The following is a 72,089-nucleotide window of genomic DNA, read 5'->3' as shown; positions in this document are numbered from 1 at the left end:
CAGCAATTTTGTATACATATTTACCTAGACTAGACAAAAATCACCGTTACATCCTGTGGCTAGCATTGCACTATAAATCACGCATTAACTGCATTTCCTCTTCGATTTTTTTACGCTTTGCTTATCCGATAGCCACGATAAACCTTTCATTTTATGTATTTAGCATTTGCTTAAGGCTGCAATTTAACGGTTCCACTTGTGTTCTCATCTTCCTACTTCACAATAATTTCCGCTATATTTCGCACAACATGTGCACATGTTGATATATGAAATATAGAATATGTGTATGTATATAGATAATTGCCTATTAAATTTATCTACAGTTAGGGTGTTTCATGGGCATTTATATATATTTATGGTACTCATCTGTAAACTAGGAGGAAATTAATGGTTGGCTAAGAGCTTCATTCATGAGTTTAATTCTTACTCGTTCGATATATGTACGTACTATGTTCATATACGATTGTAAGAGTTGCCATATGAAATTGATATGATAAAATACAAAAAAATAAATCAAGAAAGCATGTACATATATTTCTGTATATACTTAAAAAAATGGATAAACACGATAGAAACAGAAGGAATAATAAATAAACAGAAAATATGAATATAAATACAAACAAGATCATAGAAATTATTATAGGGGAATTGAAACGTATGGACTATATACAAAGATATATTTTGAGTATATAGAATACGCAGTTAAAATTTTCAAAAAAAAGGTACTCTCTTCTTTATACATACCAGCTAATATGATCATACGAACTCTTTGTATAAAGTAAAATGGCGTAATGAATGTGTGGAACCCTTTAGATTATTTCTTGAAAAATAAAATACATAAAATGAAGTTAGAATGTTAAAAAACCTTAATTGGTTTTTGTGTTTTCGAAATGTATTTGTATTTTCTCTGAAAATTTAAAGTCAATCCGAACAATATTTTCGAAGATATTCCTGAATTTGTAAAGTCACGTCATACTGTTAGAAAGTACGAAATGCAAGAAATTACTTGGAGTGTCATTCATTTAAACGCGTTTTTCTCAAAACTGTATTTTTAAAGTCAATGAACACGATTCATAAAAAATGACTCAACCGATATGTCTGAAATTTTAATTGAATCATCTTACATATACTTATTTCTTAGGTATTGAACGAAGGAATAAGACTTTTTCAATTTACTATGAATTATGCAATTGGAAGTGTATAGGTTAGAATGGAGCTGGTGAAGAGTAGTTATTGTGATTTCTAATGGATCATAACCTGAAATAAATAAATCGTTTCTAATACTGGCACTCTCAATTAAGATTTATTTGTCTTTTATATAATGCTGTTCCCATATACTTAAACTCTTAATTTTTTTTCTGATTTGGAAACTTTAATAAAATGTTAAATGACTAATTATGAAAATAAGGCAATAACCCCATTATTCTCTGATTTGAAGTTAGCATCTTATTAGTTCAATTAAAAGTTGTAATTGAATCATAATATACTTGTTTATACTTTTTTATTCTATTTTGGTTGAACAAAACGAAGCTGATCTAATGAAACATATTTTAAAAACAAGGTAAATATAATGTCATAATTTTAATTCAATTAATTCATTAATAGGACAATAAGATTTTTCATGTATCCCACTTTAATATTTTGCATGATCGCCCATCAAGAAGAGAAACATTTATTAATCGATTCTTTTGCTGGAATCCATTTTTCTAATTTAGAAAATATTGATTGGTAAATATCTCCCTCCGCTTTTTTGCGGATGCTTTATAAAAAGCGTTACTGTGATTTACCGTTTTGTTCACTAATCTGTTACCATCTAGATGGCAACTTCATAATACCCCCTCTTTTTTTGCGAAAAATTCGGACAGCCACTTTTGACAAGCCTCTTTTGAGTTCAACTTTACACCACCAAGGGCGTTCGCCATGGACAGGAACAGGTGGTAATCACTTGGCGCTATCACCGGGCTATATGGTGGATGCGATAAAACCTCCCATACCAGCTCCCGTAGCTTCTGACGAGTCATCAACGAAGTGTGTGGTCTGGAGTTGTCCTGCTGGAACACTACACACTTCCTGTTGGCCAATTACTTAGCCACTGTTTGGGACGATTCACCGGCCTTCGACCACGACCGTTTTCTCTTGATATTGTCGTATGTAATCCATTTTGGTGACTAACTTCAATCTCCTGGGCGATGTCACGAGGTCTAACTCGTTGTTGGCTTATCCATGGTCTCGTTTTCAACCGCTCTGAATCGTCGAAATCATTTCTGCACAGTTCGAAGTGATATCCCCCATCCCCCAAAACACCATTAATCTCTCGGAACGTTTCTCTAGCGGATTTGCCTTAAACAAAGGAAAACTTAAAAATATCGCGAATTTCGGCATTAGTGAACTCCATGTTTACACGTCTATAACTCTTGAACATAATATCCAAACTAATCATGCATAGCGTCGTTTTGTAGGTTATGTCAAGGCCTTGCTTCCGCTTGTTTTTGTAAATTTAAGGCTTTTTTCAGTTAGGACAGCCTCACCGTACGTATCCGAAATTCGATGAGCCTCAGCCGCACTTTTCTTGGAATTAAAAAAGAAAAGCAAAATTTCCCGCAAATGTCGAGAATTCAGCTCAAAAAGTAACATTTTCAGTTGAGAATAAGTTTGGGATGCAAACAGATCTCTACAAATATTTTGTTGAGTCAATGTTGACACAAAAGTCCAAGATCGATATAAAAAAAAAATCGATTTAATCGACCAGTGCTTGACCCTAGAGACATGTATTGGAAAACGGCAAAAAACAATAAACTTAAAATAACTTTAAATTTTAAAAGATTTTGACTGTCCTTTCAAAACCTCTTTTGTTGGCTCACCTTTGCAGATCTCCTTTTTTTGTGTCAAACCTTATATAGGTTTTACTGCAAAAACAAATAACTGTTTAGTTACTATTACCAAATTAAATAATCAACAAAGTTATGAGGTTAGGTTAGGTTAGGTTGTAAGGGAAAACACACGTAGACTTTAAAATATAGTCCTTTGTGAAGCCTGCATCCCCCTTAGATTAACAAATTAGGAGTCGACAAAGCGCCCTGAATCTACTACAAATCTGCTGAGATTCTTAACCTCTATATTCGCTATTTCGCGAGCCTGTTCTAAAAATGAGATCCAAGAAATATCTTTCTAGATCTCAAAAAGGCGGGACATTCCAGAAGAAAGTGATGAGATGATTCCATCTCATCCTCCTCCATGCAGCTTCTACAGCTAGCTTCAATGGTACAATGGCCAGTAAGAACCCCTAGGTTTACTTAGGGCGAACTAAGTTATGAGAACTAATGACTGATCTTAGTGGACTGAGCATAAAACCAAAGTATTTTACTTCAAATCGTGACAGTAAATTAGGGACCACAAAAACTATATTTTATTCCTCATTCGTAAAGAAAATGCTTTAGTTATTAAATATATATTTAAAATGTACTACTTCCATAAAATTCTATAATTCTTCACATATTTGTAACACTATTCAGCTGTAGTGCTGTAGATGTATAAATATATACAATATATCCATTGTATAGCTATATGTATAAGCACTAATATTGGCTCTGAATATGAAACAACACACCAATAATAGAGAAATCATGATACAATGTTTATTTTCTATTAACAACAAGGATAGCCCTCATCGTAGGATTCCAGGAATTGAAATCCGCTTAATATCCTTTAACAACAATACCGCCATATTACAGCAACAACAAGCGCAGACGCACTTGGTACACTCAAAAATATATAAAAGATCGAATTCGAAACAAGTGGATATTGCTGCTTTTAAATAATATTAATAAATGTGTGTTTGCATGTATTTGTGTGTGCGCTCAACTATTAACCTTTGACTGTTACGAGTATGCTGCATTATTAGGTAAATAAAATTGACAAAGCGTCACTGTAATGTTGCATTTAAGCAAACAAACATGCCACAAAGGGGTTTCCAATAATGGAATTGAATATAATTTCGGACAGGACAAATATCAAATCCTTTTTCAAAAATGTTGAGTGGCTGCAATTTAACGCTAAAAATGAAACAATTGAAAACATGATTTCGAACAATGAATGTGTTGTAGTGCTACATATGTCTATATGTTCGCCGATGGATGTGCAAATGGATGTGCTCAAGCGTGCATAAAGCAATCAAAGGACAATAAAAACTGTTTGGTCATTGTGGCTTTGATGAGCACGCATGCAAGAGGGAGCACAAATCGATTTGAGAGTTGAAAGAATTTTTTTCTTTAAATATATATGTATATCTGTCAATGTATGTCCGATATGTAAATAATCCGCTCGTTTGTGCAAACGGCACGAGGATCCACAGGACAGTGGCTTGCTAATGCTACCGGCCACTTAAAATTGTAGTCTGCTTGGCTACCAAAATCAAATGTTGTTTGTATATTTACATATATAAGCATATTTCTTCAACAAAAAAGCAAGTAAAGTACCTTCTAGAAGAAAGCAAACTCACTCGCTAACCATTGATCAACCGCATCCTTTTTTATTTTCTTCAAAAAACACTTGTTTACTTCTTCAACTGTGTGTGCGTGTGTTGATTTTACACGCTTTTTGTTTGCAAATTGTTGCACTTTATGCTACCGCAACAACACAGCTTGGGTACTTGCTTCTTTCACTCGGCTCTTTAGCAACAGTTTGCCATGTTTTTACTTGGTTTTACTCATTGCCTTCTCACAAGCGCGCGGGCGTTACACTTGAGCGCGTGAAATGCAAATATGTAATTTATGCAAAATATCGCTGCTTGAGCGCTGTTTATTGAAGATTCAGATCGCTCAAACGCCTGCGCATACGGATCCGCTAGTTGCTTGGGCTGCGTGTAAAGCATCCACTTGGTGCCTTATTTGTTGCTGGCCCACCATAAATCACACGTAGTAGCAGGCTCTTTGCGGTTTTAAAAGCGATAAGCGCCAAAATATGGAAGCAAATTTTGAAGGACAGTGGTGTGAGGTGGACCAAGGTGATAGTTAAATATCATATTATATCAAAACTTATATCCACATTTTTATTTTTTGTTAGTCTTTTTTATACAAGATAAGACCAAATATATTTCTGGAATTCTTTAGAATATTTGAAACCAAAACTTTTCTCAATTTTGGACCCTCATAGGGTTATGGGTATAACTTTTTTCTTGTGCTAACAAAAGCGAGGAACTCGAGCTAGAATTCATTCTAATATGGAGACAATTCCAAGCTAAACCTTGAATTTGGTATTTTTAAATATTTTGGTGTCATCACAAAGCTCCTTGAATTCGTTATTATAGGTATATACCTAAATGTTCCGAAGGCTATTTGTTTCAGGAATCCACCTTCTTTAGGCATGAATAAAAATTAAGACAGACATACATAGGCGAAGTTAGGAACTTCTTAAGCGGAGGAAATTTCCAAATGCCGTCCAGAATAATTTTTAGACAGCCAATTTTGTAGATTCTAATGTCTACGAACCTTATGTTAAAATAGGGGCAAATTTTTAAATGAATTGAGGATACCTTTCGCCTCTTATTAGTATCTCCCCCTCAACATCAATCTTCGACTTCAACTTTGAAGTGGGTAATTTAAGGTTATATCGGATATTGGAAATGACATCGTTCGAGAAAAACGTAGAAAGTTCTTAAGCCTATTTTATTTTATTGACTATGGAACTGAACGCTGTTACATATCGGCTGGTGAGTTCTAAACACAAAATGACTCCATAGACCTTTCAAAAAATTCCATGACCCTACCTTTTAGAAATCCAATTTCTTTAGCATTTTGGAGTCGTTAACAAGAATTGCTGTGAAGTTCCATCACCACTCCCTCGAAGAGATGCTTGGAAAGTGTTGTAGCATTGTTGTTCTAACTTATATTCCCAAAAAAATAAAAGGAGTAAGAAATAGAAGGAGGAATAACATAATTACACTGCGCAGAATCATGGACGATGAGAACCCGAGATGAAAAGCATTAGAGAGAAATATTTTCCACAAGATTTTTGGAGCCGTCCGCATAAGCAAGGAGTACCGAAGAAGATGGAACCATGAACTGTACGACATGGATAGCGTATAAAATGCAACGAATGCGCTGGTTAGGTCATGTCGTATGCAGGGACCCATGGGTAGACAACGAATGCAAGGCCGCCCACGCATCCAATGGAAGGACTTGTATGCACTTGGGATGTAATACTGGCTTGCCTTCGCAAAGGTTAGGGGCAAGTTTTGTGTTTTCGGCCCAGACGTACCCATGATTGTAGTGCCAAAGACGAAGAAGAATTATCTTCAAATGGACCCACCTTTATGAAGTTTATCCAGAGGTTCGATCTGAAAAAAGGGATAAGAAAAAATAGGAAACTACAGATTAAGGGAAATATGCTGATACACAGTCTCTTATTCATAAAATTGGAAATTAACATAACTTTAGCTCAAGATTTTAGTAGATCTAGTTACAAAAGCGACAAGGAACTCAAATCTGGTCGAAGTTGATAATATATAATATTGAATTGTTTGTAACTAATATAAAAAGATTCTAGTACAGAGATGAAATATTTTTTTAAAGTTTAGGTCACCAAAGCATAGGTATGGGTCACAAAGAGTCAAATAGCCTTTCCATATTTGAAAGGAAATATATCTCCAGGTATTTTAAATAAAACTTCGAATTTTTCATATTAAAAACTTGAAAATTACCCACTGTGCATTTTTAGTCAATATAATTCGGTTCACTATGGTTAACCACTTTAAGAACTTCACAACTCTTTTACTAAAATCGCTTAAATATTTTTCATAAACACCATACCCAGACACACATAAACATATGTAGCCAGCAGAGAGGTTAAGACTTTTATGCGTAGATAATTCTGGCAATGCCACCTTTCACACCCCGCGCACACAGCAACCAGCTCATATGATATCGGCACTTGCGCGGCCTGTTATGTGCCAAGGGGTAATTACAGTGCATGATTTATTGAAGCGGCCGCCATAAGGTACCGCAGCTCCACAGCACTTGTTCTTGTAATTATTTCGTGCGTTTTGTGTTGTTTTTGCACGCATATAGTATACCTCAACAGCAATCGATCAGTGAGGCTCGATACGCCGCCCATTTTAGCCCATAGCGCGGCCAGACAGGCGTACGTGTGCAAGCAGCGACGTTGGCCTCGTGCATTTCCGATGCAAATAATGCGAAAAGAATCGAGAGAAGAAGACTGGAGTTGCGAGCGAACGAACAGAACAAAACCGCAGTGCGTGTCTGCGATCCGCAGCGAGCGTTAAGACGCGATGACTCTGGTGGAGGTGGTGGCAGCGGTCAGGTTTGTGCGTTTGCATATGCCGTTGTTTATTTATGCAAAAATATCAAAAATTAAAAAATAAGTTTTCTCGGCTTCAAATAAGACATACTGCCGCCTGACGGTTTTGATTGCTGCCCCCGAAACACAACAGCAGCAACAAGCGACAGCAAGTAAGAAGAAGAACAAAAATGAAAAATTAATTTGGTTTTATGTGCAAAATCCACATAATCCATCAAGTAACATCTCAGACATCGGCTACGTGCCGTCGCATTTCAATTGCGGATTTTCCAAGAGCCGCCTCAGCTGAGGTGTCTTTGAGGTGTTGCGCCGCCTACGCACCGTTTGCTCCATTGTTGTTGTATATTCTTATTATTGTTTTCGTTTATTTTCAATTTGGCAAACGTGTGCCAAATCACTTGATGCGTGTAAAATGCAAAGCGCAGCCGCATTTACCATTCTCATTCACGAAAATTCATTCATTTCATGTCTCATGGCATTTAAGTGCAATTCTTTATTCTATATTTGTTCAAGTGTATGTATATATGTACGTATGTATGTATCATTATAACATCATAAAGCATAAGCATACAAAAATTCTGCAGTAAATATCCTTGCACCTGGTCCAATAAGTGTGAGAGACACGCACCGAATTAAAGACATTAATTAATGTTTATAAAAGGAAATAATTAAAAAGTGGAACTATATCAGTTGATGATATAACCCGATATTGTTATATACATATAATATACGATTTTTTATACACAAAAACTAAGAAAGACCTATGTTCAGACTAAATTTTATACTATTTCAAGTAGAAATACATAGAATATGCAAAAAAAAAAAAACAAGTAATGAATGGCTAAGTTCGGGTGTCACCGAACATTTTATACTCTCGCAATTTATTTAATTAAATTTATTAATATAACAAACAATTAGACTCACATATTTGGTATATATATGGTATAAAGTCCATTGAAAGTTTGAAAAATATTAAGTATTTGGGAGATAGCGGAAGTTATGACCCGATTTCACTCATTGTTGGAACGGAGACATATTATTGGAAGAAACATATTCCCTCAAAATTTCTTCAAAATATCTGAGAGACTGAACTATAATTTCGGTAAAAAATTTGTTAGAAGTACTGAGGTCCTCATATTCGATATATAGGGTCTTGAAAACTTCTGGACCGATTTCGACAATTTTTAAAAGGGCGATGCCACTCTTTAAATACAGTATTTTTGCAAAGTTTTGTGCCGATATTTTCACTTGTACTAATTTTATATATTGTAAAGTAAACAATTCAGACCGACTTCAGAGTTCTGGTATATGGGAAGTAGGCATGGTTGTTAATCGATTTGGACTATTTTCACAACATATCATTGGGACTATTTTCACAACATACCGAATTTCATTGAAATTGGTCGAGTAGTTCGTGAGATATGGTTTTTGACCCATAAATCGGTCAATATGAATTTTTTGTTATGCCCTTGAGTTCTTTCTGCAATTTTTTTCTTTGGCTCGCCTGGACTCTTCCATTGGGACGATTGGACTTTGGTTTCGAAGTCTACAACTACAATTACATATAGTTATAAGAGTCCAGAAGAGCCATGAAAAAAAATCAGTTATGGCCAACTATTAAGCAAATATGGATCGCCGTTGACGTCATTCAACAATTCCTGAGCGATGCTCTTGCGTCAGTTTGTTTGGTGAAAATTCAATAATTTTGGAATGGACTTCCTGCCCAAAATGTTCGTTAAAATTGCATTCCGATATGTCGTCATCTTCAGAAACTTCTTTAATAGTGATCTGATGATACTCCAGAATAATTCTCAAATCTCTCATCGGTTGTTGAAGTGCTGGGGCGTCCAGCGTCATTCACATCTTCTCGACCTAGAAGCTTGTACCACTTGTAAACATTTTTTTTTTAACTCAGAGTGCACTCAACGTATGTCATTGACAATATTTCAAGGGTTTTTGAGCACTTAATTCTATTTCTCACATAAAATTTAATGTGAATTCTTTGATCCATTTTTTCGACAGCAGAAAATGCCGACTAGTCTAACTTTTATGCCCCTCACAAACAAAATAAATATGCTATAGAGCTGTAACTGAAAGTATATTTTCGAGATGAGTGTACCAGCATAACAAAATAAAAAAATCGATAAGCGAATGTACATGGTCCGTGAAATTTTAAAATTCACGTTATTTTTAGAACAGACCTCCTATATCCTTAGAAATTTGTATATAGGTATGTCAGTGTAACTGTACTAATTTTAGATTTATTATGATTATTTATTTTGAGATTTGTCTCTTACAATTACAAAAAATAACCACGCCAACGATTCATCCGTATTAATAGTGTTTTTGTTGAATATTTTTAAATGGTCCTGTAAAACCACAGGCAAGTGTTTCGATTCTCCTGAAATCTGCAAGAAATTTCTGAGGACAAATTTGTATTTTAATTTTTTTCATAGAGTCAAGAACCCAGAGATTCAGATCTTTACTGTCTTTGTAAACTTGGACCTATTCAAGAATACTCTATATGATGTCTCAACTTAGTGGAATAAACTGTTCAGTTTGTTCTTACAAGCTGAGCAGGAAAACAATTGTCTGATTTTCTTGTCGTCATTTCTATTTCAATATTATATCGCAGATTTATTTTTCTATCCCATATACAATATATTGGCTTAGTAATAGCTTGCAATCATTCCAGATTAATATATGAAATACCGTGTTTATCGGGTTTCCTGTAGGAGTGCTGAATAATTTCTAATTTGTGTTTCGAGAACGAATTCGTAGAAAATTTCCAGATCGATTTAAGAATCCAAAACCTCATAGTATGTGTATTTACCCAACCCAACTATGTAGACAGTTTCAAGTGTCTCATGAAAACTGCAATACTCTTGACTGCTGGCGCCAATAATTAGTGCTAAAAACTACACAGAAGCATACACAGTTATTTATCTGAGGTACGCCCACCAAATTATAGGATTAGTCTAAATTCTTCACTATCTGTATTTGTTTATTTTTGCTACTGCAAATTTGTTAAAAATAATATTGAAGTCACAATTTTTTTGGAAAAGGCAAACTAATATTTCGAACGAAATGTTAATCTGTTAAGTATGTGTTTATAGAACACAAATAATCTGTTTGTTGAAATTGTAGTTATCTTAGAATCATAATACCGTTACATGATTTGCAAATTGCAATATTTGGAATATGATCATTTGAGTATTGATGATCTTAGCAGAATGTTGAAAGTAAGTGTGAAAGAGAGTGTATCCCGTAGAAGGAGATCTAGAGACTCTCTTAAGAAGAATTGTTAATATAGCTTTGGAATAAGTATTAAAAGACTTTCTGGAATAATATTTGGGAAGAGTCTGTAATGAAAAGATTTCTTGATCCACAAACTTTTCTTAATATTATTCTTATAAACCATTCTAAAATTACCGTGAATCTGATGTCCTCGTATACATACCTAGCTGAACAAATTCTTACATCCGATCTGTGTTGCCTTTATACTGTCAAATTTATCAACATTCACTTGTCTCATAAGTAAGTTAAGTAACTCCATCTGTGACTAGCGCCGTCATCCAAAAATAAAGTTATCATTTCATGCACTCAACTTCATTTATCACACAATTTTATATGACAACTGCCAGAAGTGCCGACAGTAGCCAACTAACCGGCAAAGGAGCGGAAGAAGCAGCAGCAGCACTCTCTTGTGGTCATGTGGAGTGCACTACGCCGTCGTGAGAGCGCGCTTTATAAATCGCAAATCTGTCATATTTTCTGCACTAATTGGCTCATATTGTCGTGGAAAAAATGCCAGACACACACACATGACAAATAAAGAAATGTGTTACTTACAATGCATTGCTTATTGAGTTGTAGTGAGTTGTAGTAGCCCCGGATCAAATGAGCGACATTAAACAATGCGATTTATGGAGTTTTGTTTCTACTTAATGCAAGACTTTGTTGCACAAATTGCACTTCAAAGGATTGGAATTTGCCAGCGATACAGAAGTTGACTTGAATAGAGTATATTTCATTCTAAACGATGGTGAACTCAAGTGAAGCTTTTAGGCAATTAATATGCGCTCTTCCTCTCTTCCTCTACTATGTTGTGTGTAATTGATCGGTGTTGAGGTTGAATTTTATTGTTAGGAATGAGTTCACCAGATTAAAATTGGAAAGTAAGTCTTCTGAAATACCAAAAGGAAAAAGAGAACAACTAGCCTTCGGCGGTCCCAAATCCAAACCCATCCAAGTCCTAAATACACATTAAAAAACAACCGGGCATGCGCAAAGAAGATAGTGGAGCTCAAAAAAAAGATTTTTAAAGCAAATTCTGAAATGTTCAATGACCTGTAGACCGGTTAGTTATTATCTTGTCCTAGTTTGATCTAGTATTAGTCAACTAGACGCCTTCACCATTACCTTGTATGGCTTTAAATCCGATAATATGGTATAGAAATTGATGTAAAATGTATATACTCCTACATTTATTTTAAGAAGACGTATATAATGATTGAGAAGACCAAGAGTACAACGATTTCAGAACTAATTTCGAATATTCTATCAAAGGAACTAATAAAAAACTTAAAAATGTGGCGAACGTCAAAATAAATTTCTTTGAAACTGTATTCAAATACATATATATTAGCTTGTTTAACGCCTTTTAACCAACCGAGCACAAACAACCGCACCATATTTCCCCATCCTTTCATAAATCAATTGAAATTAAGGCAAATTACATGTTTTCGTTTGAGTTAAGCAGCCGCAGATTAAACTGTTGTATATTTAAATACGCAGCGGATTGATGTGTGTGGCTTAGGCTGATTAGTCGCCGCAGACGCCACCGCCACCGCCGCCAACAACTCGAGGCCCATATAGCATACTTGGCGGTGGATGAAAGTGTTTCAAAAATCTTAAATTTAACACCTAAGGCGTGTATCCTTTGATACGACCGCCAATTTAACGCAGACACTATGATACATATACATACTTCAAGGCATATAAGCGCACACCAAAATAGGCGGCAATGTTGCCGCTTCTTAGTTGCTGCTTATTTGAATTTCAATAAGCCACCAGAGTAGTTCTGCTTAAACCAAAGGATGATCCTGCGCTGGACAATGACCTTTTCCGGGCCGCAGTCAAATAGGTGCAGTTGCGGTTGGCTTTGGGCGCGTGTTAGAGATCCGCGCTAATAGCTGGTAATTATGGGCGCAAAGCGTGTTCAGCACCAAGTGGGCGTGTTATCAATAAAGCATATGAATTATTTATGAAAATGATGTGGAAATAGTAATCTTATTCTTTCTTTTCTACAAATTTTAAAAGGATAATTGCTAGGGTTAGAAATCTCATTGAGGAGGTTAGTATTAAAGAGTTAAGAAAATGCAAATAAATTAGAAGAGCTGAATTAATTGTTGTTTTTTCGTGTAATATTCTTAATTCACCTAATCAAGGCAAGCCTATCTTCTCATATCAAATGTGTGTATACCCTCTCAACTAGAGAATTTTAATAATCCAGAAAAGAGAAAATTTGTAGAAAAGAGTTACTGTTGTTTGGGCTAATAGTGGAATCTCTGTAACTTTGACTTCATGTTTGGATAATCAACCATCAACTCTCTCAAGTGTTTCACTGCAGTATCTATTCAACCCATGCGAGAACTGCATAAGTATATTTATTTGTCATCTCAGACCCCCTCAGACCGAAGTTATTGTACCTACAGGTAGAATTTTCGAAATCGAAGAAACGGAAAGTGACATCAGAAACAGGAATGAAAATCGGTAAACAAATGCAAAGACATTATTTTGGACCCGTTCCTTAGTGGGTTCTCTTAGTTCTTTTACCGAGAGTTTTCTAATTTCGCTTAATTTTGTAAGATAGGGAACAACACCTACTGCCTTTTCCACTTTGGAACTGAAATCACCAGTCTTAGGCGTATCTCCTTGGAACGGATTTCAGTGATTATTCACATAAAGTTATCCGTTATACACATAATATAGGGTATTCAACTCACACTGAAGTAGTAGACATAAATAAAGTCTTGCAGACCATGGAATATGGAAACTGTGGACCCATGTAAAGGAATTCGACTTTAAGAAAACCTTATAGCTCCTTCAAATATTTAAATAAAACAAAAGCATGGAGACTGAGGACATGGTCTAAGACCAGACAGCCCTCCTTCCTTCTTCACTTTTTCTTAGTATCTTATACAGCCTCTTATATCATTATATTCAGTTTTCAACACTTCCTTTGTAAGAACTAAAAAAAAAATAGTTACAACAAAAGTTCTAAAGAAATTATATTATTAAATAAACATTACAAATATATTCTTAATAATTCTTATAATTCAATAAAAAAGTAATTCTCACGCAATATTCTGTTTTTTAAATACTTTGTTTCTTCTGAACAGCAAACAGCCCTCTTTATTTCTCTTAATATCCTTTGTTGTCTCCCCAAGCGCAGCCTGAACCTGTCAAAACAAATAAACAACGATTATAAAGACATTTTCCTTACCCTTGTCCTTGTGCTTGTCCACAGCCACCACCACGGTTTGTGGAGCTGCTGGCTTGAGCTCTTTATCGAGCTGTCAACTTAAAATTAGAGCAAAACACAAAGCGAACATTCTTTGGCGACACAAAAGGTGGCATGATTAAATGAAAGAAAAAGTGTAAAGGTGAAAGTTTACTTCCGTCTAAAGTACTCACACTCACTGGGAACACTGCACTTTCTCGCACAAGAACAACAATAATCACTTCTGATCCTTCGCGACCACTCTCACATGATGTATTGCTATAATCCTTGCCTACTATTCGCCTTACACACTCTGTCACTGCTTGCTGCTATCTTTCTTCGTAAAATTGAAAAAGAAAACACACACATTCTTTCTACTTTTGATTTCTTTTCTCCATTTCAATTGAATTGTAAAACGTCAACTTAGCATTACAATAAGTGCCACAGCAAATGAGACAAACAATAAAAAATAACAATGTGTTTTTGGTCTGAATCTTTAGTGCATTGTCTATTTGACAGTTGAAATGTCAAGATGTGGAGTAAACGCCACAAATGGGTAGGCAGCGCGAGTGATTTATGATATGAAATTCACGGTCAGGGTTATACTAATGATACAAGAAAAACACTTTCCCATAAGAAGAATGTTTCTGAAGAAGACTTTTTTGTAATTTTTTGCTTATAACACTCAGGAGGTGTCTGATAAAGATGTGAAAGAGAGGATATAGTTGTTTAATGACATTTTAAGATTTAAGTCTATCTCCTGATGAATTATATTAGAACTAAATACTATTAGCATAAAAGGTAGATATGCTTTCTATGTTTCTTCTTACAGGAAGCGAACAATTATGGAGTCCTTAACAACTTTTTTTAAGAAATGATAAGAAATTTCAAAGCAGTTGTTGTTGTTATATTTTAAATCGATTTATATACTTAAGAGCATAGCTTTCAAGCAATTAAATAGGAAAGGACTGTATTCTCCTTTTCAGACGAAAATCGGAAATTTAGCGAGAGAGACTTAAGCCAAATGTATGTATTCCTAAATCTCTCTGCCACTTCAATATAAGACTTCGAAAATTTTTTCAATGTCATCTAATATGTCATTACATGATCAAAGGTTTTAAGGAGGTATTCTCGTGTAGAAAAAAAAATATTGTTTATATTCTCAAAGCTTAACTATTTAAGCATAAGCCTACGAGAGGATTTTTCAAAATTCAAATTAATTTCGGAGATATCGGCATGTTCCTGACGCGGCAACCAAACTGGCTCGGCTGGACGCGAAACTTTAAACGCATTTTTCTCGAAATTGTGCTTTTCAAAATGATATCCAAGATTTCTCAAGTTTTTCTGAACCGATATACCCAAATTTTAAGTTTTACTATTTTTTAAAAGTTCGAAAAAGTCAAAAATGGATACAGTTGTTTTGAATTTTTCCTCTTTCTTTTCCATAGTTCCAACCATAGCAATAAAACTATAGGTTAATACTCATTTTTGTTTTGTTCAGATTTGCGACTCTCCACTTCAACAGCTTCTAATTTTTATACTCTCGCAACAAAGTTGCTACGAGAGTATTATAGTTTTGTTCACATAACGGTTGTTTGTAACACCCAAAACTAAACGAGTTAGATATAGGGCTATATATACCAAAGTAATAAGGGCGACGAGGCGAGTCAAAATCCGAATGTCTGTCTGTCCGTCCGTCCGTCCGTCTGTGCAAGCTGTAACTTGAGTAAAAATTAAGATATCTTGATGAAACTTGCAACATATGTTCCTTGGCACCCTGAGGAGGCCCCACTGCCCATGTGGGCACATAAAGTGCCATAACTAAGCCATAAATAAAGCTATGGAAATAAAATTTGGGGAAGTGGGCATGGCTATATAAACCAAATTTTCTGCAGTCGTTTTTTTAAGCCACTTCTTAATACAGTCCAAAAATGAAAGAAATCGGATAATAACCACGCCCACCTCCCCTACAAAGGTTAGGTTGAAAAATATAAAAAGTGGGTTAACTCACTAACGAAAAACGTCAGAAACACTAAATTTCACATAAGAAATGGCAGATGAAAGCTGCACTCAGATTTTTTTACAAACTGGAAAATGGGCGTGGCGTCGCCCACTTATGGATCAAAAACCATATCTCAGGAACTACTCTAATGACTTTAATGAAACTTGGTTTGTTATAGTTTCCTTACATTCCAATGATATGTTGTGAAAATAGGCCGAATCGCGTCACAACCACGCCTACTTCCTATATACCAGAACTTTGAAGACGATCTGAATCGTTTACTTTACAATATATAAAGTAAGCACTAGTGAAGATATCGGTGCAGAACTTTGCACAAATACTACGTATTTTCAAGGCCCCATATATCGTACATGAAGAGCTCGGTGCTTCTAACCTAATATTAGGGTTTTCAAACTCTCAATGGACTTTCTACCATATACATATATGAGGAATATGTGGGTCAAATTGTGTATTATATAATATAATTAAAGTTAAATAAATAAATTGCGAGAGTATAAAATGTTCTGTCACAAACGAACTTAGCCCTTCCTTACTGGTTTTTTTAATCTTAGCCCCTTTTTTAATTTTTTTCGGAAATTGTTTAATGTCAATAAATAAGTTATAAAATTGGTTAGTAAAAATATTGTTTGCTTTTTTACGACATTTCTAAAATGTTGCGAAATTCAAGAATCTAAACCCGAACACCCCTCATTATAATTTTGGCAGACTTTGCCATATTAAGGTATTGAAGGTATATTATTGCGGCTATTAAATGAAAATATCCCAGTGCGAAATATAATATAAGCAGAATAAACCTTTCTAGAAACATGTCCAACTTGAATAACAAATACATGGGAACCTGAATTACTGGTTTATCCCTAGTAATCGTCCCTTAAAGAGCAGGTTTTCTAACTAGATCTCGTAATGGTTTGCTCATTCTAGAAACATTTCTTCTGTAGAAAGGTGCTGTCTCCGTATTTACATATATTAGAACCAGCCAATTCAGTTTTATACCAAAGCTGAATTGGATTCTCAATTCTCCTATTGAAAAACCGCCAGAATATCACATTAGACATATAAAAGTAAGAAGTTCATTTGATTAATATACCGTGAATCAAAATTTAAATATTTAGAACTATTGTCTATCAAATACTTCATTAAAGGCGGTCACATTATAAGAATACTTCAAAAAGTTGGGCTTCAAGTACCCAAGTGAGACTAGTTTTCGTCATTTTAATATTTAAAAGTCTTAGAGTAAGAAAATAATATTCACTATTAGATTTAAAAAAATATTTTGTATATTCATTTTGCCCCTTTCAAGTCTAAAATATTTTCGTGGAAATTCAAAACTGTAAATATACCAAAAAGACTATACAAACTGTCAAATATTTGCTTCATTCAAATTGACTCGTCCGATTAACTCTGGAAAATCAACATGAAATCAGTTAAAGGTTGTTAAAGGTATACCATTCAATCACAATCTTGATATCAAATGACAAAACGTCAAAAATTTTTTGTACACAAAGTACCGGTAAATCAAATAGAATATCAAACTCGTCCACCGACAAAATGCAGCGCATAACTGTGAATATGAGCGCAACCTTCAATACTTTTAGCAAAGTAAATATCCTGTTGCCTGCGACACAAACACATTCACCTTAAAAGGACGCGAGAGCAGAAATATCAAAGCGGAAGAAAACGGGAAACGCAAGAAAAAGTCAAATATTTTTTTATTTTTTATATTTTTATACAGACAGACAGACACATATGGGCATGTAAATTCATAAGCAATATGAGAGACGGCACTAAACGCCTTTTGGCGAAATTCTTTTATTTTTTCCATGCAAATTATGATTATGTTCTCTCTGGAGAATTATGCTGTCAGCGCACTGTGATGCTATTTTATGACACCGCGGCAGAAGATGCTACTGCATACTAACCAGATTCTTCCTTTTCTTCTAGTACATAACAGAGGCAAAGCTAGTAAGCAGCTATTCCCGTGAGTTATTCGCACAACTGTAAAGCAATTAAGTTTTACAAGTTGAATAAGTTGGAGCCGCAGTGCAATCCTTACATACTTGTCTTGTAATAAAACTACTGCAACTGGGTTTCACTACTGTTTTCGAAAAGGTTATGCGCAATACTTGCTACAACTTGAATATCATTATGCTAGTATATGAGGTTATAACTGATAATTCACTTTAATTTGAAGCAGTGCCACTGGCACACAAATAACATGGCTGCTTACAAGGAATCGTAGTAGTTATAGTAGCTATATAATATACAAATGATACTAGCAAATTGGTGGTAATCATATGAGAATTTATTTGTTCATACGCTTGTGTGACACATGCTTAGGTAATGAAGCTCCCGGGCGTAATTTAATAAATTACCAATTATGAGTATGAAATAAAAGTAAATTTATGAATGATAGTTATATCGTTCCCTTAAGATTGAGAGGCTACTTTAGAAGTATATACTTTCATTCAAAGAAATGCCTGCAGCATCTCATCTTGTTGGGGAGTAATTGATTATTGTTTGTTTTTAATACTTAATGCTTGGGTGTAACACTGGTAAGTAAAAAAGGAGAGAAAATTTTTTGATGTTATAAAGTTAATTAATTTATATTACTGGGATTGTTTTTTTTTTTATTATTTCTTTAATACATATGTATATGGTTCTTAGAAATAGCAAGAAATAATAGTAATTGAAGACTTTGCGCTGTAGCCGAGAACAGCGTTAACAGTTGTTCGCCTTTCAGAGTAATATACTTCTATATATGTTTGATTATATAATATAACTGGTGTTTTCAATTTACAGACCACAAAATTAATGTCTCGATTATTTATTTTAGACAATATTAGTTTAAATTCTATTTTTATTTAATTCGGCGGGAAATAATTCAGCAACTTCTTACTGTAATTATACGTAAAATTTTAAATACAGTGGAAATTCCATAACACAAACTTCTATAACTGAAAGTTCACCATAACTCGAACTCTTAACTTGGCAATAGAAGTCACATTTCTTACAAAATTCCTTCCATAAATCGATCTTTTCGACCAGGGCATATAACAAAATTTAAAATTTTGCTATCAAGGAGCAACATTACAGAATACATGTTTTAATGTATTTAAATAAAACTTTTTGCGAAGTAAATAACTAAAACTATGTGTAAATTTATATTTTATATTTTTATTATATATTTATTATATTTTTTTCAAAAATGCATCTTTTAACCGTCCTATAGTTCTATAACTCGAAGTCGCTCTAACTCGAAGTTTTTTTGTGGATTATGGTGATTCGAGTTATAGAACTTCCACTGTATTTTAATTATCTCAAAGTTTCTTAAAAGGTCAGTTAATATGATGCCAATGGTAGGAAAACATGGAATACCTTCTTCAGTTTTCCAAAATCTCCAAAAATCATTTGTTTCATATTTTACACAGAAAACACGCGACCGAAATAAAGTGTTGTTTTCACGGCAAGAGTAATTTAACAGTTAAACGTATAAGGAAGTATTTTAATTAATATATGTTTCTTAAAGTTCGTGGTAGAATATCTAGCGAGACATCAGGTCATTAAATTTCATTTTCTCATTTTTCTAGTTTTTTGCTAATGGAAGAACGGCTACAGCATTTTAAAGGTTGCTAGGATTTTTATATCAGGTACAATCAATTGGTATAAATTCACGGAAATCGCTAATTGTTCCTCCAATTTAGATCATTTTGGGCTAGTTCCCTGCAGGTTAGTTTCTTCACTTTCTCACGAACCTAACTTTCGTTTTATTCATTTTGACTTGATTCTTTTCATTTATCTGATCCTTAGGAACCAAATTGAACCATGAAAGCCAACAGTATACTGGTTAAATTTCTAATGTATGTACATACATTTCTCTGAATATTGAAACATGCAATTAGTCTGAAGAAGATTAATTTAGGCATTATATTTTAAAAGATTCAGCATTTTTTTTAAGAAAAATCGGTTCTGTAGAAGTTGAAAGAGCCTTATGCTTTTTACTATATTGGAGAACTTAAGATGTGTGATTTACGAAACCAGCTATGAACTGTTGCTGTTAATGGACCATAAATTTGAACCACAAACCACAGCAACTATATAGATATTATAGAATTTGAGGTTGGGTTCGCTAAAAACGTTGAGTTGGTCGTGAGACAGTTCTTATCATAGATTAGTCTGTGAGCTAACATCTTCATACTTCAAATGTAAGCTAAATACTGAACATAGCTGACAATAATACATATATTCCTTCTTTATATCCGGTAATCGCAATATTAAATCAATTGGATCAGAATTACTTATCTTCTCATTATCATCCATCAGCATCTGTATTCTGTATTATTTAAAAAATTATTATGCAATTTATTTTACTTTGAACAAAAGCATGAAGTATTAAGATAAGATAAGCTAATGAATTTGAGGTAAGCACTACGACCAGTGGTCTATTGTGCCCTCTCCAAGTCTACAGCGACTCCATAAGACCCAGTACCCTGAAAAATTCCAGGATAGTATTAGAACTTAGCGAGACGATGCGCCCCTCTGTTGGGATGGTATATCCTAAAACTTTGCTCTTGCTTCTGTGAAGCGCTGCAAATTCCAGCAGTAAGTGCAGGGGAGTTTCGTTCTCCATGTCACAGAAGCGACAGGTCCGCGACGAGACCTTGTCCAGATTATTGAGATGTGTCCTGAGCTTACAGTGGCCCGTGTATATACCAACCAATACCCTTAGTTTGCACCTTGGGAGGTTAATTAAGCACTTGAATCTTTGAAGTATTAGAATGTATTCTTATTATATGAATATTGTAGCTCATCGAATCATTGAGTAATAAACATTTCAGACAGTAATTTCAATTAGTCAATTAAGACTCAATTAAGAGACTGATGTGTGTAGAATGAATTCCTAATTGACTGAATTAAGTACTGTCTGAAATATAAAACATTAACGGAGGTAGATTTATCACGAAAAATGTAAGCAAAAATTTTAATTGAACAATTACTGCTTAATTGAAGGAATAATAAACTTAATTTAATGTTATGAGGTTTTAAATTTAATTGCTTAAATTTTATAGTAAATTAAGTGAAGATATAATTGATTGATATAATACAATAAATTAAGTGACAGTTCATATTGTGATTCTCTTTTAGATCATAAGTAAAATTGGTTTCAAGCTGAAGTGGAACCCTTGTAAAACATTTTATACAGATTTTCGTTTTTAAACTTTTTTTACAGATTTTGTCAGTAATATTAAGCTTAAATTCCTTCTTTCTGGTATTTATTCAAACTTAATGAATTATATGAACTTTCAAAAGTTCACTTTATAAACCAAAACCACAGAAATAAACAAAATTCCACAAATATTCCCATAAAAATACCAAAATTCCAACTTTAGTATACGAAATTTCAGTGAGATTAAGCAACAAGTGTCCTTCGTTGATTACGTTGACAATTTATGCATGTGAACAAAAATAAATATATTTTAAGTATGTGTTTATGGGTGTGTCTCGGCTTGTAAAACAAATATCTTAATGCACTCACCGGAGCTAATCAGTTTGTGAACATTATCACGAATGTTGTACTATTAAAAGTCCATTGAGATAATGGAGAGCAAACAAACAGAGAGACACTGCACACGAGCGCTTATTTGCATGCAAATCGGTGTGTGCGTGTGTGTGTTTGGCAGCATTTTGCCGACATGTCACAGTTACAAAATATATAAATCTTGATTGTGAATCAAGAGCAAATCAGTGGGAAAGTCAAGTGAAGCCAAGTTGAGTTGAGAGATGGTCAAAAAGTTCAACTACAAAGAAAGAGTTGTTGTTGTAGTTGCTTGTTGTTGTATTGACTTGTTGTATAACACATGCCTGTGCATGTGTGCCTTTCTATGGAAAATGCAGTCATACATCAAATGTTGCATGAACGCAACATATCTCATTTGCGCGATATTTGCGCCGCGTTGCCATTAGCCATTATTTATGACTGGTGCCCATTAATTTCATCACCAATTACTTAAGTTCGCCATCCGGCAAAAGAAAAAACTTTTTTCCAATCACATGCAACCACAAATACACCGGTATATATGTATGTAAGTGCCAATTGATGAACTAGTTCAGTGGTGGTGGAGAGGAACCAGTGGAAGCAGGGGGTTTTGAGGAGAGTTGTTGTTGTAAGCCATTGCATATGATTAGCGCTATGTTGGCTATGCGTTGCCGAGTTGTCGCATGCCGCTTGTTACTTGTCGCTAGCAACATGTTGCACAGCTTTATTGGTAGAAAGGCAGCAAAAATATTACCAGTTCATTTATCAGACTTGCGCTTGAGACTCCATTGATCTTAATTATGCAATGTGAACAATGTTGCCACAGCAATCATAACAACAATAGCAACAACATCACCAACAGTGAAAGGAAGAATGGCTGAAGACAGCGCCGCAACCAAAGAAGAAAGCATAGAATAGAAGTTAAAGACATACAGCAACAACAACAACAAACGCGTTGTTAATAAATTTATAATTACAACTTGCCACAAACAAAGTAAGGAAGGCGAAATGATGGTTGTGGCAAATGAGCAGAAACGCCACAACATTGAAAGCACTGACAGCAACGGGAGCAGCGAAAATCAGTGCAGAAATGGAAGCAAGTGAATTGCGAGTAACAAACAACAACAACAATTGTAAGCAAATTTCTGCTGTCGCCCAAACAGGATTTGGCTCCCATCGAGTCGCGTGGCGCAACTAACCGCCGTACAACGCTGAACAACAACAATCACCAACAACAATGTGGCTTAGGCAGTTACCTTCTTCGCGAGTAGTCGCTGCCACGCGTATGCGCATACTCGTTGTGGCAAGTTGTCGTACTGGCCGCTACACCACACCACACCAGCCATCAACGCAATACTGTGTGATAACACATTTTGCAACAGCAACAACCAACAACAACAACACAGCAACCGTCAATAAAAGGCTCCACAGCAACAAAGCGGACAAGTAGATAACTGTTTATGTGTGGCTCCAGTAAAATCACGGCACTGTTGTGGCGGCAACATGCAGTTGCAAACACACACATACATACATATGTATTTGTATATCAACGGTCACATCACCATCGGCATCACTACACCATCATTATCGTCATCAGTGGCCAGGCAGTTTGTATGGATGTGGCAGCAAAAGCGGCTCTAGAGGCTTTTTAAGTGCATAAGTATATGCTTAAAGCATCCACATATATATAAATATATTTTGATGTAAGGTTGTGTGATTGCTTTGATTTTGTAGCAGCTATATTTTGTCCGTTCTTATTTTTTTCTTAACTGTGGTGGCACTGCGCCACTTTGAACTGAAATGAGTACAAGAACGTGAATTGGTTTCTCTGCTGCTTGCGCCACTTTCTCAGCATATTTTTTTGCTTCTATATAATCATGAATTTTCTATATTAGTCTTAGAGTAAATTATCTTTTGCATTTGTAAGAGAGTTGATATACTATCGATAAGGTAGAATGATGTTAGAGAACACAACTAATATGTATATATATGTACATTACCTTGTACTAAATAATATAAAAATTATAATAGCATTGAATTAAATATTTCGAACCACCACGACGCTAGTTCAGACTTTACCTTATATCTAGATTTTCTGTAAAACGCCTTTATTATTATTCTAGCTATATACTAAAAGCCTGATTTGCTACCCGGTTTATTAGAGCTCATTATTATTGATAAAATTATAAATGATGCAGTTCAGATTCCTTAATCTATTGGTAGGGTGTGATATCACTAAACCTTCCACTATCATTCCTATCGGAAATTTCTTTATAGCAATAAGAAAACCAGAAATAAGCACCAAAGATTACTAGCGCGACTAAGACTTGTAAGCACAATTTTGGGATGAGGCCCTGGAAGATTGGTAAGCAAAACAGTAATTTTTCTTAGAGCAACAACGGGACTTCAAAGGCCTAGGTTTTAAGGAAATACCGATAAATATTGAAATAAAGTAACATGGTGGATCCAAGGCATGTATTTGGGTATACCAAAAATATTAATTTTCTATAACAATATGATGTAGTTGAAGTTATAGTTATAGAAAATATTGCCTAAAAAATTTTCAAGAATATTGCCAAGCTGACAAACTTTGATCGATAAAAAAATCCTAATAGAATCGACTAACGTGGGAAGATAAAGAATGAAAGCAGCCCCTTCTAGAAGATTTTAGAAGTAGTAAATTTTCACAAATAACTTAAAGTTTTTTTTATTCGAAGCACAAATAATTGTTAGTTAGCCTTTACATAACCCAGGACAATTAATAGAAGAACCATTGAAAATATTAAATCTTCATACATATGTTACCTTGATATGCGCGCTATAAATCCCATACTCTATAGAGAAAATTCTTGCTAAATATTGGTGCAATACCTCCAATATTCACCACTTCCAGCGAAAGTTGGCTCCCTACACTCGTACTTTGAAACCAAAAATACATTTACCAAACTTGTTCGGTTTAACGCTTCTCAATAGATCAAAGGAATAGATGTCCCCATTTCCCGTAGTTCTTTCAAAAGCTCGTTGGTATTTTTAAATTTAAATTTTTTTTGTTTTTAATATTTTAGCCCAATTATTCCATCAACACAATTCCACAAGTACTGGAGCATATTTAGATCAGAATTATGGCGCTAGTCAATTAATAAAGAGATTTTTTCTAGTGTAATTACATATGTATTTTGCCACAGTCGTTGTATGTCCTTATGGCCGATAATGAGTCATAAAGATCATTGATTATGAATACTAATATTTAGTGTCTGGAGGTTTGAAATACTTCTTCTTCCTCCTTAGAAAGTCAGTCCTGGGTAGAGCATTGCTTCCCCAACTATCTTCCTACACATTTCTCGACCAGCTACTAAGCTACAGCAGTTTTACACTTTCATCTCTTTAAATTTATCGATCACAGTATCTATCTACATTTTCTGTGTGGGTCTTCCCTTAATTAGATACCCATATGGATGTTTTTTGAAGGTTTTTCTCTTTGCTCTATTTCTCGGTACTCTATGATTTGGCATTATTTCCATTTGGCCAAGCTAGGATATTCGCTGGGCTTTTATGAATTTCAAGTTTTATCAACTAATGTTTGGCTTAAGCTCTTAGTTGTATCTAATAGTATACATACGCAGTCAAAAATATAAAAATGAATGCAGAAAATCCAGACAAAGGGCATGAATGAATTGATATAACTCGAAGTAATGCATTAAAAAACAATATTGACTAAGGCTCAACTCACACCGGTTTTGGCAAAAACGTGTTTGACTAATAAGACACAAAAACGTATTTCGCTCTAACCCACACCAAACGAAGTCTCATCTTGTTCGGTGTGGGTTGGCGCATATGAAGAAGAAAATTTTAAGCTTAAAATATTGTGTAGAACTTAAGTTGAAGACCCCCCTCGACAAAATGGGCCCGCACTTCTTCCACGATTCCGGCTGATTGACTTATCGGAAACAAAAAAGTTAGCGGGTTTTCAATCTGAATATACCAAAAATTAGACTATTGGTAGACATTTGAAAATAAAAATTGCGAATTTTCCCTATTTTTAATTTTTTATTATCGAAATTTTGTGAATTGTTGATCTGTAATAGATCATGCGTCTACATATATGTGCTGAGTGCATCCAACGAATTTTAAGTCATTCGGTCATGTTTGAAAAACAAAGATTTGAGAAAAACGCGTTCAAAGTTTCCAGCTGCCAACTGACTGACAGTTCCTTCTTCTAACTGCTGTATCTTTAAAACGACTTCGAATTTCTAAAAATCAGTTTTATACCGTATGTTAAGAAAGCAATTTATGATAAAAAAAAATATTTAAGCCCATCACATCGGATTATCCCCTTAAATTAATTTTAGGCTTAAGTGTTAGACTATCGTCCTGTTACTTCTAGGAGCGGCCATACCCAGTATCCGCATTTAAAATCCCAAAATAATAATGTTTTTTTATTCTAAAGTTGGTTGGATGCTCCGAGGCGATTGAACTGTATCCAGACATTTCTCCAAAAAAATATAATACTAATATATTTTTTTTGTTTTGTTCAATAAATTTCAAAATGTTCCAAGTCGTTCTGTAGACTTTACAATCAAAATTTGAAGCATAGACAATAAATATTTTCACTCTCAATGAAAACCACATTTCAATTGTTAAAACCTTGAGAAAATAAATAATTAAACAATTTTTTTTGTTTTTTTTCTTCATTGTATTTTTGATATTTTTTTAATTATTTTTAATTTAACAATATAAAATTTAAAAATTCTTACACTTAATAATATTCATAATTTTTCAGCCTTAAAATTACTTGAGTTTAGTGTCTTCCAGTGGTTTGCTTAGTCTACTACTTAACGCTAATTATTGTCTTCCATTAAAAGCTAAAAGCACTTAAACCTAACTGTAAATGCTTTACAAGTAGTCATATCTCTCCATGTACATAATTTTGAACTAAGGCACACAAAAACTACAACTACTTACAACTACTTTCGATATATATATTTTCGATAGATATTTGTTTTTATGAAAAAAATTGGCAAATTCAACTAATTTGACTAGGTAACTGAGTAAGCTTAAAAACGAAAAAGCACGCACACACTTATATATTTACAATTAATAATTCACTGGCATTTTATCCCTGAACGTCTGCATATTTACAAATTTTTACCCGTGCAACACTTATTGTTCTTGCCACAGCGAAATGTAGTCGAGTATTTCTTCATCGTCGGGCGTGCAGTCCTCCTCATGCAGATTGAAGCTGTCATATGGCTCAAACTTCAACTGCAGATTCGCATCAATCTGCGCGTTATTACCGTTAGCGCTGCGCTGCGCTTCGCCGCTTGAGGCATGTGGCACTGGCGAATGCACAAAAGTGCCCGAATCGAAAGAGTTGAAGGATGAGGTAGGCGAGGGGCAACCAATATCGAGCTGCGTCTGCGCGGACTGTGCGGCTTGTGGTGCAGCGTATGCTTGCAACGCTTCGGCGGTGAGTAGCGTAGAGTTAAATTGTTGCTGCTGCTGCTGTTGTTGTTGCTGGAAAGCTTGCAAAGCGTTACTGGCATAATACAATTGCTCCGCCGCTGCTAAGCCACCGCCGTTCGAGTTCGGTGTTTGACGCGCTGGCGAATCTGGCGACAACATGCTGAGATTGCTGCTGCTGCTGCTGAACGAGCTCGAAGTAGTATTGTCTGTCAATAGCAAACCTTCACTGCTGCGCGCGCTGCACATTTTCGGCACGACGCTGTTGCTATTAGCACTACCGCTGCTGCCGCCATTCAAGTCATCGACCAAATCTTGCAGCCGCCTTATGTACTCGACCGCGATGCGCAGCGTATCCACTTTGCTGATTTTCTTATGCGGTCCACGGCCGCCGCCCTTCAGCAGATCCGTGATGATCGTTTGCGGTATGTGTTGGCGCAGGCGTGCAAAGCTATTGTTCACCTGTTTGACGCGATTGCGTTCGCGCGCATTGCGCCGCTGCACCGATTGCGTTTGATCGACGCTGTAGGGACCGCCGCCGTTACTGGGTGCGCGCGGCGTATATTTGCGCGTTTTAATCTCAGCGCCAGTGCAGCCACCGCTGGCTAGTGACATTGTGGGCGCGGGCGCTATATTTTGATATTTGAACATTTTCACAGCGGCGCTGAGTTGTTGCTGTTGTTGTTGATGGCTAATATTTTTATTGTAACACTGCAGCGCGTTGTTAGCTTTCGGATTGTAGTGCGTAAAGACCGCGCTTGACATGTTCACCATCGGTGTAAAGCGGCTGTTTAGCAACCGTAAATCAGTTTGAGTATTTTTTATTTTACGTATTTGTTGTAACACACAAGCACTTTGAAAGTTGTTGTGTTAAATTCGATGTTTGCTTTGTATAACTTAGTTAAAAAATACAATTATTTGCGCTTTCTAAAGTTCAAGTGAACTTGATCCTACGACACCTTGCACAAGAATGAGTCCCTTCGTCCTAAACCTTTGCGTTTTGTACTACACTCACAGCCAGCAAAAAGCAACTCCTGCGCCAGGTCGCCAAGGTACCGCAGCTCAACAACCAATTAGCAGTGAGAGCGCGTGCTTATAAGAGAAAAGCAGCGCTTGATATGAGCGCACTGCTAAATAGTTTACTGATCAGTTTTGTGAACAGGTAAATACGAAACCATAACAACGCACGTAAAGCCGAGCTCAAGCGCGCTCTTTAAATTACAGACATCAGATACTCCAATATAACAACCACTCTCTTACTCTTCGCGCAACAACTCTCTGCAACTACGCTCTCACTCACCTACGATCGCGCTGTTCGTGCAACGATCACTCGCCGCTACAACCGTTTGCTAGCGCACGCACTCAACTTTGGCAAAAAGATGTGCCGCTTATCAGTCGGCTCAGGTAAATAATAATGCATTGATATCGCAAGCATTCTTCCTTGTTCTACTCACTTGAGTGAGTGCGTGCGTGAGACTGAGCGCGACCGTGAACTCGTTCTTCACGTTCGTGATCTTGCAAAACGAAAAAAACTGTTCCCAATCTGGTTTACAGCTGCAAATTGCTGAAGAAGAGTATCTACTTGAAGACATCTCAACGCTCTTGCTTTGGTTTGCTAGACTCTTGCTCATTTACCTGTTTACTTTATTATGTTTTCTTTAATGGGTTTGAGAATTTTACTTTGATTTTGAGTTGCGAAATGTGATTTCATGCGCTCAGTCTCAGTGTTCATTGAGAACTCGAAGAATAAGGATATGTTGTGGATATGTTAGGCTTCTTCGACGTTTGCTTTCGTAAGATAAACGATATTTACATAAAAATTCTGCAGTTGTGCTGAATATTCCCTTGAAAGGAGGATTTTTGGCGGAACTTATTTTGCGATTTTGAGTCCCAGGAGTAGTTAAAAATGAGGAGAATGTGTAATCCAAGTTTAAAGTGTCGATCTTTTATTTTCTGTCAGTTCATTTAAAGTCCTTACTACGCTATGACTATATCAGTTTATAAATAGTTTTCATCCTCATATCTTTGATATAAAAGAGCGGCTTCGCGGTACAATTTTTTTTAGTTAAAAAATTTGTTTTTTTCTTCTTGTAAAAATTTTTATTAGTTCTGGCGTCATAAATATAACAAGATTACAATAAAGAAATTTTAGGTGTACCTAGAAACTCCTAGAAATTTCAATGAAGCTTAAAAGCTTAAACAAAAGCTGATCCTAATGATCTTTCCAAGGCATGATATCAATAGCAAATTACGAGAATAATAGTAATAAGTAGAGTCCGACTGATTACTCAGCCTTGGTATCGGCATCGGCCATATTTGGTCGATTTTTAGCAAATTCTTCTTGATTAATTTTAAGCTTAAAATATCAATTATTCTGTTTCCCTTTAAAACACAATTTGATTCACTCATGACTGATCCAATCATTCCTCACGATGATAAGACTAGGTCTAGTATAGTATAAAATTCATTACTTAGACATAAAATTGAAAGTTTAACACAAAGTTTGGAATGATCCAATTTATATCAAATATGCACAGTTTTGTTCAACAACTTGTTGAAATTTTGAAAGTTATGTCGTAAAGCCTCTCATATAGAAGATGTACCCATAGACAGGACATAATCACTTGGTGCTGGTCTGGACTATAAAGGGGATGAAAAAGAGCATCCCAAATAAGCTATCGAAGCTTCTATCGAGCTATCAATAAGTGTGTCTCACTCTATCTTGAACTATATGAGTATAGCTGTTTGCGATCATATGTTGTCTTATCAACTTCGCATTTGGCCATCAATAACAGCTTAATTTAGCTTTAAAAAGAAGACAAATTAGTCTACAATCGGTCTAAAATATTTTTAGATATCGTTCATTAAAATATGGAAGGTTACTGGCACAAGCGGAGTTCGTTCTGAAGAACACTGACCCTTTCTTCTAGGGAATAAAGCCGTAATCATACCAAATTTAAGAGTTTACACTCGAAAGAAAAACTTAAGCCTTGGCAGCTATTCTATTAACTGAATTTTGCATTCTATAATATTTTAAAAGAAATTTAATATCATTTCTTGAATTCGAAGGTTTAAAATTTTATAAAAATGTCGTGAAGGCTTTGTTTTGGTTTGGAATTGATAAAGTCGAACCTTGTTCTTCATTAAGTGGTGTTAGACCCATATACAAGTCTGTGTTGCTTCAATGAAGTTACAAAGTTAGGTAAAAGTTAATACTGAAAATTTTCCAAGTCATGTAACTCTAACACTATCAACAGCAAATCAACTGAGAAGAAAACTATGAAAGCAATAATATTAAGAAATTAATATAGCCGCTTATTTATTGCCCTTCGACTAACTAGGAATACATATAAAAGTAGATAAATTATATTACATGCGAGTTCAATATCAGTAGACTACATGTGATCTGCCGAACCACTTATTTGTTTTTTAAGATCTTCACAAATATAACACAGCCATTTACTAGCTGTCCAACCTGCTTTACTGTAGAGCAATCAATGATAATATTGTAGCTTGGAACTTTTAAGAATTTATCCTAATCTCATATCGCTTAAAAACATACTATATATTTTTGATTGGTTTAGAATATATCTTCAGTGGTTTAGAGCAAAGCAATCCACTTGCGGTCAGGTGTTGTCTTAACAAGTTTTCATTTATCTGTCCACAACATTAGATATCTAAAAACTTATTGCTCGTGGAGCTTAACAATTAAATTAACCAAAGACTAAAAAATCATCAGATATCCTTAAAAAAATAGAAGGTTACTGAAATGTGCCGAGTTCCTTCTGAAAGACACTAACCCATTCTTTTGAAAATAACACGTTCTTCTGAGAAATCGCACAAAGTATATAAGTTTTCGCTCGAAAGAAAGACTAAAGTCATTTTTTTTTATTTTTATTTTATTCAATTGTGCCTAGTATACAATGATTATTCAATTCTAACAAGTGAAAAATAATAATTTAAAGCTAAATGTTAGAGAAATTCATTTCAGTCGGTTTTCTCGTTCAGCAGTTCCGATGAGTCTGGATGCCTCTTCATTTACATGCTATCTAAGCCTCATTTCGTGAGACTTTGCAAGTTTGGTTATTTCCTTTACTACCGAATCCACACCAAGATCACGGTGATCTAACATACCAAGGAGCATTAACTATACTTTGTAGTACCTTATTTTGGAAGCGCTAAATGCAGGCAATACAGCTTTGACTTGAACAACCCCATAGTTGAGTTCCATAGGCCCAAATTGGCTTTAGTACTTGATTATATGTATATGTCAGCTAAAGTCATATCTAATTATATTTGTTATACTTAGCAATCTACATAATTTTAGAAGAAATTTGTCTTTTTGAATTGAAATGTTTACAACTCTGTAGTAATAATGTAAAGACTTTGTCTTCGAGAAGATGAATTCGGGTCTATTCTCTAATAAGTAGTAAACTTATTGATGCTACTTTACATAGTGAGATTAACAAAAGTTTGACGGATCTTCGAAAGAAGCATATATTTATTGAAAAGCTTGAACATTTGAATATCATAAGTATAGAAATTTATAGATCATGCATTGAAGGACTTATGTGTTAACTTTCATTAAAACTCTGAACTTGTTTTTAATTCTACATGATATCTATAAGAGCTTTGTAACAACTAGCAGAAATACTGAAGGAAGCTCAAAAACCCTTTGATTAATAAGTTTTTGCAATTGGTCATACATGATCGTGAATGAGCATAATTTAGAGAAAATGATCATTACAATACAAAAACCCTAAAAAAATATATCGTAAAATACTAAAGCCTTTGCATCGCCCTCTCCTCTATAAGTCAAAGCTCTCCCTATAAATATTCCATATTTTCAAATGTCCTGTGAAAAGCAATTAGCTATGCACTCGAGCATAAAGCGTATATCCGGGCGTGTATGCCACGTGCAACAGCACGCTCACGTCCTTTCAACAAACAGCTCAGCCGAGTATATAATTTAAATGAAAGCAACGTCAAAATGAAAATTATAATAACAACAACACTCGCTTTATAATTGCCATGTAATTATCAAAAAAGTTATAGTAGGTCCATCCTAGTAATAAGCGCAACAACGAGGGCAACTTGTTAAGCCACACATGCAACAAGGTAACGAAATCAAGGGCGAACTACCTTCATTAGTACAATAAGAACAACAAAGCATTACATTTCGGCTGCTGGTGACACATTAACATGAACTAGAAATTTTTTGTTTTTTTCGGTTTTTGGTGGAATAATTTTACACAATAGCACTGAGTATGATTTAATGCATATATGTATATATGTATGTATCTCTCAACGTTTGGCGGCACGCCGATCCAGCTGAACAAGTCCTGGCCGCTGTGGTGAGCACTATATCGGCTGGCTGTAGCACTTAACTTTAGTGGTAGATTTTGGTAAATATTTTAATTAAATGCAGAGCCCTTAAGATACATAACAATAACTACGAAAATAAGATAAAAAATATAAAAATAATAAAAAAAAAATTAAAATAAAAAATTATTTACTTGCCACAGCATGCCAGTGGTCATGCAACAGTTCCGCTGTACGCTCAGACATTTATATATATTTATTTATATAGCTCTACATATGTATTACTGTTGTTGTTATTGTCATGCTGTTGGCGCAACGGCGCGTGGCAGGTGTATTTACGAGTTACGTGCACGTCAAGCTGTAGTCAACACTTGCAGGGTAAAAAACATAAACAAAGTGGTTACTACATATGGATATACTCATATATATATAGGTACATACATATATGTATGTATTTATTATATACTAGTACACCAAGTCATTTATTTATGTATTTGGTACTCACTTACTTTACTAGGGGTTGCATTTTAATGGAGCTGCATTAAAATCTTAGTGAGAGAGGGTCGTAAGAAAATATATATTTTTTTACAAAAATAAAGACAACAAAATATATGGTACACAATCGAGTTAGTAGCTGTGCTTAAGTTAAGTCAATGAAATATCGGACTCCATACATATCTAGGAGAGTTGTACAAAAAATAACGAGAATTTTCGTTTTTTTTTTCATTTTTGTTTTTTAATTTATTCATTCGTTTTCATTAATATTGTCGCCTTCAAAATAGTCCCGATTCGATAGTATGTACCTATGCGAGTGCCTCTTCCAATCGTCGAAAGGCTTCTCAACCACGATTTTTGGGATAGCCTTTGGCTCCTTAAGCGATTTCTCATATGCTAGTAAAACGTTGACTCTTTAAAATTCTCCTTATTTTTGGAAATAGGAAAACGTCCCACGGAGTAATTTCTGCCGAAGTTGGAGACTGGGCCATCGTTGCAATGTTGTTTTTGCCCTTAACCTTAGCGCCTACTACAGACAAAGTAAACAATGAATACAGCTGAAACTGTAAACAACTCATGGACATGAATATCAATATAATAAATACAAAAGTGTTAACTATTGAACATTGTTGGACTAAAGTTCCCGTTATTTTTTTAATACATTGGATCTATAACTTCGAGGCAATTTTTTATATATTTTGTGGTTGTGTTACCTCTCAAAAGACTACCTAAATCTAGATAAATATCTGATGGATTTTCAAATAGGCTTTCAAGTTTGATATCTTCATAAGTTCCTGAGATAGATGGCTATTAAAAGTTCCAATGCTCATGGTAAACAAATTAAGAGATTAAGAGGTTCATGGGAAATAGGTCGTGAAATCACATACAGAGCCATTTTTTATATTTCATATAACTTTGGAAATATTTGTGATAGTCCATATTTTGACTAAGGAAATTTGTCCCACCACTTTTCGATTGGTCATCCATAAGTGGTTTGAACGACAGATTCTCGATTTGGAGATCATACTTAGAAGCATTTATATCCTTAGTAATACCAACTGAAGCTGGTGTATACATTCATACATCGACTCAGCAACGAAGGGTCTTGAATCCATCACAAATCTGCTTACACGATAGCAAATAGTATTCCAATATCTTACAGAAGCTGGACAGTGATCATGTATACTTAAAGATGATCCTGAAGAAGAAGTTATATCTCCAAAAACACATCGCGAACAAATCCACATAATGATACTAAAATTTTAATTTAAAAAAGCGAACTTGAAGCTTTTAACCCTTGAGATTTTACAACCTAACTAAATCATCAAAAGCTCCAAATACAAGCTACCAAAACGGCACAACATGTAGTTCTCAAAAACAATGCTAACCTCTTCTACAAAAAACACGTGCTCAACCTTTCCCCTCCAACAAATCGCGCTGGTCATTGAATCCCAGCTCAATTCTCAGCTGTTAGATAGCAATCGCTCGTGACCGCAGGGCTCGTGTGTCCACCACCAACACCACTACTATCTTCGCAACCACCATGACTACCGATTGATACCCTTACTGTATCCGCTAGCCATTCGCAGTTGTTGTGCACTTTTTGTTTTTGTATCGCTTTTGCTTTTAGTTTATTGCCAAATATCGGCTTTCGTCTGCTGATTTACGTTTGATTCTTTGTTTCATTCAACTTGAAATGTTGTTACTGTTATTGTTGTTGTTATAACTTTCTTTACATAGCCAAATAGGCACACCGAGTGCGTATGTACTTCGTTTATTTATTTGTAGTGGTTTCGTTTATCGTATCGTCGTGTGTGTGTGTGTGTGATTGAGCGCATGTAAAGCCGAAAAACCCCTCAATTCAGTGGCACAGGCCATTAGATGCGGTCAAGTTGAAAACATCTGCTTGGTCATATCGGTTTCTTTCTTCATATCCTTGTTTGTTTGTGACTCGAATTGCACTCGCCATGACTTTTGTATTTCATTTTTGTTAATTTTTATTGGTTCTGCTGTTTTTCTGTCTCTTTCTAATTATTTGTTAAATGACTCTTGTTGCCACGTGGTACAAAACTAGAAAGCCTCTTTTTATAATCCTCCGTATGGATTGTGGTTGCCTGCATTTTGATATGGTTTTGACTAGATCACTAAGGTACATAGATCGCCGAGATGAGAACGATGTTAACCAAACACTCCCTAGTCACTATCCGCCCTTGTTTACCATTCTAAGAGTTTGTCAGATGGTTTTTTTTTTTTAAGATTCTCTATTGAACAACAGTACCTCACCTCACCTTAGCGAAGTCCTTCTGGTTCGATATGATCCGCCCTTGCTTCACTATTTTCGGAATTTTCCTGATAGGTCTCATAAGGTTCTCTATTGAACAACAGGACCTCACGAGTGCTTAGCAAGATCCTTCTGGTTCGGAATGATACGTCCTTGCTTCACTAATCAAGGAGTTTGCCAGATGGTTCTCTATTGAACAGCGGAGTTTACGTAAGCTCAGCGAGGTCCTCCTAGTTCGGAATGACTGGAAAGTAGTGTAGTAACTGTCATTGGCCCAGCATGAATTTTAACTAGGTTAGGTTAGGTTGTATGATTGTTCCCCAGAGGACAGCTTCTACAGCCAGCATCGGTAAGATTGTTTAACCTTACAGCGTGGATCCCATGAGACAATGAGCAGTTAGAACCCTTACGACAAAGAAGAGATGATCTTTACTGAGGTCGAAGAGTTCGGTAGACCTACTGCGATTCACCTGACCTATGCCAGAAGGATCTGTCGACTACGCAAGTGCTAGTGAATGACTAGCGCTTGTCCAGCTCAGCCGAGGTAAATCAAGGCATTTTATATCAGAATGATTTGCTTTAGCTGTTTAGTATGTTCCGTCGATATATATTAGAAAGGTTATGAGAAACATCCTGTATCACACTTTAATTATCCGAGATTAATTTCCAGACCGTGATACAACCAGAGGCCTAATTTGAACTACCTTGATCTGAAAGAATGGAAATCTCCAATCTTATTGTTATGAATTCAAACCAATCCAGTCACCGCGAGAGAACTATCATTTCAAAAAGAAATTTCGGTAGTTAATGAGTTAGATGAGATTAATCTAGAATACATTAAAAAGACTTAGGAAAGAAGGCAGTAAAAATTAACTATTTTGCTGGTTCTTGGTAGAAGAATCGGAATATTTATGTTTGGGAATCTCTTTTAAACATATACAATATAAAGGGCTGAGTCCAAACACTGTTTTACCATATCGGGCTTGCCCACCTAGATTAAAAACTATTAATATATACTTATTATCAAACCGAAGTCAAAATCACCAAACGACATCGAAATAAAAACTAGAGTTCCAAATGATTCCAAAAGTCAAAAGTTGGGAACTGCCCTTGAACACACGTTCCTCACGTTACTGGTCTTCCAAGTCACCAAATTCATTTTTCTCTTCATATTTTGAGAGCAATTTGAAAGGCGCATCATTAGGCATTGTCTTCACAAACCAAACTATTGTGCGCCGTTATTTGCATTGCTTGAAAGGACATGCCGAGAAAGGAGGCGAAAAAGTGATTTTTCAAATGGAAAATGTCAAATCACAGCCACAGCGGTGGTTTAATTCAATATTTGAATAGGCAAGCAAAGAAAAGGGTACTCAACACATGCACCCAAAGGAAAGACATTTGCAACAACAAAAGCAACATCAACACAAAGGACGAAAAATGTAAACGTAGCAACAAAAGCGGCCAGAGAAAGGTAGAAAGAAAGTGTTAATGATGCGCATTGAAAATCGCAAACAAAGCAAACGATTATGGAAAACAGCAGACAGACACAGCAGAAAGGATATGCAAAAGAATGTCACAAAGAACAGAAATATGTGCGTGGTGGTGATATGTGAAAGAATTTTGTGGCGAGTGCGGATATTTTGCGTGTCACTGGCATTGTCAAGCAGCCGATCGATCGCTGCCGTCGGCTTTTATTGACATTTTCGAAGGCGAAAATAGACACGGGTTTTTGCAAAAGCGAAAATCGATTTATTTTCGCAAAAAAACACACGGAGAAAATAGAAATAGTGAATTGCACACAAAAGCAATGCAAACACCTGGCCGATTTGCAAAATGCCACCACAATGCTGGGAAAAATGCCGAAAAACCTCTGCAAAAATTGCTGGCAACAACAAAGAAGCAAGCAACATTTTTATATATTCAATAAAAGCGAAAGGATTGCCTGCCGACGAGTTGTCTTTGGATTTACGGTGCGGAACTGTGGCAAGACGGAAATGCGCTTATAAGGAAGTACATTACATGCCACACATACTCGCATCATTACCACTGCTGAAGCGCTCGTCATACACAATAAGTGCTGCTTGATGTTTTTATTCCGGTTTCTGCAGTGGCTTGAAGTACCTTAGTGCCGCTTGCCGCTTGGGATTCATTGCAACGTTGGCGTTCTGACAGCAAATCAATGCGAAATGAACTCATCAAAATTCCAATTGTTGTCAATGTGCTGCTACATTTTTGTGTTTTTTGTGAGCTGGAAACAAAAAAAAGCAAAAACAACAAGTATAACGGGTAGTTGCAGAAACAGTTGAAAAGCTTGGAAAATTGAGTTGCCATCTTACTGTGAAAGACTTGGCTTAAAGGGATTTGGTTTTTAGGAAGGTAAAGGTTCATATTTAGACATGGAATATTTATCTAATGGGTTAACAGATAATTCATACTTTTAGTATAGAATAATGCGGTAGAAACATACGAGGGATTCGCCTTAATTTCCTAGAGGTTACTGCTCTGCTGTGTATAGATCAGGCTTATGGTGGAGAGCAGCGAAAAAGGTGTTTCAGAGTGCGTTTCTTCGGACTTTTTTCTTTTGACATATTGTCTGAATACATCCTCACTCAAAAAATTCAGAAATCTGCTCATTTTTAGAGAAGACATTGCATATTTTAGAAGAAGAAATTAGACCGAAACCCATTATTTTTGCGTCAAACTTATGGTTTTATTTAGCTAGTTAGAATGATCCGATTTCGGACACGCATGCACCGTTTTGTTCGAGATGTTGAAGATATTTTCATAATGTCTCATTCATAGAACCCTAGTTCTCATTGGAAAAAAAACTGGCATATTCGATTTTTACAAGCCCTTCTTCAAGAGAACCAGCAAAATCATTCGCCATAGACAGGAACTGCTAACAGCCACATATTGCCAAATCCGAATTGCATACGAACCTCCCAAACAAGCTCCCAGAGTTTCTTGTAAATCATTATGGATATTGTGGTCCTATTGGAACACAACCCCTCTCCTATCAGCCCAAAATGGCGGCTTCTGTTCAACTGCTTCCTTTAGACGATCTAATTGCTAACAGTACAGTCAGAGTTCGGCCGTAGGATAGCAGTTCATAGTTGATGAACCAAACTCTTCGACATTTCAGTTGACATTACTGTCATTTGATTAACTCCCGAAATTATCTTCTGATTTCTTTCCAAAAGGTATTAAAGTGTTTCAGAGCTAAGCGGATCATTAATAAAATTATTGCAAGCAAAAAGGAGTCAAGAAAGTTACTATATGAGCTCTAGGACATAAAAAATAACTACATGTAGAGGACAAATAAATATTTCATTTGATTCTTATTGAGTAAAAAACAGTGGGATGGGAACAAGTAGGAGCACCATTATCCTCTTGTAACTTGCTTCTGGATGAATGGGTCTCAGCAGAACTGAGGAGGCGCTGAACAGTCACTAGCACCTATTCTGTCGCTAAATCTTCCAGGCCCAAAGTAAATCGCAAGAGGTCATAGGAACTATTCTCACTCAGCCTTCGTACCTAACCTAACCCAACTAGTGGAGATCCACTGAGGTATTTGCTCTTAATAAGGTTCAACTGGCCGTGATGATAGGTTTTATCGCTGGCCACTACCCTATGGGGTTACATGCAGGAGATATTGAGTCATCAAGACTGCCTAGACTGCCGCGGAAATATCTTGGCAGGACAAACTACGAGGAACCAGCTGAAGTATCCCGACTACAAATTAGTTGCCTGCTCAAATTCGTGAAAGGCTCAAAGCGCTTTTTCGTTACTTGGGTATCTTGGGCATTCAATTTTTGGAGTTTTTGCTGTCCAAGTGAGATCTCTTGTGGTACAGGAGAATAGCCACTCTAACCTAACTTTATTTACAAAATCGGGTTTACTGTTTTCAAGCTTTCAAATAATTCTGAAACGAAATAAAATAAGAAAACCTTGCCTACATTTAGGAGTTCAATACAATTTAGCAAATGCACGGAACTAATGTTTTAAATTTCGAAGGTTTCTAAGAGACGAATAATAGTTAGAGAAAACTAAAAGAAGAAGTCTACTATGTCAACGTGTACAAAAATATTGCCATAGTGTGGCAACACCCAATATGAAACGCTCTATATATTGTCTTCAGCTTACAAGCATAAGTAGATACATACGTTTTTATGAAGATGTCGTACATGTTCATCGAGAAGCTTTCGCTTTCTGTAGCCGTCAATCAAATCGATCATTCATCAATGCATTGGCATTGCCGCCAATGTTGCACATTGATTGCTTGGCGCTGTTGTTCTGATCATTTAATTAGAGAAATAAGTGAAATACTCTGAACACCTCATTGCGGCTGGCGCAGAATAGCTAATCAGGCACCTACGCCAGAGGCACAGTTGCAACCATGTGGCAGTAAGTAGTGTCTTGCGTATTGCTGTTGTATGCTGATGGTCGCAAATGAAATGTATAAATGCAGTGCGTGGCGCATGCCAAGGTGTAGACAGTAGTGTCACCAGAAAAAAAAGTACTACAAAAAATAAGGTAAAAAAATAGTATGTGGCATGTTGCAAGTGCAGAGGCATGATTTACTTTTGACTCGAGGTATGCGTGTGGTTGACATGGAATTTTCGCCAACTTGCTCATTACTCTGGCGCTAATGAGACGAGGTGATCGTGAGCGGAATAGTTACAATTTCCATGGAACTGTTGCCTGTCAGCCTCTGGAGTGCTGTCAATGCCACGCATAAGTGATTTGGTTTCAATTGATGAAAATGCTAAAACTTAAATTAATTAACACAAAAGCGAATTGTTGTCGAGCAGAATTGCTTGAAATGAAGGTTCATATCTGTCCACTGAGTTGTAAGCATATATTTTGCCAATGCAAGCATTTCAGTAATCTGAAGCGTCTCTTAATGATCATTGCGTACATGCCACCAATGCGCAAACAATTTTTAATACATTTTTGATTGCTTCTTCTGTTGGTCGCCGTCATTTAATCACTACATTAAATATACATATTAATTAATTAAATATTTTTATTGTACATGTGGCAACATTGTTGATTTTTATTGAGCTTAAATTGGGGTTTCGTAAACAAAATAGAGCAGAAACCGTTTTTACAACTTTTACGCAGCCGAATTTGAGCAGCCGAACGCATAGACAACCTTATTTGTATCTTAAGACTCCTCTATACCCATTATAGTTGAACTCATCACAGCGCCGCCGCATCGTAAAATCGCCACCAAGGTGGCAGCGCCGCGCATAAAATGCCACTTGATGATTTTTACTGCCTCAATGCACGACCACCACCGCTATATGTAGTAGGAGCTATCAAACTGCGTGCCATGTTTGTGCGTCGCCAATCAATGGCTCACATAAAAATTGCGCACAACTTTGTTGCACACCCCAATGTGGTGGTTGGTGGTTGGTGGCAGGGTAGCAGCAAACATTTTATTAAATTAAAACACAATTTAAGCATCGTAAAGAATCATTTACAACCCGGCAGCGACATAAAGCCGCCACGCGATATGCTCGATCGGATTGTCCAGCGATCTCGATCTCTCTTGTTGATCGCCCGATTTTCGGTTATACATGCTCCCTCAGCAGCCGCATTCGCTGTGCTTCATTTTATGCAGATAATAATCACTGCTGACGATCTCTTTGTTATCATTATCACGATTTGTGCTTTAAGTGCTGCGTTGGAATTAATAAAGCTATAAAAAATCCCAGCAATTTAATGATCGCGGGTTCGCAATGTCAAGTGTAGTAGTACGTGGATTATGTAAGCGCCGCCTGTCTGTTCCAATAGAGATGAAAGCTTTGATGATTATCAGCGATAAAGATTTGTTCGCCGTTTTATAGAGCGATGATTCCTAGCGTTTGTGCTCATAAAAAGGTTTAATGTATTTATTGTGATTGTGTTGCGCCGATCAGCATTTATTTGGTCGTAAATATATGGGTTTTGATTTCGAAACCCAGTAAATATGTACCCGAATCGCTATGAGGCTGAAATTACTAGCTGAATTTCGACTTTTCATAGAGAATCAGATCAAACGGAAGCTGATTTTTTCATATATCAAATAAAATGGGAAGAACGCTTGCCTTCTCTTTTGCTTTCTGAAGTATTATGATTGAAGCTGTAAAATCATTCTAAGGAGAACAAATTTATTAAGATATTGTATTGCAACAGACTGACAAACTAATTTATCACTGTCTTTACATACATGACTTTTTTGGACATGTTGAAATATTGAATTTCAGAAGAACACAGACTTTTGGGTTATATACATTGAAGGAACTTAAAATGGACATATTATCTCAAAGCAAATTTATAAAATCATTCCAATTATTGGTCAAAATCCATTCTATGTGTTTGGGGTCAGTTCTAATAAAAATATATACTACTAGATCCTAATACGTTTTAGTGTCTGTTCACGTCAGCAGATGTACTCACATGTACTCCCATCTATGGAGCTATGATCAAATCTATCTTGCAGTCTTACATATAATATTGTTGAGCCAACACTTACATATTCAATGTTCATTACATTATCGCTACGAGAGAGGCGAGTTGGCTCCAGTATGTAAGGTAAATCTCTGCGACCGGTGCCATAAATAATTTCGGCGCTATCGAAAGAAACATCTGACAAAAGTTCTCTTAACATTCGAAAAAAATGTATGCGGGCTAGATAACTGTAATGGACACGGATTTATATCCAACCAAGAACTGTCAACAGTTATATTTTTGAGGAAATAGGGAACTACTGCTACAAAAAAAAATAGCAATATATTTTAACATTAACAGATTTTTTGACCTTTATTAAAGAGCTAAACTTCTATATTCTAAAATTATACAATTGCTTCGAAATATTTACCAGAACTTATAGAAATTTTATTATTTTCGAATCACTCCGAATCTCGCAAACAGACAAAGGATCTTTATTGGTTACTAAGTTAGTTGAAAACAACATGATTTTGCAGTTGTTGAGCTCTAGATATCTTAGTTCAGGAAATTTATTTTGATTATAAAGGGGTTTTCAGTAAGAGCGTTACAGTAACGGTTTGGGATATCAATAAAATTCTTTATTCTTGTGAAAGTGTATTCGATGCCATTATGAACTAGAATTCTTGAACCATTATGACTAGATTTCTTTGGCATGATCACCACGGGTACGCTTGGAGAAGTCCAGCCGCTGAACCAAATTTTTGACGGTTTTCAAGCATAAATCAGCCGATACTGATGTGATTTCTCGTTCGATATTCGTACGAAGTTCAACAATCGTCGCTGGATTTTTGGTTTTGACCACAGACTTGACATAGCCCAACAGGAAATAGTCTAACGGCGTCAAATCGCACGACCGAGGCGCCCAATTGACTGGGCCATTTCGTGAGATGACACATTGGTTTTCAATAAAGCGATTGCGATTCACTGTGTGGCTTGTGGCGCCCTCCTTTTGGAACCACATAAAGTCCAAGTCCACATCATCCAATTCGGGGCAATATTCGGTTATCATTAAGCGGTAGCGATTCCCATTCACAGTAACGTGCTGGTCTTGATCATCATGGAAGAGTACGGCCCACAAACCTTACCAAACCGTAATATTTTCGAGATGCAATGGTGACTCATGGAGTACGTGTGGATTGCTGCCTGACCAATAACGCATATTTTGCTTATTGACGAAGCCGTTCAGCCAGAAATGGGCCCCATCGTTGATGATGATTTTTCGTTGAAAATCCGGAAAATTTTCCAGTTGTTGCTCAACCCAATTCTTGCGTCTATTTGAGCTTGTAGGGATCTTGGCCAAGATCTTTTTACAAAATTCGCCACAACAACGTCGCAGAGATGTCCAACGCTTGAGAACGACGTGTGAGATACTGATTTCGGTCTTCTTCAATTGATGGGATAGCGGCAGCACTATTCTGAACACTACGGGCACTCTTTGTCTCACTGGCACGGGAACATTTGGTACTATGCCTGTGGATTAACATTTTTCCACTAGACGCTCGATTGTTGATTGACAGGACGATTATGACCACCATAATTTGGACGTAGCGCTCTTAAAATTGATGCCACTGACTCCGAATTTCGGTAGTCTTTCTCCTATTAAGGGTAGTATATGTATATGTATTATGTCCTGTCTCCTAAGCAGTTTATATTCTAAATAGGCACACGTGCACTTCCCTTCCTTCCCTGCCTTCCCTGCTCTTCTTTCTATTCCACATACCACATACTGCTCTCACTCGAACACGCGCTACATTGTTGTGTAACTTAACAAGTGAAAAAGGTGGAACGAACGGTCAATGCCAACTATTGCCAAGCGCGGAAATTAATGAAACGGAACGTTTAATATCCTGTTTTTGTTGTGTCAATAGTTTTAGCGGTAATGCGCTTACGTTTAGCAACTACAAAAATGAATGAAATGCAATAAAACGAGTGAACACAATGCGGAAGCAACACAAGTACTGGCACTGTGCAACACTCAGCTCATCCTTATTGTGTAATAATTGCTTAAAATGCCAATTGTGAGGTGAGGAGCAGCTGGTCGACAACAAAATTAAAATGAAATTAAAAGCATATACTCACATCGAGTGCTGTAAGGATCAATAAGCGTGATGCATTATTGGTTATTACCACCAAATATCGCTTTCGTTTGTCTTTCATCAAATTGCCGCGCCGCATAACGCACCTGAATTTGCTACAAATTTCGATAAATTTTGACATGTTGCAAGACATTGCCGAAAATTTCATGTACTCCGAAGGTGTTGCACGCATATGGGCAGCGCAAATGATGTTGCAAGCTCACGCAAGTAATTTCGGCACGACAAAAAACAAATAAAAATCGAGCCAAAATCGAAAGCAAAATAATTTACTTGATTGCTCAATTTAGTAGCTGTACTCCAAAATGTTGCATGTGGTCTCTTGCATGTCCTCTCTGTTATTGTTGCATATAATCGTAAAAGCGACGAATCGTTTAATTTAAAACGAATAAAATTTGTAACAATGTCTGCGCGCAGGCGCTGTCGATTTTGAGCCGCTTCTCATATAGTTAGTGTTGCTGTTGTAGCGTAAGATATTACTACACGCCATATATGGCTGGCACTGATCCAGTTAATTGAATTTTGCGTTCTTTAGTGTTGTTGGCTCTTGCTTTTATGTATTTCTTGGTTGCTTTTTTTTTAATTCCTATTAATTTGAGCATTCGGCAGCGTAAATGTGCGCGTTTATTGATTTTTAATGAAGCTTAAATGTGCGGAGTTATGCTTTTGAAGTGGTCATTGACTTTATGGAGTCGTTTCGTGGTTGTGTTTGAGGTTGGTATAAAATATAATGATAATATATACAAAATTGTGAAGACTTACATACATATGTTAACTAAACCGTCAATCTGAGTTGAACTTCGGGAGCTAGGTTGATTGGTGTTGGTCATTTACATCCCGCTCAAACAACTTCCTCAAATTTTACAATAATTCGATAGAAGCAATTCTGATGGGTTATCTTAAACTCAGAAGAGTTGATCTAGGATAACTACCAATCTTAGAACTTAGAAACCTTAACTTTAATAAAAAAACTCACAAGTTTTTTTGAGCGAGAACAGTTTAGAAAATAGATCAACCTTACATCATCCACCATTATGACCTTTCTTTACATATTATTATTTTGAGGCATTTCTCTATATTACTATCGGAAGGATAAACTTAAAATTTTATATATTTCGCATTCATAAAATACCTTTTAGGGATCAAAACTCTCAAAAAATAGCACTAAATTCTATACTTTTCTTCAAAGGCTTATATTATAACGAAATGTATACTTTAATTGTATAGGTCCTAATAAAAACGCTTTGACTTTTTTATTTGGTTTATTAGCGATAAATAGATTAATTTGGGACCTTGTGTCAAAGGCAGCAGACAAACAAGTAAGGAAGGGCTAAGTTCGGGTGTAACCGAACATTTTATACTCTCGCAATTTATTTATTTAACTTAATTCATATTATATAATATACAATTTGACCCACATATTCGTCATATATATTGTATAAAGTCCATTGAAAGTTGGAAACCATAATATTAGGTTAGAAGCACCGAGGTCCTCATGTTCGATTAATGGGGCCTTAAAAACTTATGGTCCGATTTCGGCGATTTTTAGAATGGGGCTGCCACACTATAAAGGTAGTATTTGTGCAAAGTTCTGCAATGATATCTTCACTAGTGCTTACTTTAAAAGTTACCGATTCAGATCGTCTTCAAAGTTCTGGTATATCGGAAGTAGGCGTGGTTGTGAAGCGATTTGGCCTATTTTCACAACATTTCATTGGGATGTAAGGAAACTATTACAAACCAAGTTTCATTGAAATATGTCGAGGAGTTCCTGAGATATGGTTTTTGACCCATAAGTGGGCGACGCCACGCCCATTTTCCATTTTGTAAAAAAATCTGAGTGTAGCTTCTATCTGCCATTTCCTATGTGAAATGTAGTGTTTCTGACGTTTTTGGTTAGTGAGTTAACCCACTTTTAGTAATTTTCAGCCTAACCTTTGTATGAGAGGTGGGCGTGGCTATTATCCGATTTCTTTCATTTTTGGACTGTATTAAGAAGTGGCTAAAAAAACGACTGCAGAAAGTTTGGTTTATATAGCTCTATTGGTTTCCGAGATATGTACAAAAAACCTATTAGGGGGCGGGGCCACGCCCACCTCTCCAAAAAAATGACATCCAAATATGCCCCTTCATAGTGCGATCCTTCATACCAAATTTTATTTCCATAGCTTTATTTATGGCTTAGTTATGGCACTTTATGTGTTTTCGGTTTTCGCCATTTTGTGGGCGTGGCAGTGGTCCGATTTTGCTCATTTTCGAAAGCAACCTTCCTATGGTGCCAAGAAATAAATAAATAATAAGCCAAGTTTCATTAAGATATCTTAATTTTTACTCAAGTTACAGCTTGCACAGACGGACGGACGGACGGACGGACGTACAGACAGACATTCGGATTTGAACTCCGCTCTTCACCCTGATCACTTTGGTATATATAACCCTATATCTAACTCGTTTAGTTTTGGGTGTTACAAACAACCGTTAGGTGAACAAAACTATAATACTCTCTACCAACTTTGTTGCGAGAGTATAAAAATTGTCCGGAGCCGCCATATTGATAGAAAAGGATAAAATAAATGACTTTTGTAGTCTAAAAATATTCAATAATATTGTGTTAAAGTTTAAAAATAATATAAGTATTTTAATATCTTTAGATTTATATATATTATGTTTAAAAACCCGATTTTTAAACTTGGAATGGACTAATAGCAAAAATGGTTAATTTTTGTTTGATACTCCATTTAGTTCTTCAAAAGTTCTTACTAAGAAATCCATTATATAAATTCTCAACCACAAAAATACTTTGAATCTCAGAAACCTCCTCTTTAAACATCAGCGTGATTTATCGGATCATAAATTGTGTATTATTTCTCAATTATTTATTTTAAATTTTGTCCAAAATTTAAATGTTATACACATTTAGAAATGAACTCCCTTGTGTTAAGAGCTCGGGATATGTTATCCGTTAAATGAAAGAATATCAGACTCTGGGATCTCTTAGATTTCTTGTTAAGAAAGGTAATGCGTACTGAAAGTTGGACTACTGTTAACTTATTAAATGATTTTTAGGAGTATCTCTTATATAAAGTTCAACTAATGAACAGACTTGGTTCCAGAGTACATTTACATCATCTAGAGTCTAATTTCCTTTTAAATTATCTGGTTCCATTTATTTCATGATAGGTATATCATAGCCTAGGTAGCTCCACATATTAGGCGGTACATAACGATTTAAAATCGGGTTAGGTTAGGTGAGGTTTGTAGGCAGATCTCTGCAAAAACAGAAGATCTCACTTAGACAGCCTGCCGCTGTCCATTGTGGTACCAATAAAACTCCCTGTGGATCAAAGACTTTTAAGATTCAGCAAAACGTATGGAATCCGTTACAAATTTCTTAAGACAACTAATATTGATTCTAGCCAATTCGTTAGGATCGCCGAAAAAGGACCTTCCGAGGTGTTTCAACCTCAGTCTGGCAAAAGTTGGACAATATAGAAGGAAATGCTTAGATGATAAATGACGTGGTTCCAGAGTACATTTATATTATCTTGAGCTCAATTTCCTTTTAAATTCTCTGGATTCATTTATTTCCTAATATACCTATAGCTCCACATATTTGGCGGTACATAACGATTTTAAATAGTCAGAATCAACAGTGGTCTTAACACCATACTGACCAAAATGAAGATAGAAGTTGAACACTTCAATCGTATTCTAGTTTTGGACGGATATTTCGAAACACTTGACTTTTGTATGAAAATTCAATTCCGACAAATCTCTTTAGGAACCCATTTATAGGTATCGAATTTCTAACTATTTCGAAAGAGAGGTTGTCGTAGATCTCTGTGACTGAAAACTGTTTTGAACAAGAGATAAATCATATTTATTATAAAAATCGTAAAGAACGGTCGGAAGATCGATATATCGATATATCGAATTCGGTGGCAACTAAAATGAAGATGTGTAAAGCTTACCAAAACAATAGAACTTGAACATTTCAATGGTATTACAAGTATGGATGAATTGATTAGTTTTGCGGGATATTTCGACTCTAACGAATCTCTTGAAACATTTCTTTACCGATTCAGAATTTCTACATATTTTAATCTTCATTTCTTTACATACTTCGAAAGTATCTAACATTCCCACAGACAATGTTGGACAAGGAAACTTGACTCGAATGGAATTTCTTTTATACACTACAGTTAGACAGTCAACGCACATTATATAAACAACAAGTAAAACTATCAAAAGTTCCTCAAATCCTCGCTCAACTGCAGTGCCTTCAAATCACTTAGCTACTTTTTAAGCATTTTGTGCTTTAATTCCTGGAAAACGAATATTAGACATTCAGTGAATCTGAAGTATGCGCCAGCGCCATCAATCAAGTGGCCATCAACAGCTTTCAGACACTAACGCCGACGACGTAGGTGTTAATTTGCACAAATTTGCGCTAACTATATTGTCTGGGGCAACACCTCGTTGAGTGGCGGAGTACAAAAAAGTTGAAAAAAATATAAAAAAAATAAGAATAAAAACAAATAAAATAAAAAACTAAACATAAAATACACAAAAAATGGGAGCAGCAACAACGGCTGACGCTAATTAACAACAAAAGCAACGCAGAGCAGGAAGGCGGTGTCATATTACGCGCAGACACACGGCAAACTCAACTCAAATGAGCCAAAAACAAAAAGGAGTGACCCGAAGAACAAAAGGTGTTGAAGTTAACACCAGGACAAGCAGGAGAGATGGTAGATATATATTTTTATTTTATTTTTGTTGTTATTGTTTTAATTTTTTGTTTTTATTTCTTTTAGGTGAACTGTCTTCATGCTGCAAGAACGAACGTACCAATCAAATCCTATTAGTGCCAACTTTAAGCAGATTTACGTTGCGGCAAGCAGCGCGTGTTGCAAGCAAACAAAGTTCATTATATATGTGTGCATGTGTTTGTGTGTGTGTGTCTCTAAATTCAACTTGTTGACTTGTAGATTCCAATTAAGAGTCTCAAATACCCAGCTTGAGCCTCTTAAAAAGCCATTAATCACCCGTTTAACTATGTTCTAAATGTGCTAAATAACAGCGAGTCGGCGATGAGACAAGCACAACAACAACAAATATCGACAACAACAACTATATAAACTCACTAATTCAACAAAGCAGTGCAGCCTTTGCTTGCAAAAACGCACGAAAAAAATTTAGAAACAGCTAAAATAACAACAACTACAAAACGGCAGTTTGCAAGCCAAATTGTTGCAAAAAGGTGCGAACTACTTCGCACGTTCTTGACTTGATTTTTTTTTGCGCCTTTATTCTGTGCAACCCTTTTTGGTTGTTGTTGTCGCTGACTTTTTTCTATGAAATTCACACCTTGCTGCCAAATTGTTGCCACACGAACCAGCGCATGCATGCATGCAACCAGCATCGAACAGGTAAATTTCGGAATTGGAAAAGCAAAAAAAATTTAAATGAATGAGCGCAAAATCGCTCACAAGACCGCTACAATGCCAAAATATAATTTATTATAAGCAAACAGCAACAACAACACGCACAGCTCACCAGAGTTTAGTTAATTTGCTTGGCGCTTCAGCATGCAGCGAGCAAGATGGGCAGTTGAGCTCACTCTGACTTGTGTTTGCACTAAATTTGCAACACGCAACACGCCTCGCCTGCCACTCACGCCAAGCGCCATATGTGGCATGCAATGTGGCGCCTAAGAAGTGTTATATTTTATTACTGTCTGTCTGCCGTAGAGGACACACTTTTGCATATGTGTTTGTTGTATTGGCAATTCACACCTATCGTAATTTTCGGCAGGCGTTTAACGGTTAACGGTTTCATTGCAGTGCAGCGGGAAGGCTTTACATGGCTTTGTCGGCTTTTCGAGATTTCTAAGGTGTTGCCGCCTGCAGCGACAGTGTTTCAACATTTTTTCTCCATTAAATTCAAATTAAATGCCAGAGCAATTACTCATAATGTGTGCTAATTATTTGGCAGCGCAATAAATATTTGAGGAATTGGCCGCTATTCATTAAAAGTTACCAACCCAGAGTGTCCAGGGGTTCATTTGTTTTGTTTCGCTTTTTGACTCATTCAAAATACATTTTTGTTACTTTATACCTTGTTAAATGATTCTTAGGTCTAGAGTGTAGCGACAGCAATTTATTACACTACTGAATTGGTCCTTGATCTTGTAACTAGTCCAGGTCCATACGATACTTATGGTATCAACCATTAATTTAGCACCGTTTAACTTGATCCTCGGTCATTAGGGAACCAAGTTACGACATCGCAGTGCTAATTTTACCAATTTATATCTTTAGAGACTCCAATCTTTATCATAACCTAGTAGAGTGATAACGCGGTACTTTCCGCTCTCAACTATAAAAATAATATATCAGATTTTATTTTGAAATATATAATTAAATGAAGAATAATTGTACTAGGAATGATAGCACCTAAGTTAATATAACTCCCAAATGTTCCAATTATAACTAGACAAAACAAAGTTTGGTGAGGTTATGAACAGATCAGATTCCTTATATTGTAACTCCCAACAGCAATAACAGGACATGGATATTTCTACAGAGGAAAAACTATAAACGTTTTAAAGATAGGTGGTCTAATCATCGAAAATATGAATTCTTCATGAATTTGGTCCCTGGTATAATTTTATTTTACTATTTGTGTATTTTTAAATGGATATATGTAATTTTTAATCATAATCTCTTTTATTCCAGATCAGCGATGACTCCTCTACAATCTGAAAAATGGTGAGTGAAAAGTCTTTAAATTTAATTAGATAAATGAGTATTAGCATGCTTAAATTAGATTTCTTATGCCTATCGATTTTATTATACAATTTAGTTGGTACTGAGAGCAAAGCACATATTATATCGTTCGTATTACTCGTCAATGCTTTTTTATCTGGGTACTTTACAGTGAGCACTTCGGTTTATCGCCCATTAGAACACAGTTAATTTTTTAATACTTTCCAATTTTTTATAGAAAATAATTATTGGTTATATTTATCGTAGCTAGTTATAATGTTCAAACTATAAATATGACAATTTTTCATTTTTAATATTTGATTTTAATTTTTTTATTAAAACTAAAAAGAATGAATTTCGTTTCAACAATATATTGTTTAAAAACTAAATATAATATTTTGTTTTGTAAATTTATATATAATATATCGTCCTATCGTAACTATAAAATTTTGAAGTCGGTTTTGGTGAATGTCGTTATTAATTTCGTCTTATGGCAAGAAGCGTTCTCCTGGTGGGTAACAAATGCTCCTTCGATCAAAACTTCGAATTTATTCCGATTGATTTACACCAATCTGAATCATCAATTTGTTATCGCTTGTGGTTGTGGAATATGAGCTCTCACGGAACCCAATAAAGGCAGTAGTCTGCTTTACAGGCTTCAAAAAATCGATTTTTTTGTTTTGTTTTAAATCTCTTCCAAAACTATTCAAGAATATGTCTTCCAGAGGCCAATTCAACATATTTTCGAAGCTAGAGCAGTTTTAGTGGCTCGAGCATCGAGCAGGTGCGAATGCTCAGGTAGACTTTAAAGCGCGTTTTCTCGAGTTTTCATTTTCTCAAGCGTTAGAAAACGGTGCCGGCGATAGCAAAAAGAATATATGTCCGATTGAAAAATAAAACAAAGTAATCTAGCTTCAGTATTAAATTATCTACTATTTGAACTAAAAAAGTTGGACAAAAATATTATTTAAACTACTGGTTATGCAACTTAAAGTCAATTTGTTTCTTAAAAAAGGGATTTTTTTTCAAACTTCGAAAAAATTTCGATTCATCGCACGACCTCCATCACCGGCAGCGATTTAGAAGTGCAGACTCCAGGCGCTTCAGAAAAATACTTACAAGTTTGAAAAAATTTCAATATTTTTTAATAATAAATATTGTTTTTTAACCTTAAATATAGTACACTATCGTCTTGAAATTCCGTTTCCGCAATCATTTCCTTCCCTTTAAACAAAAATTGCTAAAATAACGCTTTTTTCGGCTTCTAAAGGAGACTACTGCCTCAAAGAAGAGTTTTTGCTGTGAGTTTTGAAATTAAAACACGTAAAGGATTTATACATATGATAGATTAAAAATAATTTAATTGCTATTTTAGGAATAATACCCACTCACTTCAACGAAAATATTTTAGAATTTTTTCGCAAAAAATTAGCAAACTTTTATAACTAGACTTAAAAATCTCCTTAGGCTTAGAGTTTCTTTTATAATTTCTTCTCATAACTAGATATTTTTGAAAGTATTTAGACTAACAATGTTTCTGTAATAACTGTTTTACCCCACCTAATCACTATCGGCTTAGATTTGGAAACAGTGGCTACATTTCAGAGACTGAATCACCAGAAAGCTTGACGAATATATTCAAAACTTAATGCAGCCGTGGTGCAATGAAAATAGTACACTCCAATTTCCAACGCCGCATCTACCCAATCCTTAATATTATTTCAGGATTAATGCTTTGAAGTTAACGTTTGTGGTTGATAAGAAGAGATTGTAGGAAATATAAACCAGTCCTCACATATTCACCGAGTCTAAGACACCGCTATGATTTGAAATAGAGATGAAAAAGTTATTAAGGTTAAGATAACTGATGGTTATCTCATATTGCCAGAAATATATTCTTCAAACTGCATTTTCTTATCGCAAAAAGAAATCATATGTGGCATTACTTATACTCGTAGCTACAGTGATAAGCCCTCACCTACGTATGTAAGGAAAGATATTAGTTTCTCAGCAAATACTTGAAATTTCGCATTTCCGCATTTCCGAATAAAAGATTCACACAGTTAAGTCAATATTTGGACCAAAACAAAGTCAGCAAATATGAACTGACTTAACTAGAAATATAACAAAGCGCAGAAAGATCAAAAAAAATTTAAGCTGAAAAAGGCAATGTGATCAAATTACCGATATGTGGGCAAACAAAATACTCATATGTAGACATGTATGTAGGTACATGTGCATATGTTTGATTTTTATCGCGCATGTGAGTAAGCGGCTTTTGAGAGAAAAAAAGTCAGTGGAGAACAATAGAGAAGTCATTATCGCTTGGTATACATGTGTACATATATGCGCTTAATATTTGCAAACATATATATTTTGGTATGAAGATTTACACATGACCACCGACCGCATTACAAATATCCTGCGACCACAACTCGACCATTTAAGTCCAATGCAAATAGTCTAATCGCTTGCACAAACACAAAGTACTCCAAACAAAAGAAAATGTAAATTTGTATTATCCACAACAACAACTTACAAGACAGGAAGTAAAATTGTTGGCTACTGTCGTTCAGCTAGGTACTGAGCTACTTTTTGGTTGGCCCAAATGCGATAGCTCACGCCTTGTTGCGCTCAGTGGCTGTGAGACTGGTGCAGTGCCAACACAAAGGAGGCAAGTTGTTAAGTACGCAGTAGAATAAACAAAAATCGTTTTTTTCTTTTCACTCTTATCCCAGAAGCTACTATGAAATCGCACCTCGATTTTACCGCAGAAATTTGATAAATCTCAGCGATTAGCCGGAACTGATAGTTAGCGGCGCGCGGGTGTGTTCATGAGTGTAATGTGTGTGTGTGTCCATCTACGCATGCGCTAAGCATTTGCTTTGATGTTGCGGCATTTACATTCTTTGTATAGTAGAAATCTGCAGCAATTTTGCATAATTCATTTCTTCGTCTCTCACTTTTGTACTATGCAGTCCTATTGAAGATAGCAAGTAGCTGCGGCTAATAGTTGCTGCAATTGGTTTGCAATTTTCTTGTACTTTGATTTTATGCCACCGATATGCAGTTGTAAGACGAAGTATTTACATAGCGTTTATTATTTGAGGAGGACTTACAAAAGTTCGAATTCGTGGGAAATACTTCTTTGCGTCTTTGCAAACATTGAGCCATAGCAACCTAAAATTCAATACTCAAGCTGGTGTCAAATATAATCCAACTAAGTTTTTTGAGGGCTTCAAGATCCAAAAGCTTTGGCACATCCAAAGCATAGAATGTTTTTTATAAGATTCTTCTTTTCAAACGATTTTCTTCGTCGGAGAATACATTTTCTCCAGAAAAACCTGCTCACTCTTCAGTAGCACATTTTGCTTTATAAGCTGCATTGAAATGCCCTAGAAATCTTTATTGTATCAGGAGAAAGCTTCACTGTAGCTGCTTAACGTAGCCATATAATTTTAGGTAGTATATAAGGGACTAGTCGTAATCAAATGAATCGTAATAAATGCCTTCGTAAATACCTATTTCGAAATAATATTGGCTTTGTTCCCTTCAAAATAGTCCCGATTCGATGTTATGCACTTCTTCCAAACGTCGACACACTTCGCATACTCGATTTTTGGGAGAGGCTTTGGCTCTTTCGTCGATTTCTCGTATGCTCGGCACTTTAAGGTTCGCTTCATTTTATGAAATAGGAAAAATTCAAACGAAGTCTTGTCTGGTCTATATGGAGTTGGTTAAAGTATTGTTTTTGGTGAAGAATTCACGAACGAACAACGAAGTGTGAGCCTTTAACGAAACGTAAAGCTCATAAAACACGTCTAACCTTAGCGGCTGTTACAGACCAAATGCAGAGGCATGATAAACAAAATTGACAATTGAACTCTCCAAACTCGTGATATTTTTCCCGTTATTTTTTTAACACACCACAATACCATATTTCCTCCGAGTTCTACGTTGTAATATGTTTTTTTCTTAAATAAAAATTAGAAAAAGTATAGTAAAAAAATTAGAAATGTTTTATAACCGGAAAGACTTCTTATGAAATAAAATATCATCGCTGATATTTTAGAAAGTGGATTCCAAATTTAGATGCCCATAGGTAAAGATCTGTACGATTATTCTAATGAAGTTGAAGCTGAATTTAAGTCTACATATAATAGGGGTAGTATATTTTTTTAGATTATTGTCGGATATATATTTCGTAGAACCGATTTCATTAACTCATTTTGTAGCGGTTTCTCTTATCAGAACTTACATGTTCTGGATCGAAGTCATTCTTAATGCTTTGTTACTACTGAATAGGAATGATTTTTACAGTTTACATGGTCAAATGAAATGATAGGGAAGATACCCGATGTTGATTTTCACTTCAAAAATGGTGGGTAAACCGTTTTCGAAAAATGAAAGGTTGTGCTTGTAACGTGCTCCCTGATGCATTATCAGCTTTTCGAAGTTAAACTTGAAGGAATCCGATCAATATATATATAATTTTCATGTTAACCGTAAAGAAACCCTTTAGCTGGACCTCTTGTATAAACACTGGAGCATCATCAGGATATACAAGTATATTATATATAGTGTTAAAAAAAATTATAGTCGTCTTAAAGAATACTTGTATCAAAGTTCGTCTTGTACTCACAATTATACTTAAGAAAACAATCGCACAGCCAGAAGAGCAGACATTCCCCACACTATAAAATACACGAACCTTCATTGGTCCATCCTCATATTGCCAGTGGCACATTTTTCTAAAAACAGAAGCTGCATTTTACATACAAATCGCGATAAGACAACACAGCTACCAGTCTCCTAGCTAACCGGACGATGCCAAGGCGTTGTATCGGTGGCGAGTGGCGATGGCGGTCACTTCATAGCCACAAATGAAATCAATTAAATTTGTTTTTGTTGCTTTTTCCAACTATCGCCCAGAAATGATAGAGATAATGAAACGTTTTTCTACCTTTTTGTGACGATAAATGGCAACTTAGTTGCCACAGAGCACACAATGAGAGTGAGAGGCTAAAGGCGTTTGGCGAATTTGCATTTTAACTATTGTTGCAAGGCAATACAGACATAGATATAGACAGAGATCATCTCTTTGCATATAATGGATCGCTGACTCATAAAAGCAAACACTTTTTACGAGCTACCAAATTACTTCATTTTCAAGAGTACAAATACAACAACAATTTAGAATGTTTTCTTGCAGTCCTAGCTTCTAACTGTCTATTGGCAAAGGCTATGCGACTAACAAAGTTATTAATAATTTTATGATGCACTCTGCGCGTTGTTCTTGCAACAAAGTCATTCTCACTTTTCAAGGCATTCCTTTCTTTCCATTTCGTTTATCCATTCTTTTGGTCGCTTTAATGCGCATTTATCTGCATTTTCATTTAGTTTTAGTTGCGTTTTATTAGCGATTCAATGTCATTTGCTCGCGTATTGTTCATTCATTCATGGCGGCTTTTATGCATTCGAGATAAGTTACTTGCTCCAAGTGAACACTAATTTCCATATTACGTTGAAATTAAGTGCCATTTTTTATAAACGAGGTGCGTTGAAATTAAGATATTCTTATAGTTCGGTAGTTTTAATGGCTGCGATAGGTGTCTGATATTGGTTATTGTATGCCGACACAGTAAATATACAACTACTTTACATATGTATATCTTACTGGATAATAGACTCATTTAAATGGAATAAACCTCGCTTGATATGTCGCCAAAGGCTGCCAACTCGGAATATTATTATACATAGTTTATAAGTCATCATCTATACGGATGGCTCGAAAATGGATGATGGTGTTGGTGCAAGGACCAACTTTCAAACTGTCGGACCAATGCAGCGGAGCTAGCCTCCACGCATCAACTCGTTACTCTACGTCTACGTAGACAGCCAAGCAGCAATCAAGGCAAAAGAACCTCGATTCGAATAGCGTCCAAAAGTGTTTTGAGAAGCAAGGAGTGTTTTGAGAGTGGAGAGGGTCGCCAGGAATATGCGGCTACACTTATACTGGGTACCAGGCCATAAGGTCATTGTGGGCAACGAAATCGTAGACGGGATTGTCAGTATTGGTGTACAGCTGTCACTCGAAAATTTGATCGACATTGTCAAACCCATGCATTGTCTGTACGACGATATAGGCAGCTGCATGGCAAGGACAATCCAAACGCGTCGGAAGAATCGCGTTGCAAAACCGTAAAGCTCAAGTGCAAAGAGGTAGATCACAAATATACAACTTTCCTACTAGCACTCGGTAAAAAAGGCTGTACGACATTCTTTGGCATGTTGACTGGCCACAACCTAGCAACGACGCAAGCCTACAAGATGAGGCTGTCGGGATCGGGAGGAATGCAGAAAGTGTCAAGAGCAGGGCACCAAAGCAACAGTTGAGCATATCTTGCGCTAGCAACACAACGCTTCAGGTATCTAGGGGCCCCACAGTACGATAGGTTGGAGGAGTTATCGTTAGTGAGATTTATAATCACTTAAAATTCGGAGTAACTTATATCTGAGGGGGGTGAAAAATATGTCGATTGATCTTAACTTGCATTTTGCAAGCCATTTTCTCACCTATTTCCCGCTAATTAGATGTCTAAATAAAATTAATAGAAATAACAAAGAACTTCGTAAGCTTTTTCTAGAGAAAAGGTAAGAAGAAAGTTACCGTATATCAGGGTAATAAAGGCGTTAAAAGGAAATATGTGGATGTATTTGGTTTTGTCTATATACAGACTGTAGTAAGAGCTCAATGTTTGACCAAAAAAAAATGCTCATAGTAAAGCAAATTTGGAGTCGTAATACTAGTAAATGGACTTAAGGGTAATAAGCCACCATTCTCTGAAGATTCACTGGCTTCTAGTTGACTAAGAGAATTTTTACCCGATGAAAATGTTTTATTTCTTCTCAATAGTTATTGGTAATATCTTATTGACCGGCAAACCACTAAAAGCAGCACATGAAGTATTTCCATATCTAATTAATGGCGAGCTAGCAAAGCTATTAACACTTATATTTTATAATAGTATGTGGCTTTTAGTAAAAGGGTAATATTTTTCACTATAAACCAATATAGAGCAGAAACTGTGAACTTTATCTCTATAATTAAATTACTATGTTTGGAAATCGGCACCTTTAACCGAAATGCATTGTTCAAACAATACATTTACGGGACTTTTAAAAGCCCAGCAGCCTTAATGCACTCAGTGTGAAACTACATGCTCATTAAGTAATTAATTGCAAGAGATAACACCTGTTCGATGGTGTTGAAAGTGCCATAAGTCGTGTCATTTAAATATAGTAAAGTGGTTGTAGATGCAGAAAATATAGCATAAGAATGTTCACCAAAAGTATACTGTAAGAAGATAAGAAGAATGTAAATTCTTAATTCGTTATTAATCGGGTCCCTATAGATTTTATATAGCTTTTATTTTAACATCTAATTTATACTTGAAACATCTTTTGTAAAATTTAAGGTATTTAGAAATGATTTTATATCAAAGTAGGTGTGGCTAAAGGCAGATTTCGAGTTTTCGAACTATTTGAAGAGGATGAAATGAGAATATCATGATTCATTTTGGTTTTAATTGGTCGAGTAGCTTATGTGTTATAAAATGCTTTTGCGTGTAGGCACTGATCTGCTTCAATAAACGACAACAGTATAGGAGATGTAGAGGAAGTTGTGCCTGAAATCGTTCTAGTTGTAATTTTTTGTTTTTAGAAAAATTAAAATAATTTTAAGAAATGCTGTCTCGTTGATAGTCCTATAACCCATTTAAATTAGGACCGTTCCCGCTCCGTACAGACTAGCTACGAGTTCATCAGGTTCATACATTATCTTTCCATCTAACATTATTATTTCTAAACATATTGAAAAAAACATCTATATTATATCCGATATATTCAAGAATTTACACTGATTTTGTGTAATGAATGAAATTCTATCTTGAGTTATGTTCTGTTAAACGCTAATCCAATGGACTTCGCGTAGACAGCTAAAATCACCACTCCTTTACGATACCACAAACTCCTAAATATAGATACTACAGATCTTCAACACTCGAGGGTGATTAATATCTGACCGGACCAATTCATCTGGTTTGCTGAAACTAGAGCTACTCACAGCCTTAGCTGAACTTGGAAGGAGAAAGTGTTTCAATCTCGTCTTCCTCAATGCAATATCGACAACTTGTATCCTAAAGGATATTTAGCCTTACGGCATATAAGTCCCTTGGACTGTGTACAGTAAGGACTCCTGACAATGTGGCGAGTTGAACCTTGTTAAGAGTGTTCAGTGGACTTCTTACGATCCACACTAGGACAAAAGGATCTCGCTGTCACGCATTAACCACTGCTTGCCGTACTCGTACCAGGTCCAAATATCCAGTACCAGAATGCAGGAGGACTGTGGAGCACCAGGTCGTTTCCAATCTGATAAGATTGCGGTGAGATATTCAGCTCTGAAGTTCCGCCATGACCTGGCAACCAAACAATTATAACACTAAAGTAGGCTGATGCTACTGACGGTGCGCACAGTCAGTGACCTCAAAACCAGTATTTCCGCTCTGCTATCAGAGTGAATGCATACATCTTTGAAGGAGAGCTGTATGAGCTACTTCTGCTTGAAACAGACGGATGTGGTCCGGTAACCTAGAGCTGTCATTGGCGTCGATCTCCTCACAGAAGACTCCACCACCAACCTTTAATCCATCAATCCATCCGTAAACAAGTTCATTGCGTGTTTTCCTATTGTAGGTATGTGATTCCGTGTGTAGCTTTCACGGCGCAGTGATCAAATTTTCTTGGATGGAGTCGAAGTAGCTGAGGATTTCTAAATGTCCAACTTTGGGACCATTCATATACTCGGGCTTGCTGCGTCGAATAGCTTTGAGTGCCATTGTTGGTGTAGTCCGTAATGTTTTACAGATGTTAATGAAATCAGTGATTAAGCTTGCTGACTTTTGGCATATTTTTATAATTTTATAAAGCTTGACTTTTAACCTCTCAAAATATTTAAAAACTTACGTCTACTATTTTAAAGTGTTCTTGCTCACTTGCAGCCTTATCTGCATGACGTTTTGAAACTGTTAGCTTGAAAAAACCTCACTACATAGATTTCATTGTAGCAACTCATTTAAGACTGACCTTTAAGAAGGCTCGACACCGGCACGCGCATATTTTCTTAAAGTAAACAACAGTGCTTCCATTCCAAGTGCCACTTGAAGTGAAATTTCGTTCAATTAAAATAAAGCTGCACAAACATGCCAGCTTGTTAAATACAGACACACATTTATGTGATTACATAGGTATCTATATGTAATACATATGTATGTACAGACCTGCCTACTGTCTTATATCAACAGACATAGTTAAATAGTTGAAGAAACTCAACCAAGAAGCGCTGTAAACGTGTATGACAAGGCTTGAGTGTAGGCCGCCTTCTACATTGATAAGAAAAAGGAATATTGGGACCGCCTGCTAATCAAAAATATCCTTCGAAGCGCTGCGTGAGTGTCAACGACACGCTTCCTTTGATTACTTCCTCACGCAAAATGCAAGCAAGTGCATCTGTCTTCGATATTTTTTTTTTTAATTTTCTTCCAAAAAAAAAAAAAAAAAATTATGGAGCCTTTGGAAGGTCCTGATATTACAGCGCTGTCATAATTTCGAGGCAAAACAAAAAAGGAAAATCCAAATTGAACTAAAAATGAAAATACAGCTGCTGCTTGTAAAATGTGTGTTTGTTGTTGTTGTTGTGTTTGGGTAAGCAAATATTAGCACGTCTCATTTGACAGCGAAATGCACATTGCGTTGCACACTCCTATGAGTGTAAGCACCAGTAGCGCCGCCACGCATTTTCTAAGCACACATACACACTCTCTCTCTTCTAGGAGCCCACAGGAATGTGTGCGCATGCGTGCACTTCCCCATATAGGCTGCGCATGCGCATATGCAATTTCCGATTTTTGTTTTATTTGAGGTGTGTGCTGCATGTTGCACGATATATGTTGCACCTTTCGCTGAAATTTGATGCGTTCCATTTGTTGCCGCACCAACAACAGCCAACAACAACGTTGTGTCATTGATAGAAAATCGCTTCGATTTTATTACATTCTCCGTGCACCGCTTCGATTACTTGGTTTGTGCCACAAACAAAGCAAACCATAAACTCAAAATGTGTGTACCCTTTCGGCGCATTGATTATGTCGCTTCATATTCACTGCTAAACCCTTCTGCCTTCTGTCCGTCCCTTCGTATGGCAAATCAGCCACCTTTCGCTTATAATTAATGCGTCTGCAAGCGAATTTGATGACGTCGTATTGTGACATTATGCCTTTGCTATTTTATTTACACCTGTGCCACGTATTGTGGCACGTACATGCGCTCATGCGCGGTTGTCGTATGTAGCATAATTTGGAAAATGGCAGCACTTTTCGCAGATGCTAGTTGCAAGGAAATGCATAACATTGGTTGATAGTGTGCGTGGGGCAGATGCAATTTGCCAATAAATCATTTGCGGGGTAAGGCATTTCGAATTATGCGAAGGCATTTATGCAAGATTAGGTTAGGTTCTCGGTATTCGTGCAGTTCATAAATATTGTACTAATAAACTAAGAACATCGTTGGTGGTTTATAATATAGAAAATATTATGAGGATTGTGGTTGGGTAGTGCTACACAGTAGTCCTATAATTTAAGAGGTTAGGTGGGTTTGAATTGTATTTCAATTAAACACTGCCGCAAATATGACCGCGTTTATAGTCGTTTTTTGTTCATCATTAAAATTTGAATTTTTTGTATTTGATTTTGGATGAACCAATAATAAGTTATGATGTCCACGGCAAGAATATATTTTTTAGGCGTCAATGGAGGGGGAGGTACTAACGGCTTAGTTTTCAGATTTCTATTTATATATATCTTTAATATTGTAATTTGTTCAAATAAAATATACATATAATTGTAAAGGGGTTTTCAAAAGGAACGCTACAAAATTAGACCGATGGGGACAGCAAACGACGCCATGTTTTTAAATTTTGCTACTACAAATATTAAAATTTACTACCGAAATTTGGAGCACTGGTAGTCATAATCATCCTGTCAGATCAACAATTGGGCGTCTAGTGGAAAAAATTTAATCCACAGACACAGTACAAAATGTTCTCGTGACAGTGAGACAAAGAAGTGCCCGTAGTGTCGAGAATATTGCTGCCGCTAACGCATCAATTGAGGAAGACCCAAATCAGTCTCTCACACGTCGTTCTCAAGCGTAGGGTATCACTACATCAGCCTACATCCTAACAAGATCAAATTAACGCAAGAACTGATGGCGCTTGACCACCAAAATCGTCTTATGTTCATGAATTGGGCGGATTTTCATCGAAACATCATATTCAACGATGAGACTCATTTCTGACTGAATGACACCTACTCCATGAGTCACCATTGCGATGAAAAAATTGCAATTTGGTGCGGTTTATGAGCTGACAGCGTCATTGGCGACGTACTTCTTCCGTGATGATCGAGCTCGGCACGTTACTGTGAATGGGAATCGCAACCGCTCAATGATAACCGAATATTTTTGGCTCGAATGGGATGAAATGGAATTGGACAATATGTGGTCCCAATAGGACGGCGCCACAAGCCACACATCGAATGTCACAAACGAATTATTGAAAACCAAGTTTGGTGAAGGTGTTAACTCCGCAAATGGCCCAGTCAACTGGCCACCTCGGTCGTGCGATTTGACGCCTTTAGACTATTTTCTGTGGGGCTAAGTCAAGTCTATGTTCTATGCCAATAAGCCAGCGACGATTGATGAACTTCATACGAATATCGAACGTAAAATCGCAGCCGTATCGGTCGATTTTTTCTTGAAAACAATCGAAAATTTTGTTCAGCATCTGAACTTCTGTAAGCGTACCCGTGGTGGCCATGCCAAATAAATCGAGTTCCATACATAATGGCATCGAATGTACTTTCACAGGAATAGCGAAAATGAGATTTGTGGAAAAATCAGTATAAAGTTTGATATGTAGGTTACCATATTTTCCAGTTAGAAACGGAATATCAGGAAAACAAATCAATCAAATGATCAATCCGAGTCAAATTTGACCAGTTAGTATAAACATGTGTGTCTAAGAGAGCTTCTACTCTTACTTCTAGATTATGTTTATGATCTTATCTTACAAATGTAGGGTATAAGGTAGCTTATTATTGTAAGAACGACATAAGTAAAATTGTCCACTCAGAATGATGCAATATTATAGTAGGTTGCTTTCACCGTCTTCTGATTTGTAATCCCGGAATCAATGCATTATCCAAAGTTATGGAAACAACAATATGTCTTTCAGTGTCTGCTTTCGGCTAAAAATCTTAGGATGCTAACTTCGTCCGCACATCAAAAAAATTTTGCATAATTTTCGTATTAATTGCCTTCGAGTGCTTCACTCAAGCGATCCAGTATCAAACCTTAATCATATTAGTTACCTTCTGAGTGTTATTGCCCGTTAAAATAATGGCCAGTCTCATGACTAAATGTCGTTGGCCCCATCTCTGTACATTTTCGGTATTGTTAATAGATAAATATAGGAGGATTAGTAGTATTGTACGTGTGTATGTCACTGAACTCCTCCTAAACGGCTAGACCGATTGAATTAATTTAAATAGTACATTTAATTAATTTTAAATTTCGAAATTTTTTTGATGTTTTATGTATGTATGTGATTGCCGTTCAACCGTTTAGCCGATTATAGCCGAATCGATGAGAGCGCGCCACTCCTCTTTTTCCTTCGCAGTTCGGCGCCAGTTGGAGATTCCAAGTGTAACCAGGTCGCTCTCCACCTGGTCCCTCCAGCAGAGCGGGGGCCTTCCCCTTCCTCGGCTTCCTCCGGCGGGTACTGCATCGAACACTTTCAGAGCTGGAGTGTTTTCGTCCATTCGGACAACATGACCTAGCCAGCGTAGCCGCTGTCTTTTTATTCGCTGAACTATGTCAATGTCGTCGTATAATTCGTACAGCTCATCGTTCCATCGTCTGCGGTATTCGCCGTTACCAATGTTTTGAGGTCCATAAATCTTGCGCAAAATTTTCCTCTCGAAAACTCCTAGTGTCGTCTCATCTGATGTTGACATCGTCCAAGCTTCTGCACCATAAAGCAGGACGGGAATGATAAGCGACTTGTGGAGTTTGATTTTGGTTCGTCGAGAGAGGACTTTACTGTTCAATTGCCTACTCAGTCCAAAGTAGCACCTGTTGGCAAGAGTGATTCTGCGCTGGATTTTGAGGCTGACATTGTTGGTGTTGTTGATACTGGTTCCCAGGTATACGAAATTATCTACAACTCCAAAGTTATAACTGTCAACAGTGACGTGGGAGCCAATACGCGAGTGCGCCGACTGTTTGCTTGATGACAGGAGATATTTCGTCTTGTCCTCATTCACCTCCAGACCCATTCGTTTCGCCTCCTTATCCATGCGGAAAAAAGTAGAACAAACGGCGCGGTTGTCGCACGATAGTGAGTCACCTTGTCTGTAATCTCGTTTGGTATCGAACGGCTCGGTGAGGTCCTTCCCATTCATGACGGAGCTTTTTGATGTTTTATATATGCAAAATATATAAAATTGTTTTTGATTAGGAAATCTTTTATAATTGGATATCGCTACAGTCGGTGTAATACATGTTCAATTCAATAATATATTTATTCCAGTTTATCCTAACAAAAACAAAAATACTTTGTTCAATACCCTAATAGCTTGAAATGTCATATATCTGCCCGGTCCGCTAGTAGTATTATAATATTTTACCGATTATTTGACTTAGACATGCTTTATTTTCCCTTCCTCAAAAGTGGTATCGTATTTTCTTGTACAAATTGAGAAGATTATTGTTTCTCGTCCATGCTCCAGGTTAAGTATTAAATGGAACAAACTATATGTTGATTACGACGGCATACCTTAGCTGGATCTTTCTATATCCTCTTCTTGTCCCAAAAAACACTGAATGTAAGTCCCTTGGTGGCTTCTAAAGCTCTTCCACAGCCTCTTTGAGTTCCATTTATCTGTTTCTGTTGCTATATACGAGTATTCTCGTGATATATTAGCTCGAGAACATCTTACCATCAATAAGACGACAAAATTGTTAACAACAATATTTATTCAAATTTAGAAACTTCTAACTGAAATCGAATGGACTGATGGACTTGTACATAATGTTTGAAGAATTTCGTTCAAATAGACAGTATCAAGCTTTTTTTTACTTTGAGGGACCACTTATTTGTAATAAAAAAGAGAATTTGGCACCCTCGATATTAAACTCTTATCTAAGATCAAAAACTGAACCGAACTATCAAGTTGTATTTTCATTTTGAACTAGTTTGAGACAGGTATATTCCTGACTGAAATCCAAAAACTGAATTCTCTTAAGCCATTTTTTGGTTTATAGTTTCTTACCGCAGGCTTCTTACGGTTATTTATGTCTATCGGTATGAAGAAATGTTGTATGTATATGCCAACTCCCTCTCAGCACGTATCTTTAATACCATAATATGCTCCCTAATACTAAATAATTCAGCAGATAATTGCAGGTTTTGCGCTGCAATTCAAATGTTACAATTTAAATTACTCTACGAAAATCATGAACGAAAGAAGAAACATGGGCCGCAGCGCAGCGATCAAGAATTGGCGAATGAACATTTCAAGTCAATTCATTAGAGTGCACAGCGACTAGGCACGCCCCCATGGAGGCACCTACATTTTAGTAGCACTTACGCACACGTATTAGGATTTTCAAATCCAACTCGCTCTTCTGCTTCTGCCACTTCTTCGGCGTACGCTTCATCTTCGCATTTTGCGTGCAAATCTTCCAGGAATAATTTTCTGCTTTCTGTCCGATAATTGCACTGTCATTAGAAATGTTGTGAAGGTGCAACAAGCATTTCAACGCTGCAGTTGACGGTGGCAGACGTTGGACTCGTGTCGCGCGCGTTTGACTTTGACTGCAGAAATGGCAAAAAAACGAACGGCAAATGTCATTAACATGTGCCATTGAAGTATTTATTTTGTTGGTCTGTACTACAGTATATTAGAGAGCGCCGCCTACAAGACTGGTATTTTCTAAGTGCAACAACACAAATTGATTCGACTACTGCAACCGGCTGTGTAGCGTGGTTTCTTTTGGCCTGCTATTCGCCTTCATTGACCTGTTCGCTTGACTTCGGCTACCGTCCGGGGTCTTGTGTATGTAGTATGTCGCGGCAATCATTTATTTGCCACTAAAATGAGCGCAGCATCGATCACTTGTCTTTTTATACGGCCGCAGCAAAAGGGAAGCATGCAACAAACAACTTTTGACCGACCGACGTTTGACCGGATGCCAGCGCTCTTGTTGCTGTCCAGTTGTGGCAGTGGCATTCATTTATTTATGAATCCTGTGATAACGTCAACGTTGATGATCGTGCCTTCCTCTGCACTCCGCTCTTCACTGCATTGATTTCCTTTACCTATTTTATTTGTCCGCCATCGATTATTTAATCTCTCGGCGTGTTGCAGCACACTCGCTTAATGCTGATGATGATGATGTATTGATTTTTGATCGCAACGATCGCACTGCTGATAATATATATATACACAGTAGTGGATCAGTAGCGGTATAACGGCAGCTCTCAGCTCGGTAGCCAGCCTAACTGCGGTGGCACGATGGCTTGTATAACCTTCAAATGTGCGACATCGGCAACGATACGGATCGCAATTTGATGATCATCGCTGCACATCATAATAATTACAAGCAATTTGTTGTAATTGAAAAGCACAAGAAGGCCACAAATGTCACCCTGTGGCGTTGCGCGACGCGTTGCAATTTACTGTTGCGCATGCGCATGCGCGAGCCATTGATCATGGCGCGCGGTCGGAGGCATTGTAGAAACTCTGATCATAATGTTTGCTGCAGAAGTTTGTTTGTCCCAAAGCCTACACCTCTGCAAGCCCTTGACAGTCTTACAACAACCACTTGCCTTCAGCGCCCGCCGAGGCGTCATATGTCAACCTCTGGATTATCACCTCGATGGATCAGCGTCCACTGGTAGCTTAACTGTCTACCAATGCCTACAAAAATCATATTTAAATATATACCCGCAACTTATACCCCACATACTACCATCATCATCACCACCAGCGCTTGCAAATTATAACATTCAAAGTTTATGTGCCCTTGCTTGTCGTCAAGTGCCACACGTGGTACTGCCGCATACGTTTATATAGAACGCAGTGTAATTCATGCCTGCTAGCTGCTTTGGAGATTCCAACTCACTGATATTAGACTAGCAACAGCTACTGTCGAAGTTGATCCCCGTTCATATTGCTTATAATTACAGTTCACTTAAAGATTAATTTAAAGATTAAGCCTGCGTCCATACGTTACGCCTGTAATGTAAGAAAGCTTAGTGGTCTGTAGTCTTTTGTTTTACAAGTTTTTCGAGTTTTGCGCAAAGAAAACTCATGAGGACTTTGGTTATATGGTGTACTGTTGCAGACAAGATAGTGGAGGTTAAAGTATAATTCATAAATAATTTGGGAGTTGGCGTTTTTAATTTAAAAATTTATGAAAACATTAGCGGGGTACTGCTGGGATCAAGTTATTGGTAAATAATTGATCAACACAGCTCCGGAAACCAAAACCCATTCGAGCCCTTTCTCTCTATTTCTCTGAAGTCCTACTTTTAATCTAATGATTAGTCTGGATATTCTTCTTCTTCTTGACTGGCGTAGACACCGCTTACTCGGTTATAGCCGAGTCCTAAATAGCGCGCCACGTATCCCTCCTTCTGGCAGTTTGGCGCCAATTGGTTATTCCAAGCGAAGCCAGGTCCCTCTCCACCTGGTCCTTCCATCGGAGTGGAGGTCTCCCTCTTCCTCGGCTTCCACCAGCGGGTACTGCATCGAATACTTTCAGAGCTGGAGCACTTTCATCCATTCGAACAACATGACCTAGCCAGCGTAGCCGCTGTTTTTTTATTCGCTGGACTATGTCTATGTCGTCGAATAACACATACAGCTCATCGTTCCATCGTCTGCGGTATTCGCCGTTGCCAATTCTTAAGGGACCATAAATCTTCCACAAAACCTCTCTCTGGAAAACTCCTAGTGCCGTCTCATCGGATGTTGACATCGTCCACGCTTCTGCACCGTAAAGTAGGAAGGGAATGATGAGAGACTTGTAGAGTTTGTTCGTCGAGAGAGGACTTTACTTTTCAATTGCATACTTAGTCCATAGTAGCACCAGTTGGCAAGAGTGATTCTGCGTTGGATTTCCAGGCTGACATTGTTATTGCTGTTAATGCTGGTTCCCAGGTAGACGAAATTATCTACAACTTCAAAGTTATGACTGTCAACAGTGACGTGGGAGCCAAGACGCGAATGCGCTGGCTGTTTGTTTGACGACAGGAGATATTTCGTCTTGTCCTCGTTCACCACCAGACCCATACGCTTCGCTTCCTTATCCAGTCTGGAAAAAGCAGAACTATCGGCGCGGGTGTTGTTACCAATGATATCGATATCATCTGCGTACGCCAGTAGCTGTACTCTCTTAATTAATTGAAATAACTTTTGTGTCGAAATTTTAATATTTTTTGTATACTAAGAAAAGCTTAGATTTTTGATCAATGAGGGCCTGGAGTAGTCTCCAAACAACAGCTAGACAATATAGCACCCCCGATCATTAAAAATAATTTATTTTCCGTAATGACCGAGATGGTCAACATCGATATGCCCTTTTTATCCACATACCATCCTCTCACCGATTTTGCTTTATTGGTTTGGCTTTTCTTTACGAGCGATTTTAGTCTCAACGCCTCCAAAAATAGTAATTTTAAAGCAAGAATTTTGAGTAGTCTCCAAACAACGGCTAGACAATATAGCACCCCCGATCATTAAAAATAATTTATTTTCCGTAATGACCGAGATGGTCAACATCGATATGCCCTCTTTATATTCTCATACCATCCTCTCACCGATTTTGCTCTATTGGTTTGGCTTTTCTTTACGAGCGATTTTAGTCTCAACGCCTCCAAAAATAGTAATTTTAAAGCAAGAATTTTGAGTAGTCTCCAAACAACGGCTAGACAATATAGCACCCCCGATCATTAAAAATAATTTATTTTCCGTAATGACCGAGATGGTCAACATCGATATGCCCTTTTTATCCTCATACCATCCTCTCAGCGATTTTGCTTTATTGGTTTGGCTTTTCTTTACGAGCGATTTTAGTCTCAACGCCTTCAAAAATAGTAATTTTAAATCAAGATTAAAATTCTTCTCAGCTCTAATATCAACAGGACTAAGACATTTTTGAAATATTTATTCACAGCACATCATCATCAAGAGTTGAAGAGGATATTTTTCTAATGATAGGGGTTCTATGAGGTAAAAAAAATATTTTTTTGGAAATTCCTGATTTATAAAAAGCAAAACCATTCTGCATATCAATGAACCAAATTAGTAATATCCGCCCACCATTTTCCGCTTGCAAATTCCAAATCTCTCAGGTGTGATAAGTTCACGCTATTATCATTATGCACCACGCCCGATTTTACCACACGCTGCGAGACCGCACGCGTTCACAACTACGCCCAGCCAATGCATATGCCATTCGTTTCGCCATTAAAAACTATTTAAATTCCAATACGAAACTAATACGGGCAGTTTTTTTCAATATATGCCAAGGATCATGTGTCCATGCACATAAAGGTGAGAGGTCACAGGCCACATTAGCCGTATAAAGTATCTGTTTGCGATTCGCTACTGTTCTCACCCACCTTTTGTTGCGCTACTTTAACGCTTCGTCGATTTTCTATAAGCGCCTTAGTGCTGGCTGACCGCTTGTCCATAGTGCTGTGCAGAGTGGATCGAATTATTATTATTATTTTTTTCACTCTTCAATGGATGACACACACAGCGAGCGGGAGCGTGCTATCTGTCTGCGTACTATAATGGCGAGCAGGCATTTTAGCGCTCATTTCGATTGAAGGTTGGCACGGATGACATGGCTCGAAGGACGATCGGTTGACCTGGCCACCTGGTCGATGTGATATCATTTGAACGTTATTGTTTTAGCTTTTTAAGTACACATTTGGTGATCTCTTGTTTGCAATACTGATTTTATAGTTTTGAAATTCAAATAGCCGTTCCCCAACGGTTCTACGAGAGCAAAAGAACGACTACTTCAATATATGAAGTTATCTGCTTGTGACTAAGTAGAATGATCTTTAGAAGTTCTGAAGTCCTTTAAATCACATAAAGATTTGGTATCTTAGAGATTAGCTTAGGTCTTTAAATAGAGAGGACCTCATATTTTATTAAAACCTCTGGTTAAGATATTCAGAACTTTTCGAGAGTTCAAAAACCATCCGAGGAAAAATGTGAAATTGAAAAAAGTATTTCTGAGTTTTATACGGGTGGGGACTTCATTGTTTCGCAACAGTTCGGTCTTTATGCTAGGTAATAAAACCTTAGATTGCCGAATCTCAGTCATTCTTGAGGAATACGCTTTATAACTTAACTCGAGATCCTCACGATTCCAGCAATCGTATTACTGCCAATAAGGGAATATTTCATTCAGCCTTTGTTATCTACTTATATTACAAGCAGATGTCCTGTCCAAATTGTGACTGACTTGGAGATAGCTTCAAGATAATAGATAGGTGTCTCAAGTGTGGATATGACTCAAAGAAACGCCGAAAGAGTCCAAGTTGCCAAGGATAATTTGAAGAACACTTGACGTAACCTTTAGAGAAAATCTCGCAGAAGACTGTATGGAAGAAGATCATGATAATCCTCAAGAGGTAATGTTCCACACAGTTGGCTACTATTTATGAAAGGAAGACCATCATTACTCATACTTCGTTTTTGGATCCCGTAAAGAAAATCTGGAATACCCTTGGTCTTTCGTGTAAAGAATCAAGACACTGCTTGCCATAGGACTAAGATCAAAGGCTAACCCGTAAATACATAATGAAAAGTTGATCTCAACTCAGTGGTTATCTGCTAACGAATCTCTAAGACTGATATTTTGTAAATGTCCGTTACTTTCGGGGGGGATAATCGGGGCCAGTAACTCTCAAGTCTTCTTCCTATTATTTCTCCATCCAAATAGCCCGCTCTTAAGACCTTCAATAAAATTTCCATTTACATCATCTGAGCACTATTTTCCCAATGAAAAACCTCCGTTGTTAAATACAACAACAACAAACACTAAGCCAACAACAACACCAAAACACTATGGCTTTTCCTTGTAAAATTTGAATGAATTCTCAAGTGACCGTCGTTGCTGTCACTGCATTCATTGACAGCATATTCACGTTGACGCAAAACAACTTCATTTCTTCGGTCCATCAATGCCAGCGAGTGGCATGCAACAACTTGCTGACACTTGAGATTTGTGCTGCCCCATCAGTGGTCCATCAGCAGTCAATAGTCCAGCATATAAGCGCAAATACTGCGCTACAACAACAATAAACAGTCACATTGACAGCACAACGTGAAAACTTGAAGTCACAACAACAGCACCACCGCGAATGGAGCTCCAAAGTGTTCCTGCTGTGGCCGCTGTGGTTCGCAGTCACATCATAAATCACATTATTCAGACTGTGGTTAGTTTACAGTTGCAAACATGTCATTGCTGCTACTACATACAGTTGTTATTGTTGTTATTCTGCTTGTGGTTGATATCATTCAAGTTTGTTGGCTCTTAGCATTTTACACTTGTCATTGGTTGTAAATTTTTGTATAAGCAAAATCTCAAGCGTCACTGGCATGCTGTTTCGGCGCAACAACTTATTGACATCTGTTGAGTGCCCCGCTATATTGCATTAGGGATGTGCTTATTTTTAAAGAATTTAGTATAATGCCATTATTGATTCCCCATTCCCAGAGTGTCTGCAAAATATTTTATATATATAGATCTCGAATGAACCTCAAGCTAGGGTTCAAGCTATGTTTGAATCCCAAAATTTCTGGTTGTGTTGCAGGATCTTTTTTGAAAATAGGGGTTTAAGTTATAATGTTAATTAATTTAAAAAAAACTGCTTAAACTGTAAAATATTGAGCAAAATCTAAGTCCCGAAATTTCGGGATTATGAAATCTTGACAGAAATTGTGTTGATTGCCTTCATTTCTTATATTTAAAGAAAATTATTATTGGAGATCGCATATATTCGATTATATAGTTTAGAAGAAATTTATTTTTGGGCAGTAGTCCGAAATCCCGATCCCGAAAATTACTTATTTTTGGAAGGGATTAAATTCATTTCTTATATTTAACGAATATAATTATTAGGGATCACATATAATCAACTATTTATTTAAGGAAATATTGTTAAATCTGTGAGTTAAAAACTTACGGGATTATGATTTCGGTATCCTAAAATGGGCAGTTCGAGTTCATTAAAATTATTGAAGGTCGCATTTAATTACTACATTTTTTTGAAAACACTATTAAAAATGTTAGTCTCGAAAATTCTATTTATTCTGAACTAGTAGAAGAGTATTTAAAAAAATAAAATAAAATTTTGACAAATCCTTTATAAATTGTGGGAAGTAACATCCCTAATAAATGTGAACACAAGCATAGATAATATAAGCTTTCCGTGAAACTGTCTACTCACCTGTATTTATGCATTCTTACCAACAATATTGCTGCCGTCAAGTTCAAACGCACTTCCCGTCAGAGAAATGGTAATGACAATCAAATAAGTTAAGTTGTGTATTGTTGTTGTCGCGACTTGTTGCAACAACCGTTTAGTGCTGG

The 72,089-nt window shown here is 36.5% G+C and overlaps 1 protein-coding gene across 1 annotated transcript; it reads right to left on the bottom strand.

The window, feature by feature from the left end:
* Nucleotides 1–26,137: 26,137 nt before the first annotated feature.
* LOC105212227 (achaete-scute complex protein T4) lies at nucleotides 26,138–27,818 on the bottom strand. Its single transcript, XM_011184094.3, has one exon. It carries the CDS (start codon nucleotides 27,607–27,609, stop codon nucleotides 26,536–26,538), a length of 1,074 nt encoding a protein of 357 aa, XP_011182396.2. The 5' UTR covers nucleotides 27,610–27,818; the 3' UTR covers nucleotides 26,138–26,535.
* Between the last annotated feature and the right edge of the window lie 44,271 nt (nucleotides 27,819–72,089).

Source organism: Zeugodacus cucurbitae, chromosome 5, assembly GCF_028554725.1.
Source record: "Zeugodacus cucurbitae isolate PBARC_wt_2022May chromosome 5, idZeuCucr1.2, whole genome shotgun sequence".
Taxonomy (NCBI): domain Eukaryota; kingdom Metazoa; phylum Arthropoda; class Insecta; order Diptera; family Tephritidae; genus Zeugodacus; species Zeugodacus cucurbitae.
This window is presented reverse-complemented; position numbering and strand designations above follow the sequence as displayed.

What these genes read in the sequence shown, in the direction of transcription:
- LOC105212227 (XM_011184094.3), bottom strand. Translation starts at nt 27,609, where the DNA reads ATGGTGAACATGTCAAGCGCGGTCTTTACGCACTACAATCCGAAAGCT.